The sequence below is a fragment of the Phoxinus phoxinus genome, assembly GCF_949152265.1.
Source record: "Phoxinus phoxinus genome assembly, chromosome: 17".
Classification (NCBI taxonomy): Eukaryota; Metazoa; Chordata; class Actinopteri; order Cypriniformes; family Leuciscidae; genus Phoxinus; species Phoxinus phoxinus.
In genome coordinates this window covers 2,201,893-2,273,981 of record NC_136892.1, presented here as the reverse complement: position 1 = coordinate 2,273,981, position 72,089 = coordinate 2,201,893, and the positions used below count along the sequence as shown (strand labels likewise).

Genomic DNA, 72,089 nt, shown 5'->3' with positions numbered 1-72,089 from the left:
CCGAGATAGGGTGCGGAATATGAGACATGGAGCGGGTCAGACATGATTTTGACCGTTGAAGTTGTTATAGAAAGCCTTTCTTTAAAGTGAATTTCGTTTTAAATTGTATCTTAATTTTAATCAATTTTTCATCAGCCAATTGCCTGTATTTAATGAATAGGCCAACGAAACAAATACAGCCTAAACGGAGGCGCCCGCGTGCTCATTTGCATTGCACGTGAACTAGAGCACATCCTAACTTAACGAAACTCAGTGTATGCCTCACACAGACATGACAAATACATCAAATACACAAAGCTTGAAATGTCTTTAAACGAAATAATTCAAAACGAAAAAAGAAAAAGGCTACTCTCTGATTATGTAATGGATTATTAGGCTTATGTGCATTTCTCTCTATAAGCGCATTCACACCGAGATGGCGATCGTCAACTTCATCTTTGCAGCCGAGTCGACACTTTTAGAGAAAACACTCGTTTATTATTAAAAATCAATACACGCGTCACCGGATTTACAGATGCACGCACACATATTATTTCGAAATAACGAGATATTGTGTTGAAATAACATTATTATTAATTGTACAAACGGCTTTGCGTGTGTGGCCCCTTTAAGACTTGTTGCCCTTTTAATTATGACGCAAGGGGTTCTGTGAGGAGAAATGCGAGCCGATCCAAGTTGAAGTGTTATGTGTGCGTGTATCCTATAAAGTGAGTTAATTCTTCTTATTAATATACACTTAGGAGAAAGTTTATGTTGTAATCTTGCATATAATGGTTGTTTGTTGGAGTTGTTACTAATTTTGAGTGTTTGATCGTGTTTAACTAACGATCGTTACATGCATGATCATATTAATCTGCCGTCGAATTATGCAATTGCTTTTATTATAATGCTGTCATATTTTTATGTTGAGAGAGATTGTTTTTTCATGTTCAAGAAAGATGTCTGTAGAAAATTGCCAATATAAGTGTGAGTTGATTTAAAGCAGTTAGAGATTATAGTTAGATGGCCTATTCAGATGCTAATATGGCTAATCAAGAAGCTATTGTGTCACTCTTATTGCAATTAATATTCCACACAGATTGTAATATTGGATTGTTAAATAATTGGATCTGAAGTCTGTATTATTTACTCATTGCAATTGTTATTTATCTTTGTACAGACCACACACAAATATATGCTTCAGTAAAGACATCAAAGGAAAGAACTGTGGTTGACTGAGTTCCTGGGTTCTGATAGGCCCATCCAGGGCGAGTGTTGCTTATCCTACAGTCCTTAAGAAATAACACTCAAATTTCCAATTCCAAATACAACTAATGGTCCTTCGAGCCAGATAACACTTCCCTGGATCAAGATGTCAGCCAGTTCAGCACCAGTAAACCCTTCGGTTCGCCCAAAGCGCCGTCCGGCCTATTTACAAGATTATGAGGTGGATTCCCCAAGGCTTCATAAATCAGCTTCACCAGTTAGTATGAGAGAACAAACAGTGCATTCATCTGATGACGATTACACTTCATCACGCCTTAGAGTATCTGCAGCAAAACCTCAAAGAGTTCATAAGTTTACCTGGTTTTTCTTCCCTTTCAAGACTGACTGTAAGGGATGAGCATCATGACCTCCCAAACCTTCTACATCAGCGCATTTCCAACTCTTCCCACCTGTCATCACCACAATGTCCGGATCGACAACTACAGTTCGAATCCAATGCAGAGTCCCTTCCCCTTGTTGATGGGTACCAGAGCGATCGGTCAGATGCTAGCTCTATAAAGTTGCAAAGGATCTCAGAGGAGAATGCTAGACTCCGTGAAACACAGCAGGCCATTAAAGCTGACCTCAAACGAATCGAAACAGCCAAAGATGAGTTGATTCAGCTTTTACAAAGAGCTTGTAGTCTGCAAAGGCCTTTATCCACTCCTAAGATCCAGTCTAATCATCCATCAGTTAAATTCCACCATGCAGAGCATGTGAATGATGAAGACTGGCCAGAGCCTCCTCCACCCATCGCATATGAAGAGCCAGTAATTATTAATCAGCATGACAAGCAAAGGCTTTACAGCAGTACAAGGGCCACACCAACTTTCACTCCCGGACTCACTTCAGTGGAGAAGACTATGGATTTCTGCCATCCAAGTCAGTATGATGAGCAGCTGCAGTATGGTCAGTACCCTGCCCAAATGATACGTCCTCAGTATGTTTATGACCACCCATGGGAATCATCCACACGTCCTAATACTGAACATCACAGAATGGCATCCTATAATGTGGCACCTCCCATGGCATCTACGGATCTGACTGAGAAATATTATAAAGGACCATGCCCCACCATCCCATATTTCCGCAACAAAGATCCGAGTGAGTTTGCCCGATTAAAAATGGCCTTAGACAACCTTTTGCCACCTGATAGTACTGAAATGTTCAAATATCAGGTCCTGGTCGACCATCTGAAATTGGACGATGCTTGTCTAATAGCAGACTCCTTCTTGCACTCCCCTACACCTTATAGAGACACCATGATGGCCCTCAATGAACGAACCGTCAGTCAGCCCCACCAGATAGCATTAAAAAGGATTGCTGCTATTCTTGATTCTCCTGATATAAGCCGCAATGACCCATCAGCCTTTGAGAAGTTCTCCCTTCAAGTGCAGTCTCTAGTTGGTCTGCTAAAGACATTAGGACAGGCGGGTAGCATTGAGCTGCAGTGTGGGTCGCATGTTGCACGCCTCCTCAGTAAGCTGCCACCTGAAAGACGAGCTGATTTTTGCCGCCACATGTTACATCGGCCTGGGGTGACATACTCATTGATGGATCTGGCCGAGTAGCTAAAATATGAATCTTGGTGCCAAAGCTATGATGATCAGTCAGCAAGAGGAGATAGCCTGCCCAAACGAGAGTCTCGGGTAGCTCCATGGTCACGCCGAATCACTGCCACTGTACTGACTGGATCTGGGAACAGTGCTGAGGTAACAAACATAGGGCTGGGTATCGATTCAAATTTCAAGAATCGATTCGATTCCGATTCTCAAGATCTTGAATCGATTATCATTATTCGATTTGATTCGATCCGATCTGATCCGATCTTATATTTTTAAAATCAAAAGTTTTAACTGTTCATGAACAATCAAGTGTTTGAATTAAAGAACATTCACAAACATACATTAATGTTGTAAAAATGTATTGTTCACTCAATGTGTTGATGTTAGATAAGGCATTAATGTTAATGAATGGTAGTCTATCTTAATGTAGTGTTGCCAACTGAACAGGAGATAAAATGTGTTTTTTATCTGACTTGACTGTCCTTTTATTTAATCCAAAACTGCGTTCATATTTAGAAGGCCTTTTAAACTAGATACAACCGCACACGATACCACTTTAGGGGCCGTTCTTCAATGCATCTCAACAGGTCATGCTCGGCCGAACAGCTGATCATAGGTAGCGGTACAGGGCGGCTTTTTATTTCTCATCTGAATGAATATATCTAGTAGTAAAGCTAATGCAAGGGCTAGAAATCAATACATTTTTTTGATGATACTTTCTCGTCATCATGGAGAGCGCAGTTTGCACCGCTTTCTCCTCTCCACAAGCGCGTGCTTTGCCGTTGCGTCTGCCGTTGCTATGCAACCATGAACAGAGGCGCGCCTGGAAAACGAATTTGCACGCACAAAAAACTCGCTATGTGAACGGCTCTTTCCTCCTTTCTTGTCAACAAGTGGATTCAGAGAAACCACATTAGCAGCGCCGCCGGTCGCCATGTCTCAGTGTGTTTATGAGGAAAATGTAGGCCTGTTATTAAATCGATCCTTTGAGTTATGGATCGATCTTTAGAAATTAATATGAAAATCGATTCAGAATCGGTGAATCGATTTTTTCAACACAGCCCTAAACAAACACTACACTACATATTCTTCTGCAAAGGTTGACGAGAAGGCTAAGAGTAGGCCTTCAGTATATTGTTCCTACTGTCAGAACTCTGAGCATGCATTCAGTCAATGCCCCAAAATTCCAACCCTCACCAAAGATCAGCTCTCAGAGTGGATACGTGCCAATAGGAGATGCTGGCGTTGTGGTCTTGCTCATCAGGCTATCCACTGTGGTCTAAAGAAACCATGTCCGCTTTGTCAGAGAAAGCATCTACGAATCCTCCATGAGGTAAATGAGAGGCCTGTCATAAAGGCATCCAAAACAGAGGTTTGCCTAGTCAGCTCAGCATCACAAACGTTGTACCTGAACAAACCAGTCAGCAGTAATAAGGTTTTACTCAAAGTTGTCAGAGTACTCTTACACCATGGCAATTGCACACTGGACACATTCGCAATCCTTGATGATGGCTCTGAGCGTACAATGCTCCTGCCAGAGGCAGCACAGAAGCTTGGCTTAAGAGGTACACAAGAAAGCTTAGCTCTGAGAACAATCCGTCATGATGTGCAAACCCTTGATGGAGCTTCAGTCTCATTCTCCATTTCTCCATACTACAATCCGAAGAAGCGATATCTCATATCCAGAGCCTTTACTGCCCCACAGCTTGATCTTGTTGATCACTCTTACCCAATTCCCAAGCTGCAGAAGCAATACAAACACTTGATTGGACTACCACTTCAGCATTTTGAAAAGGCAAAACCTCTTGTCCTTGTTGGTGCAGATCAAACTCACATAATCTCACCAATTGAGCCAGTAAGACTTGGTCCACCTGGGGGTCCAGCTGCAATAAGAACCAAATTAGGATGAACACTCCAGGGCCCTACCAGCCTGTTGGAGCAGAGACTTAAGCCAAACCAGTGTCTCCACATATCCATTCCTCTCAGCACCACAGAACTGTTCAAGAATGTTGAAAGGCTGTGGCAAGTGGATGTTTTGCCATTTCAGAATGAAAAGGAGTGCACAAGATCCAAGCAGGATCAAAGGGCCATTGAGTTACTGGAAACCAAGACCGTTCGTGTAGAGGTAGATGGAGTACGTCGATATGCAACACCCTTGTTACGCAAGTGTGACATGCCCTATCTTCATGCCACTATGGAAGCTGTCATGCCACGCCTACGAAGTACTGAGAGGAAACTCGCAAGAGACCCGAAACAAGCTGAAGCTTATTCCGCAGAAATCCAGAAATTGGTTCAGTCCGGAGCTATCAGAAAGATCCTTCCAAAAGATATGGAAAGAGACGGTGAATCCTGGTTCATTCCACACCATATGGTGAGCCACAATGAAAAGAATCGTGTGGTGTTTGATTACTCCTTCCAGTTCAGTGGCCTCAGTTTAAATGATTCACTCCTCGCTGGCCCCACCTTGGGTTCATCACTTCTTGGGGTCTTACTCAGATTCCGTGAGCATGCAGTGGCCATCAGTGCAGACATCCGGGGCATGTTTCATCAGGTCCGCCTTCTTCCAGAAGATAGACCACTTCTTCGGTTTGTCTGGCGTGACTCAAAGGAGAAGGGTCCACCTGATGTCTTTGAATGGCAAGTTCTGCCATTTGGCACAACCTGCAGCCCCTGCTGTGCTACCTTTGCCTTACAACGGCATGTGAAAGAACATAGTCAACCTGATGAAGACGTGAGATTCTCAGTCGAACGATGCTTCTACGTTGACAATTGCTTGCAGAGCTTGTCATCACCAGAGGAGGCTAAGCAGTTGGTTGACAAGCTGAGGGAGCTGTTAGCTGAAGGAGGCTTTGAGTTGAGACAATGGGCCAGCAATGTGCCATCTGTCATTCACCATCTTCCACGTGAAGCAAGATCGGATGGTCTTGAACTCTGGCTAGCACATGAAAGGACAGATGTCCAGGAGTCCACATTGGGTCTTAGCTGGAATTGCCCTGTGGATGTCCTGACGTACCGTCACCGGTCCATAAATCATGGCGCCCCTACCATGAGGATTATCTATAAAGTTTTAGCAAGTCAGTACGACCCCCTGGGCTATATCCTGCCATTTACCACGAGAGCTAAAGTGCTGGTCCAACAACTGTGGAACAAGCAGCACAGCTGGGATGACACCAAACTTCCCCAAACTCTAGTCCAGAGCTGGAACGAATGGGAAGGTGAGCTGCAGTTTCTTCACAAGATCAGTTTCCCAAGGTCATATGTACCAGTTTCAGTAGATCAAACTAGATCTGTTACAGACCTTCATGTATTCAGTGATGCCTCAGAGAGTTCATATGGAGCAGTCACTTATCTGCGCACCGAAGATCAGCTTGGTAATATCCATCTGGCACGTTCTAGAGTAGCACCAAAAAGAGTCTTGTCAATGCCCCGTTTGGAGCTCTGTGCTGCTGTAATTGGTGCTCAGTTGGCAAATCTGTTAAAGAAAGAGTTAACTTTGTCACTTCGCCACACAGTTCTTTGGACAGACACCACCACTGTGCTGTCCTGGATTCAATCAGAGTCCTGCTATTTTAAAGTCTTCGTCGGTACAAGAGTGGCTGAAATCCACGAGCTTACCAACTTCACTGCCTGGTGATATGTGAATTCTGGTCAAAATCCCGCAGACGACCTCACAAGAGGAAAGACTCTGAAAGAACTTGCTAAGCCCAACAGATGGAGCCAGGGGCCCCCATTCCTGCTCCTTCCACCTGAAAGCTGGCCCGCAAACCCTACAGAGCGCTCTGAGATTGACAAGTCTGAGCTTAAGAAATCTGCATTCTGTGGAGTAGTAGCTTTAGATGAACCAACTGGCAATAAGTACAGGACATGGACAGAATTAGTAAAGGCCACTGCACAGGAGCTACATGGGGCGGCTAGACAGTCAGGAGAACCTACAGCAAACACGTATCAAGCAGCAGAGACATGCATACTCCAGAAGGTGCAAAATGAGAGTTTTCCTGAGGAATTGCAACAACTGAAATCAGGCAAGGCTCTTCAAAATAATAGCCGCTTACTCACACTAGCTCCAGAATATGACATGGCTACCAATCTAATCCAGGTTGGTGGTAGGCTAAGACGTGCTGAAACCTTGGATCCTGCCTTGAAACATCCCATTGTACTAGATTCTAAACATCCAGCTGTGAAGTTACTCCTCCAAGATTATGATGAAAGACTCTGCCATCCAGGCCCTGATCGGGTGTTTGCAGAGATAAGAAGACAGTTCTGGGTTCTAAGAGGAAGAGCAGCCATCCGCAGCTTACAGCATGCCTGTACAGAATGCCAACGCCTGAGAGCCAAACCTACCATTCCCAAAATGGCAGACCTTCCTTTAGCACGCTTGCGCCTCCACAAGCCAGCCTTTCATTCAACTGGAATGGATTGTTTCGGTGCCTTCCTTGTGAAGATTGGTCGACGAGTAGAAAAGAGGTGGGGGATCCTCTACAAGTGTCTTACCACCCGGGCTGTACACCTAGATATTCTGTATATTCTGTCAGACCAAGGAACAAATTTCCGAGGTGGGGAAAGGGAACTCCGGGAAGCTTTCCAGTGTATGTCACCTGATCTTCAGCAAAGACTTGCACCACAGAAGATCGCATTCCATTTTAATCCTCCAGCAGCACCACACTTTGGGGGAGTGTGGGAAAGGGAGATAAAATCCATTAAAATGGCACTATCTGCGACTATTGGAGCCCAAACGGTATCAGAAGAAGTACTCAGGACTGTGTTGGTTGAAGTGGAGAACATCCTTAATTCAAAACCCCTGGGGTATGTATCTTCCAATGTGGCTGATCCTGATCCGGTAACGCCCAACCTTCTTCTCATGGGGCGGCTAGATAACTCCCTGCCTGCAGTCATATACCCTAAAGAAGAAAGCCTAAGTCGTCGCCGGTGGAGACATTCCCAGGTGCTAGCCGACCACTTCTGGTCCTCCTTTATCCGCCATTACCTTCAGAACCTGCAGGCCAGACAGAAATGGCACCGCACCTTCCCTAATATAACTACGGGTACGATAGTCATGATAGTGGATCCCCAACAGTCCAGAGCACATTGGCCTATTGGAAGAGTTGTTCAAGTGCACCCCAGTCAAGACTTGCAAGTGAGATCAGTGGACGTCCAAGTTCAAGGGAAGGTTTATACTAGACCTGTGGCTCGACTGGTGGCTCTACCCCCCATTCCTGAAGATACAGAAGAGCCCAACACACCCACTGCAGCATCGGTAACTCACACGCAATCATCTTAAATGTCAAATTGAACACACAATTTGGGGGCGGCTGTACAAACGGCTTTGCGTGTGTGGCCCCTTTAAGACTTGTTGCCCTTTTAATTATGACGCAAAGGGTTCTGTGAGGAGAAATGCGAGCCGATCCAAGTTGAAGTGTTATATGTGTGCGTGTATCCTATAAAGTGAGTTAATTCTTCTTATTAATATACACTTAGGAGAAAGTTTGTTGTAATCTTGCATATAATGGTTGTTTGTTGGAGTTGTTACTAATTTTGAGTGTTTGATCGTGTTTAACTAACGATCGTTACATGCATGATCATATTAATCTGCCGTCGAATTATGCAATTGCTTTTATTATAATGCTGTCATATTTTTATGTTGAGAGAGATTGTTTTTTCATGTTCAAGAAAGATGTCTGTAGTAAATTGCCAATATCAGTGTGAGTTGATTTAGTTAAAGCAGTTAGAGATTATAGTTAGATGGCCTATTCAGATGCTAATATGGCTAATCAAGAAGCTATTGTGTCACTCTTATTGCAATTAATATTCCACACAGATTGTAATATTGGATTGTTAAATAATTGGATCTGAAGTCTGTATTATTTACTCATTGCAATTATTTATCTTTGTACAGACCACACACAAATATATGCTTCAGTAAAGACATCAAAGGAAAGAACTGTGGTTGACTGAGTTCCTGGGTTCTGATAGGCCCATCCAGGGCGAGTGTTGCTTATCCTACAGTCCTTAAGAAATAACACTCAAATTTCCAATTCCAAATATAACATTAATAATAGCCTACATCTTTGTTAAAAGAATTTAACAAATGAACGTGAACTAGTTCATTTTTAGATATGTGAACTTAGTTCATAAAAAAAAAAAAAAGAACTATGAACATGAACTAGTTCATTATCATCTGTGTGAACTGAACTTTGAGCTAGTTCTTTTTAAGTATGAACTGGCACAACACCAGTGTTGGGGGAAATGCATTACAAGTAACTTGAGTTACGTAATCAGATTACTTTTTCAAGTAACAAGTAAAGTAACGCATTACTTTTAAAATTTACAACAAAATATCTGAGTTACTGTTTTAAATAAGTAACGCAAGTTACACTGTAAAAAGCAATTCAGGGTGTTGTCTATAGGAATTTATTTAAAAAAGTATATTTCTTCCAGTAAATTGATTCCTTTTTCTTTTTGAATACATTTAAGTTTTACATAATTAAAAATTGTGATTGTTTTTGTAACTTATTATTACCTTTCAAATTTTGTTTTTTACTGACCTTCACAATAAATTGCTTCTACAAAACTCTATTTAAGTGTTTATTTCCAAAGTAAAACGTCACGACCCGCCCACATCCAGAACACTAATCGTTGCTCATCGTCACCTGTACCGGACCAGTTTCGGATTTCTGTGGAGTTTTTAAGGGTTTTATACAACGTGCAACACATGTAAGTAACTCTTTACATTGCATAAAGTTAGATTTTAGCCGAATGAGCACGCATTTATTGCACTATAAAATGTGAAAGCGTCGCCAGGTTTCAGACAGTAACGTTAGGTTTGTCACTTTGCAGACTCCATGCGGCCTTACCGAAGATCTTGAAATTAACATTAATCTTAAAACAACTATCGCTAATGTTAACGTTTGATAGGTATATGTGAGATATATTGCCAGATTATGTTTCTACTTAGTTTTGGTATGTTGTGGCAAAAATTCATCAAACAAACATCACTGCGTAAGGGAGACTCAGAGTCAAATTATAAAATTAAAAGAATTTATTCTTGCAAGAAGGAGCAGTCTAATACACAGCTGTTACCCTGTGCAGAAGAGTGACACACCCCCAGACAGACTGAACCAGCTTTTATCTAAGATTCAAGGTCTTCTTCTTCAGAGCCCTCCTCCCACAGTAGTTTTCCATCCAGTGGTTTTCCATAGACAAGGAAGCCATAACACTAGTTTCGATTCGCCACTAGAGCCAACTCCTAAGCCCTCCTTCACCAAATGGCCTTCTGACATCTAGGTCAGAGGTCCTCGTTCGTCTGTTCTCTGGAGTGTCTCTCCCTTCTGCCTTCCCAGGTACATAAACAGAATCTTCTCACACTAACAAGTGAGAGTCACACATGTGACATTCTTTGAATCATCTATATTTTACTAAAGATCAGTGAATATCATAAAAATAGCCACTACACTCCTCACTTTTTATCATTATTAATCAAACATAATAATAATAATAACAATAATAATAAAATGCAAGTTCAAGTCATTACATCACCATCCTAAAAGATCAGTCTCCTTGAACCTGTGAAGAAAAAGTTTAGAATGAAGAAGCATAAGGCTGTTTTTTGTGGGGGAAAGCCCCATTAATTATTTAGCAAGCAAGTAAACAATTTACTAATGCCGGGCTCACTACCGCAGTCACACTAGTAAGGAAAAAGATTATAGCACAGTAGGAAAACAAACAGATAATAAATAAAAATAAAAAAAATCCCTCAGTTTCAAACCCTGTCCTTGTACGCCATCTCGTAACACGGATGACTGCTACTTTTAACCCTCTTTACATATCAATCGTTCTCAGAAAGAAAAAGAAAACATCAACACATTTAACTGTAATCTCTACTTGAATCATCTGCATAATTTTGTTCACCATCATCATCATCCAGATAGACTGTCATTTTCAATTGAACAGACATTCCAGTTTTCTCACATTCACCCATGAATAACAAAATTATCAGAATAACACATACAATCATAACTCCTACACATTCAACATTTTCCCCATATCCATTTCCCTAACCATATTTTGTTCTTTTACTTTTAATTCAATCAGGCAGTGGTTCTACTTGATAAGCTTCAATAATCCCTATAATTTACATGAATTAATAGATCTTCTCTTCCTCAAAACATTTGCCTTAAATATTTTCTAATGAATCAGTAACCAATCAAATCATTTGTCATATACCAATATCAATACTAAACCCTATTTTAATATAATCAGATAAAATCCTCAAAATCATCACAAAACCACATTCTTAATTCATTAGTTGGCCAACATCCTCTCGCCCCATGGACTAATGGGATCACCACCACACCCCCAATGGAATGAACCACTTCCTGCTTGCTGTCACCTGTGAATGGAGACTTTAAGTATTTTGTTAGTGACTGCTTGTCTTTCCCTCGTCCCTTTTGGTGTGACCTGTGGAATTTTCACCATCTGTTTACAAATTGAAACATATTATCATTAGACATTTCTTAATAAAATCAGAGTCCTTTTCCCCTGAAAAACACATATCGTTCACAAGTCAATATTCATACATTTGGAAGCAGAATCAGTTCAGCTCGATGCAATCCATCCTGACATTCTGCAACAGGAAAATTTTAAAGTTATGCTCTGCCATTATTTCATTGGGCACATTTTGCCCTGTCTCCCAATCCTGCATGCTCTCTGTAAAGCAAAACAAATTTTCGAGGTTATCGTCAGATAGTAAAGTACGTAGTTTCCACGGCCTTCGATGTCCTGGCGTTTCCTGTTGAAACAATCCAGACAGCAATTTTGTTAGGCAGAAGAATGGCTTCTTTCAGGGCTTTTACCCAATTACCCCTAAATAAACCATATTTGGCAATTGTTATACCATCCCCCTTTTGATGGTCGACACAACTCGATCATCAATTTAACATAACATTTAACATAGTGTCTTCAGACAAATTTCCTCCAGACATCTTTCTCTGTCTCTGAAACAAAAATATTACATTCTTCACTTAAAGCCACAATTTCATTTTCTTATCGAAGTATTTGAAGGCCAACGGCCCTCAGTCTCACTGCGTATCCTGCTTTTTTCCCTGTTGTTTTGTCTCGCGACCATTTTTAAAAGTCATCAGTAGTTTCATCTCGTCAGGTCGTGCTGTACAGACTTGGTCAATGTCAGTCAAAAAAACATTCTCCTCCTGTTTATGATAATCATATATGGCTCTCTGCATAATTTGATATTGACTTAGCCAATGTGTCACATCTTTGTTGTTGCTGTCAAATCTATAACATCTTCTTTTATTTCAACCCATGATCTACAACTCCACAATTCCAATTTATATAAATACCTAAACTTATCCAAAAGTAATTCAAATCCACATCATAAATGACAAAAGTAATTACTATCAGACGGAGCGTGATCTTAAAGCTCGTCCCATGTTCTCTATCATCTTCTCATCAGATTCACTCAGCATTTGCCTTTACAATTTGTCACTTGCCTTAACACATCTGTAATGAAAAAAAAACACTCTCCAGAGGTTAAAGACACAATATACTCACTATTCAGGCGGAATAGCTGCCCTACACTTAACACCTACAAGACATAAAGTGCTGTCCCCATCACACACACTTATGCTAGACACACATACAGCATGTTAACTGCTCATTTACAATGTTCGCTTTTTTTATATATTAACTCTAAAAGTATAATATTTAAGGTTTAAATAAGATTTAAACTTCACATCTTTCTGTAGCTTTTATATAATTTTACATGGCCTTTCAAATGTTCTATCTGTTCATTATTCATTTTGTCTTTAGAAAAGTCAACTGGGTTGTTTTGGTTCATTATCATTATTTTGTTTAAGCTTGCCTTACCATGCCTGATAACAGAAAGACAAACAGCGTCCCAATCCCTTCCTCCACTCAGCAGTCTCTCTCTCACTACACACAAATAATCTTTTTTTAACAGCCTCCTAAGACTGAAATTGAATTAAACATAGTCTAGAACCCTTAATAGTTCACAAATGTTAATATACAAATGTTTAACTCAAATTAGAACCATTACAATAATCTAAAATACATTATGCTATCATTTTCTAAGGTTATCTTTAGTTTGAATACTTGTATAAATTCTCAATTCACCTAACCTTTGTTATCCAAACTCTACTAAAAACTGTCTTAATCTTTAGCCACCCACCATGTCTCATGATCTTCAGGAGTTAAAACCATCTTATAGACATATTAGTTCAAAATCAACACTTCTATAATTTTCCTTGCCCATAAGGCAACCAACATGTTCCTGATATAAATTAATAAGTTATGTTTCTGTCTCCCCAACAAATAAAGACAATCAACTCATGGTCTCAGCTGGCTCTTGAAAGCACATTTCACATTAGCTCTTTATCTATAATTTCCATCAGACTTGTCACAATTGAAAACAAGCCATACAGTGAATTGCGGGGTTTTCTCTGGTGAGTGGTATAGAGGAACTTACATTCTCTCGGTCAAACAATGCTCTGCTGACCCCACAATGCTCTGCTGACCCCAGTGGCCTCTGGTAATCAGCGCTCAACTCTCATACCTTCTCACATATAACACCTCCATCCGGAGATGCAGTGTCCGGGACCCCCTGCGTTAGAATGTCTCCTGGCCAGGAAAATCATCCCGTCTTTGAGTAGCCACGTACCCACTGGTGACCCGCTCGCATCACACAATCAGTTTCTTCAACAGAACTCAGCTGTTTTTCTGGAGCTTAGGAAAGACACATTCAGGAGTCACCTCTATCTGGACTGCATGCCTAATAAATGTTAAGGGAGACAGGTTAATAACAACAGTATTTAATCACTCAAATCTGTTAGACCTGTCTGAATCAACAAAATCACAGTGAACTTTATTCACATCCATCTATTCAGTGTACATCTATAGCATGGTCATAGGTCCTGTGTCATGGTGAAGGCTAAGATCAGACAAATACGTTACTGGTCCTAAAATAACAAAGTACAAAAATGTCACTTCTGTCATTCAGGTCTACATTATTATTTTAAAGACTCCTTTAAAGTCATTCAGTTTTACAATCTAAAATATTTAAGTACTAATTGCCCTCTGAATGGCAATGATTTCCTTTAACATGATTTCTTTTAACATCTGTGTCTATAATTTTCAACTGAAACACTGTGCTTTACTAAATAGCTTATTGTCATGACAGGCTAAGATAACAGCCTTCTGACATTGAATGAGACAGAGACTCTGAGGCCTTCAGGACTTGGTACACTTTTTGTCATACTAAACATTCTCTACTTTATCTACTTTATCTTTTAATTCTAGCCCAGTTTAAAGGCACCTTTGCTAGAAATTACATACGTTTTCAATATCAAAATAATTTTAAAGTTGTCTTTTGCCCATACATCAGGGAATTTAGACATTACAAATTTCCACTCATATTGAGACTGTCATACTGGCAGTTTCAGCCAAGTCCCAAAGCTTATCTTTTGAAACCAAAACATCATCTTCTAGCTCCTTCATGGTCAACACCAAGCTGTTTGTTTAATCAGATCCCTTTCTACAAAATTGTTTTTACATTTAGCAACCCAGTGCTACTGCTTCTGCTTATTTGATCTTAAATACAAATAGTTATTCTATTTCTCAATAAGGTTTCATTATAACATCTCAATTTTAGTTGTCAGATTCTCAATTACAATCTGCAAAAAAAAAAAAAAAAATGTTTAAGCGTTTCATTAAAAGACAATCATCTTTTTAGTTACCTTTACAAATATTTTCCCTATCTGTAATTCTACATTTACTGGTACTTTAGTTATTTTCCTTTTAAAAGGATTTCCTTACGACTTCCATCTATCAACTTTCTTTTTTCTTTCAATCTACTTACGACTTCCATCTATCAACTTTCTTTTTACTTTCAATCTACTTACGACTTCCATCTATCAACTTTCTTTTTTTTCTTTCAAAAGTAATTACTTAGCCCTTTTCACTTTCCTTAGCACTGCATTCACATTCTTAGTTCTTTCTCAGACGAAAACTTTAATATCGTCTTCAAATCCTGTTCTACTTTCAAACCCACATTAATACGTCACTTTCACATTCCATCAACTTTCTTTTCTACCTTTCTGAGTGGTCATTTACAGTTACTGCTAAACGCAGCTGACCACAATTAAAACATTCTCTGTCCCCTTGCCTATAGTTCGATTACCTTGAGCTTTCTAGCAGCTCCAACTTACTGCACACTTGAAGCAGTGTGTCCCAATCAGAATGTAAACACAGCTGATAAGCAGTTCTCTCTATTCTTTGACAGTCCACCAGTGGCGGATTCTATCACACTAGCCAAATCATAATCTTCATCATTATTGGCAGAACATTCATTTCCATAAACTGCACAAATGTATAAATTGTTTCTAAGCGGCTTCACAAAGTTTCTGTTTAACTTTAACACTTGTCCAGGGAAATTATCCCCGACCCATAATGTCCTTTATAAAACAGACTATGTCTTTTTTTTTTCCCTCAATGACTTAATATCAACAAAATATCCGACATTTTACATTATTGAATTCCAAAATATGTCTTTACATTTCTCTAATTCGTTATTATCATCAACAACACTGATTACAACAGCAAGTACACATTTAACATCCGGAAGCCGGGCTGAATAAGCACGCGCTGTTGCTGTACTCCCAGCATAGCTGGAGTCTTTAGGTTCAAAAGATAATGGTTGTCAAACCAAAAGTAAACATAATTTCACTCTTTATTTTATCATTAAAATATAGAATTGTTCCCCATTTTTCTAAATGAAACATTCATTATCTTTATTTCATGTTAATCCCTGTTAATAATACTCAATACCTTATTATTTTTAATCTGAACCTCACTTTTCATACCATTTCTTAATCTGACTTAACAGGCGTTCATATATAGTTCCATAAATTTTATCAGAAATGTTATTTTCATAACATACATTTTCTACAGTTGTTTTCTTCTCAAAATGGTTAGTCTGCAGATTCAACAAGTATTATCATTACTGTCTCTGTCCCACTTATCCTACTTACTGTTTTTTTTTCCAGAAACCAAAATATCATATTACTCAAATCTCAATCCTTCACAAAGAGGATCAACTTTTGTTACAAAAAAAAATCTTCTGACATCTAATGTCATGCATCCATCTAATGGGTGAAAAATAAAAACCCTTCTATCAGTTGTATTCAATCTTACTATATGGCAATACATTCTAGCCAACAACTCATTGTCTTTTCACACTTTTACACACGTTGAACGCAGACACAACAACCTTTCTGTTTCTCACTGCCCTGTTCAACTGATTCCCGCACCATCTTGTGGCGCTCAATATCATACATTTCTGCACTTAATTTTTATCTCATTTGACAAAACACCGGTGTACCAAATTTCGCAAGCTTGCTTTTGAGACTTCCCCATATTGGCCGCTTATCTGCTTTCTGTGGATTTCTCTTTTACGCGCGTTCTCTTTATTTGTCAAGCGTCCCCGACAAACCCGACCTTTCTTTTAACCCAGTCGGACGGGTTACACTATTAGTGTCCTCCTAATTACGGTTTACCAAAAAATCTGTTACGACTTTCTTGGCTCCCCCTAATTAGCCTCAGCACCCAAAAATAATTTGCTCCGTGGTGGAACAATTAATTTCCAGGTACCTATCTGTGTGAAATGTCTTGGTCTGTCACAGTTCTCAATTAATTCCAGATTATTTATCTGCTTGAAATATCTTGTTCTGTCACAGACCTAAATTAATTTCAGATTATTTTCCTCGTATCTGTTTGAAATATCTTGATCTGTACGTAGATCTCAATTAATTTCAGATTACGTACCACAGAAAACAGTTCTCAGCCAATATGGTTCAATTTCACTCTTCCCCCAATTAAACTTAATTTCATTATACATTACCCAGAGATGTGTTGTTCTGAGCCACCTGAGTTCTTTGATTCCAGTGTCCGATCCTCCCGGGCTCTGACATCGGCCGGCCTCTCTCTCTTAAGTTTACGAGGTAGAGCTGGAACTTACTCAGTCCAGGTGGCCAAACACCGTCCGATCTCAGGTCCAGGAGGCATCGTCCAAGGAATCCCACTATTCTGACACCAAATTGTTGTGGCAAAAATTCATCAAACAAACATCACTGCGTAAGGGAGACTCAGAGTCAAATTATAAAATTAAAAGAATTTATTCTTGCAAGAAGGAGCAGTCTAATACACAGCTGTTACCCTGTGCAGAAGAGTGACACACCCCCAGACAGACTGAACCAGCTTTTATCTAAGATTCAAGGTCTTCTTCTTCAGAGCCCTCCTCCCACAGTAGTTTTCCATCCAGTGGTTTTCCATAGACAAGGAAGCCATAACACTAGTTTCGATTCGCCACTAGAGCCAACTCCTAAGCCCTCCTTCACCAAATGGCCTTCTGACATCTAGGTCAGAGGTCCTCGTTCGTCTGTTCTCTGGAGTGTCTCTCCCTTCTGCCTTCCCAGGTACATAAACAGAATCTTCTCACACTAACAAGTGAGAGTCACACATGTGACATTCTTTGAATCATCTATATTTTACTAAAGATCAGTGAATATCATAAAAATAGCCACTACAGGTACTTAAAAAAACATCGTCATTTTGTTTAAGAAGTCTAATAACGTTAGCCTCGGTGAATGTGAATTATTTTGTCTCAAATCACTCGTTTTAAATGTTCTGCCTCTTTCCGAATTAACGTTAGCTAGCAAAACACTAGAAGCATGGTCTCTCATCCTCGTACATGTGTCAGTTAACTGCTAGGTTTGTGGTCACAGTTGTTCCCTGCATGATTGAAAAATTTGAGGACAGTATATTATTTTTGGCGCCTCTCTGCAACGTATCATAAAAAAATCTTAAAAGCTTTAAGTTAATCTTTTGATATATTTGTTTGAAATATTTTACATTGTCTTAAACCATTTGTTCAACTAAAAATATTAAATATTTATTTTGTATTGCAAAAACATCAATGATCCTTATATCTTCCTAAACTCTTCTTTCATTTGTGTTGGTTCTTTAGAAGACCATCAGATCTACTGGGAGGAGCAGTTCATGGAGTAGGTAAGCTCTTTAGTAGGTGGAATTGAGGTAAATGTTTCAGAGGTTTGTTATTCTCTGTCATTTAGAGGAATTAATGTAACCAAAAGTCAGTTATTCCAAATAACAGTGTTCCAAATAACAGTCAAACAATTGATGTATTACAGATAAATGAAGAATTCCGAAGGTGTGCTGCAGTTCCATTAGAATCAGTGTTTATGTCCCAGCTGGACAAGTACACTCCAAAACTTCTTGACCTGTTTAGTGCGAAGGGAGGAGCGGCTGGTCAACGCATAAAGAACTTGTTATTGGAACTGATACAGGTGAGGCAAAAGTGGTAACAATGTTGCAGATGCATATTTATACAATAATTACTTTATTTACTCGTCTTGCCTAATTGGGTGAATATTGCAATAAAAAGGCATTTTTGTTTACAGCTCCTAATTAATTTAAAGGTTATATGAAAAAAGTGTGTGTGTGTGTGTGTATAGATAGGAAGATATGTGATAGATATAGATAGAGAGAGAGAGAGAGAGATATGTGATAGAGAGAGAGATATGTGATATATATATATATATATATATATATAAGCTCTGTTGAATAGGTAGCACAGAACACACTGATAATGACATGTTTGTAGTTACATTGCCTGCAAGATTCAGTTTTTCATTATTCACTTACCAACTATAGGATCCAAGTACCTCTGTGGTGAAGAAGAGAGACGTGACTGAGATGCCTCATTGAATACATGGGAGAGAATGGGCAAGAGCTCATCTCTGACTACTATGTAAGTATTGTTTTGGGGGAAAGGCACTTATTCCTCAGATATCAATCTTATGTCTGTCTGAGTTATAGTATGGAGCTGGAGTTGGGGATTGGTTAGCTTGTCTTGGAACAAATACTGTAATTGGGTGGAAATGGCTAGTCTGGCTCTGTCAAAGTGTCAAACACGCCTACAAAAACCCAAATGTATGTGCAGGAACCAGGGTCCCAAATTAACATTTTGGTCTTCCAGTTGCTTGTAGACTTGATTATAAAAATACTGTCATATTTTTCAACTGCAGTTTTACAAAAGTAAAATCCTTGTTTTACATTAAAGGGATAGTTCACTTTAAAATGAAAATTCTGTCATCATTTACTCACCCTCAAGTTGTTTCAAACCTGTATTAATTTATTTCTTCTGCTGAACACAAAGAAAGATATTTTGAAGAATGTCAGTAACCAAACAGTAGTCTGTACCCATTGACTTCCATAGTAAATACTATGGAAGTCAATGGGTACAGACTACTGTTTGGTTACTGACATTCTTCAAAATATCTTTCTTTGTGTTCAGCAGAAGAAATAAATTAATACAGGTTTGAAACAACTTGAGGGTGAGTAAATGATGACAGAATTTTCATTTTAAAGTGAACTATCCCTTTAATGCAGGAGTCATAATCATCTGATGATATAACTGTAAGAGTGGCATTTTCAGTACTTTTACTTAACCACACCTGGCTTTTGAAGATTGTTCTCTGTTGCCACTTATTGTTCTGTTAATTCTCATACAGGGACAAACGGAGAGCAGTGTCCATGAGGACTTGAACATGCGCAATATGCAGATATATGTCTGCCGTGAACCAGATGCAGTGGGCATAATCGTTGAGGGAATCCCAGTGCTTACTGATCTTGGGAATCTGGCCAGGGCATTTTGCCTGCTTCTGGGGATGACATATGCTCTGAACCTGCAGTATCCACCACAACTCTGCAAAACATTTGAGGTATTCCAAAGACTTTTTGTGGGACTTGACACACTGCGTCCAAAGCCTTCCTCCCGATTCATGACACTCAAAAACAAACTTCTGAGTTAGTTGGTCAAATGCCAGCCTCACACTAAATTGCAGTCTTGTTGTGTTTTTGTTGAGTTTTTCAGAAGATTGTTGTGAATGTTTAATTGTTAATTGGCTGCGGTTCAGAGGTTCTGTTATATAAACAATTTTATGGTCAAATGTTTTAATACATAAGATATACTGTACTGTGCACTTGCGGATTGAAGCTGAAGTCAGTTCTTTCTTGTCAAATGCTGTGATCCTGCTTCCCTGTGTTTTATTTTCAAGTCAAATGTTGTGGGTTGAAGGTGTTCTTGTGTTGAAGGACTTATGTAAGATTAAGCTTTTTTTTTATATACAGTATATAATGTTTCTTTGCTTAATCACTCTTGCTCGGTGGGCAGTTTAACTTGGAACAATGTGGTAGTCAAGCACAGACTTCTTCAGTTCCCGGACAAGTCTCCAGCTTCTGGGCACTTCTTGTGCTGAATTTAGTTTTATGTCAAATGCTGAGGTCAGAGGCCCTTTTATTTTATTTTATTTCAGTGTCAAATGTTTTATTGGAATATAGCACAGATTGTTATTCCAACATGTTCATGTATTAGTTTATTATGTTTTAATACATATGAAAATGTACTGTACTGTGCACTAAAGTCAGTCCGTTTACGTAAATTGCTCAGGTCAAGAGTCATTGTATTTTAATGTCAGTGTTAAGATTGCACTTTGAAGATGTTCTATGCTGCACTTAAAGATGAGGTTAGAAGTTTATGTAATTTTTAGTGTTAAAATGTTTACAACATTAACATTGAAATCAATTATAGAAACTTTTTGCACCCAATTGTTTGTATATGGCAGCTGTTAATAAACTGTGGAAATGAATACCTCTCTTTCCTAATTAAAGTTATGGCAATGCTAACTAATTATTTCAAGTGGATTAAAGAAATAATTTGTCTAAATTAAGAGGAATAGATTAAATTAATTAATTAAAATCAAAAAGTTAAATTTTTTACTTAAAATGTTACTTATTTTAACTAAGTATGATTTGGTCAATATGCTGCTCTTTGTCACAATAGTTAAACTCAAATGTTTTGCTTAATATTGTAGACTCTACTTAATTTTTTTGCATTCAGTACAATTAATATTACTGATTTTTACCAAATCAAAATACCAAGAAGTTCAGTAAACTTACAAAAAGTAGTTGGAAAATGTTGCCTTAATTTTTTTGAGTTGAATCTAAGTAACAGTTTTTACTTTGTTTTCCCATTTATTGACTGACAGCTCTCCTGTCCTCATGTTGAGACAAATCAAAGTGCAGAGGCGTTTGTGTGTGTGTGTGAACATGATGTTTATTGTAGTTCTAGACTAAATGTGAGCATTTACTCATCTAACTTGCACAATTTTTTTTTTCAATATTCCTCAAAATGAATAAAATCAGTGAAATGCAGAATCAGAATACTATGCTAACCTCCAATAACTTAATATGCTAAATAAAAAAAAATGTATGCAGTTAATCTCACTTTATTGACCAATGTACTTGCTTCTGACCTTCGATGATTCAGTTAAATAAGCAAAAATGACTTTAGATATATAGAAAGGTTTGCTTGTTTGCTTTCCTCTACTGTACACATGTCCTTCAGCCTGAGGATTATTATTTCACTTTTGGTGTGAAAGGGTCTTTACATTTGCCCAAAAATATATCTTTTATGTTATAAAAAAAACAAGCCCTGCCCAGGTGGGAAAAAAAGTAACGCAAAACTTTTCTAAAAAAGTAACTAAGTAATGCAATTAGTTACTTTTTAAGGGAGTAACGCAATATTGTAATGCATTACTTTTAAAAGTAACTTTCCCCAACACTGCACAACACTGATCGTGATGCTGAGCTACAGTGAAATTATAGAAAAGACATGATCTTTGTTAGCAATTCGCCTCATTCGCGCAAACTGGATGCGCGAATGAGGCTCGCGTCTACCGCGCCGCGCTAAACACCGCGCAGGGCCTCTAGACGCGCGTTACATTGACTTAACATTGAAATCACTCGCGCCAGACGCTCAAGAGTGAGTGAGTAATCATTTTAAAATAAAATTGACTTTAATCAAACCACGGATCCGTGATAAGTTTTGTGATCCGTCTCTCCACTAGTGTAGTAGCACTATGATCACTTTGAGGGGGGGATAAATTTATCCCCACCGGGGATACAAATAATTAAGCAGAGGCAGGGATATTGACCAGAAAGGGGGAAATCCCACGCATCCCCCCCGGCAAATCGCACCCTGCATGTATATTTAGAAATTTATTTCACAAAATCCAAGACCAAGAACAGACATTTAATCTGGAAAGGTAAGTTATTCAACTCCACAACAGCACACAGAACAACAGCTGAATAGTGTCCGGTGTGTTAGCGTAACACATTAAAGGGCACCTAGCCTATTATGACATTTAAAATGTTCCTAATGTTGTTTAGGGAGTCCCCAACAACAGTTTTACATGCATGCAATGACAAAAAACACTTTTGTTGTTGTATAATATGCATTTATTTTTACCTGATTTGCTCACCGACTCCCAAATGATTCGTTCAACGACTCGTTTTCCAAACCCCTCCTTTGCGCGACGCTAATCTGCGGTGATTGGTCAGATGACCCAGCAGTGTTTACAGAGATAATACTTATTTTTAACACAGAGTACAATGATGCTTTTATCAATTTAATCATGTTATAATAATGATTATAGTCCACTGCTTTAGTTTGTAGTAAAAAACTAAAAATAAGATAAAGAATTTAATGTTATGTTAGCGAGCATATCCCAGAGTTCATATTGTAAAAGCACAATCAGTCTTTGTTTGCGTTAGCCCGATGCATAAACATAACGTTTTTACAAAAAAAAGTAGTTAAGTTACTACGAGGTATTACTCTATTCTTTAAGACAACTCCGAAAACAACGACAAACACTTCACATATCTCAATACAATTTTCATTGAAGACCTAGAAGCTAAATGGTGCTTACACAACAAACAAAATAATTATTAAGCATGCTACATAAAACATAAAAGCAACAATTATTAATAACACTTACAGGCTGTGATACGGAGGAGGAAGCTGATGCAAATACACTTAGAACTGAACCTTCCTTCAACATCAGTCGGCTCGCGAATCCAAGTTTGATTGCATTTTAAAAAGCAATCGTCTTCAAAATGGCGCGAGCAAAGCACAAGGCTCGGACTATACTTCTGTGGTATAGTTGTATATATGAATTGTAGCCACTTAGTCTTCAAATGCTCCTCCTTGGGCAGATGAAAAAAGTTGGCTTTTGAGCCGCACTTCAGATCACAGCGTCTCGTCGCCATGATGTTATCACGTTAGTTTTCCCTGCTGGCCTTGGAGCGCAATAAGTGGGCGTATCGTATTCAAATAACTTGACAAGTTGAGTCATCTAGTCAGAGAAAAAGCTTCGGTCTTCTAACGATTCATAAAAATGACTCCGAGTCGACTCTTACTTTTGAAAGACAATAACTTTATATACGGTGCACTTTCATATTTCAAACTTTGCAGGATGTTTTTGTTCACTTAGATCTATGTTACACACTACATGAAAGGTAAATTTCAAAATTCCATAATAGGTGCCCTTTAACAGTTATTCAGCTGCACAATAGCATAAAGAACATATACCTGGGAGGCTGAATAGGCTAAATTAACATTAGCCAGCGAGTCCAACAAGTTACCGGTCAGCAAGTTCACCAAGCTCCCGATCTCATCACACAACACTGAATACATCGAGTTCTTCCTCTGTGTCGCTTTTGAACAACTCCGCTAACTAGAGCGCCCTCTCTCGGCTGTAGACGGTAATGTTTTCTCTTGGTTCATCTCAGTCAGTATGAATTAATTTTGATATATAAGTCACACCTGACTATAAGTCGCAGGACCAGCCAAACTATGAAAAAAAGTGTGACTTGTAGTCCGGAAAATACGTATTTTAACTAAAAATGGATCCTGACACACACTTTTTATACTGTATAAGCTGTTTATATATTCTCTCCCTTTACACTAACTCTAAACCTTGCCATCACACAAAACTTGCTGCATTTTTACATTTTCATAAAATGTCATTCTGTATGATTTATAAGCTTGTTTTAATTTATGTCCACATGACACGAGTCCCCATGAGTGTGTGTGCATTGAAGTCCCAGCTGGGATAGAAACACATTAAAAACACGTCACAATTCAGTGTCAATTTATCTACAAAATACAAATTACATATTTCACACAGATCTTTTTTCATTTTTTCTTTTTCATTTGTTTCTGTATGTATTCATGTCTACACACACACACACACACACACACACACACACACATTTAACTTTACTACAACTTATTTTACACTTATATTTGTGAATTAGTGCAGCAGATTAATGGCATATTTCAAGAGAATCGTTTACTTCGGTATAGAAGCATGACATTTGGCACAGATACTCTCTAAGGGTCACTTTTGGGGAAAAAGGCGTTGGCCACCCAAAAATTCAACATGGCGGCCATTTTTTCAAGATGGCCACTATTTCTGTCAAATGCCCATTATGACAATCGTTCAAACAGTGATGTAGTTACAACATTTTGTGAAAATACTCTCTTCAGAATGTTTCCATCCTGATTTTTTGAGTGGCACATACCTTTTTCCAAAAGAGAGTTCCTTGAAGAGTATGTCTGCCTAATTTTATGCTTGCATCACCATTTGAACAATTGAAATAATTCATATTCGACCGGAACGGTGGCCATCTTTAAAAATGGCGACCATCTTGGATTTTTGAGGGATGTTCTTCAGAGAGCATTTGTATCAAATTTTATGCTTGGATCACTGTTTGAATAATTTTAACACAGTCTCACCCCAAAACGTCACATACTGACGCGTCTTGACCATTCGGCAACATACGACGAAAAGGGTACCCTTTAACGTCCATATGTGACGATTCGGGAATGGTTGGGTTTAGGTATGCGGTAGGGTACCGCTAGAGGGCGCTGCTGGTGCGCTTATGTCTGCGTCTCATATGGACGTTAAAGGGTACCTTTTTCGTCGTATGTTGCCGAATGGTCAAGACGCGTCAGTATGTGACGTTTTGGGGTGAGACCGGGCTGATAATTTATATAATAAGCATTGAATAGCAATGGCGGCCATCTTGAAAATTGGCCGCCATATTGAATTTTTGAGTGGCCATTGCCTTTTTCCAAAATAGTGGCCCTTAGAGAGTATCTGTGCCAAATGTCATGCTTGTTTACCAAAGTGAACGATTGTTTTGCTAATCTGCTGCACTAGATTAAGATCTGGTGGTTTGATTAAAATTGTAACTTGAACTGATTTGAAATTAACATTGAGGTTTTTCAGCTTTGGGTTGTTGTTTTTTTGACAGGCTGATGTTGTTCACATTCATTTAAAATCTTAATTATGCTGTAACCATCACCTAACACTGTGTGAACTTAGATGCATAATAATCATCCAACATGTGGCAGATCGTGATTTAAAACTGGGAAATCAAATCAAATATCGACAAACACACTCACTTCCGGAGCCTTCCGGCGCTTGCGCAGACTAAGTAAACAGATCAGATGGACGTGGTTGTGTAAAAGAGATAAAAACTATTTAAATACTGTTCGTTTTATCACACAAACCGCTTGTTCCGTGTCTTAGGCCATCAATGTGCACTTACGATGGGGAATTGTGTAATTTGGACTTTTCTCTGCATGCTTTTGGAGACAGTGCCTATAGACCTGCATTATATGACTGACAGACAAGAACGGTTTGACCTAAAAATATCAAAATTGAAACTACAGCGGAGACAAAGACACCGACATCTTAGATGCTCTTCAGGTAAGATAAAACATACCAACATTTAATTTCAAAGTGAACTATCCCTTTAAGAACACTGTTGCGATCAAAACTCGAGACGTGTGTCGACACTGGCATCCCTACTTTGCAGGCAGCGTCTGCACATGAAGGTACGTCTCGAAACTGAAGCACACAATGTATTAAATGTGCATTGGAAAACTCTCAGCACATGCAGAGATGAAGTTGACTACATTTACTGTGAATCGAGACACTCTGAGACAGAAAACACTAGGGGTGTGACGAGACCCTTATCTCACGAGACAAGACGAGGCACGAGATTGGGTTCACAAGAACGAGACGAGACGAGATTTTTGCACAATATTTGATAGAAATCCTCAATGACAAAATTCATGACTGAAAAAAGTATGCAGGTGGATTTTGAAATGTTTTAACTAAATAATGAATGTCATTTCAGTTCTACTTCATGAGTATGGATTATCAAATACATTGAAATACAACAATATAGAATGTAAAGGTTTTACCACAAACTCAACTGACTGGCTTCTCTCAAGTATGATTTCACACGGGTCTCTTCAGACCTTACTGTACATTATGAGCTTCCAGAACTTCTGATTGAGGCTGTGTGTGACCTCCAAATGAAACTACTTTCCACAAATTGAAAAAATAAATAAAAACAGTATAAAACAACAGTTTTTCTTATTAGTGCAAACGATAATTAAGTGCAAGTGCAACCATAATCAAAGTAGGCCAACTCTCTCTGTATTCAAAGTGCAAACAGAGACCAGAGCCACAACTACACCGTCCAGAGATAGGTTTGATATTGGGAGACGGGTTATTGTATGCAGTCTAATTTGCGCGCATCGTGTACTTTAATTTTCACTCCGTAGTGGCGGTGCTGAACGCGCGTTCTACAAGATAAGGGGCCATTCACACAGAATGCGTTTTTGCTTTGTAAAATGCGATACGCTGGCAGTGGAATGGGGGAACAGATTTTAACTTGAGCGCCGCGTTTTTAGAGCGCTGTGTCATGCGCGAGACGCTGCAAAAGATGCAAGCCGCGAGCGCAAGGTTACACATCCGTCTAGCACGTTTACATAGAAAAATAATGGAAAAGTACGGCACTGGAATGGAAAAACATGTTCTGTGTGAACCGCCCTAAGACATCTCAGATCGACTCTCTGTTGCGCAACAAATCCTCTGCCATCGTAACGCGATCAGTGAACTGACTCCTGCTGCACTGTCCCAGTCTGTGTGCGACTGCAACTCGCGCTGGATGAGCAGAGGAGACGTTTACAATAGCAAAACGACAGTGGAGGCGGCCGGTGCCGCGGTGTACAACGTAATGTAATGTGAATGTAGCTATGGCATATTCTATGCTAATCATGGCGATATCGTGAGACAGCTTTTCACTCGACGAGAAATCTCGTCACATTTTAGTCTCGCGAGATCTCGTGGCACCCCTAGAAAACACTGACGGATTACGAGCTGCTCGTGTAAATAAACACAGTGCTGCGCTTCACTATGAAACACACAGCGCAACAAACTATAGAGCTCAGGATCGTTTCGTCACGTCGCAATGCATTGTGGGAATCACGGTACGGAAGTAGATGTACTGTATAGTAGGCCGTAGGTAATTCAAATTGTAACGTTGGTCATTTGATAATATTAGGTGTAATTTAGGTTATTTTAAGGAAAATGATTCAGTATTGCTGTATTGTGAACTGCTGTAATCAGTCTCACGGTCGACGGCAAATAAATCATGTTAGTTTTCACCATTTTCCTACTTGGAAAAAAACGCAAGGAGTCTTGGTGTCTGAAAATACAAAGAGGCGTCGGATGGCTTGGGTCGCCACTGTACGGAGGAAAACCATCACCTTTAAATCAATGAATACAATTTAATTTGAAATTATGTAAAGTATGATGTAATTAAATTATTTATTTCGGTGAACGGTGGGTTGTGTCTGAGGTGAATGTTAATATTATATTGTGTGTGTGTGTGTCATCACCACTGATGCTTGGTTAACGTTAACGTTGCCTTAGTGCGAACGATTGTTTTCTATGCGTTTAGATCTGCAGATCTGGCACCCATCCATTTGTGAACTGCAGGTGAGCCTCCAGTGTCTTGAAGTTTAATTGATCGGAGGTGTAAGCGCTCACTCCACAGACCAGGTAGGAGAAAATATCAGGGAAACTGAGGCTTGCTAAACTTTCATAATAGTTCATATAGGGATCGATTCCGCCTATATACTCATTTTTAAGTAGCGTTGTTTGGCTTCATTATTAAGTTTGTCAGTATACGGTATAGTATAGGCAACTTTTTTTTTTGTCACGGTCCATACTCTTTCTCGGTGCCGGTGGAGACCGGCCGGCTACTCTATTACCTTATTCCAAACTGGCCTTTGCGTTACCTCTAAAATGGCCGCCGTTACCCACAATGCACCGTTCCATAACGTCTACGCCCGAGCTCTATATACTTGTTAAATAGAATCGGTATCGGTGTATCGATACTGCAGAAGATCATATTGAAACTATTCAGAAATATTCATATAAAATATGATGATGCTGAATTTTTTATTTTGGAAGACATAATAAACAAAATGATCATAATAAAATAGTTTTGAAATAAACACAAATCCACTGGAACTCGTATTTACTGAGATACTACTTATACTACGTAGCGTAATGATTATCGTCAGCTTCCTAAAATAATTGCTTAATAAAGTCCCTTTCATTATCCAATGACTTAGACAATTCTTTTAGGAAGCTGACGTTATGTAAACCGGATTCTTTCACTGTCATATTCTGTGCAAAGAATCAACACGTGCTCAACTCAGGAAACTCTTTTTTTTATTATTTTTATTTTTTATTATTATTATTTCCAGAATTATACATGAAAAAACAGTAGATACAAATGTTTCCCATATAATGTTCTAAATGATTCCAAATCATCATAAGATGTAAGGAACATTAAAGTCACAATCATATCAAAGATATTACAGAACATCCGATTTACATTAAGGAAAAAAAGAAAAGAAAACATAAAAGAAAGGAGGTATACGTGTATAATTAAAGTAAGTAAGAGGAATTTAATTCTTTGTAGATGTCCATAGTTCTGGTTGCTTTGCGGTTTGAAAGTCCTTGCAGTGTTTCAAAGTAAACCTTCATGTCGGCCTTAAAATGGTGTTGGGTATCCTTTCAGACCATTTACATTTATGTATGTAAAACTTACCAAGTAATAAGATAAGATTTAACATAAAAACGTGACTCTTGTCCATATCTTTTTTTGTCATAATAAAAATAAATAAATCCCTTTTCTCTATGAGAATTTTAATTCCACTTAACATATTAAATAAATATTCCACATCAATCCAAAAGAATTTCACATACACACATTCAAAGAAAATATGTAAAATAGTTTCAGAATCCTTTTTAAAAAATACACAGGCTTCAGAAAGGTAATTTCTATATCTTTTTAGGAACTGGTTTGTTGGATAAATTTTATGTATAATTTTAAAGTATATTTCATAAACGTTATTATTAATACAGTATTTGTTATTATAAGTCCAAATCAATCTCCAATTAATATTTTCAAAATCTCTCACGCGTCTGTCATCCGGGTGTGTGATGATGCGGATGTGGAATCCGCTGATGATAAAAGAAAAAAAAGAAAAGAAAAAAGGAATCCGCTGATGATGCTCATGATCATTGCGCATGCGCGGCGCATTTTGCGTACGCTCTCTTGCGTAAGTCCGTCGTGACTCGTGTTCCTCTGCACGTCTCTCCTCTCGGCTGAGTCCTGTCCTCCTCGCGACCTTACAGAGGTATGTTCCGATCTGAGAGCTTTATCCTGCGGGAGATGATACAGTCGCGAGGGTCATTGAGAGTGATTGTGATTGCATGTGTCTCCAGTGTTTTAGTGACTCTGGGATGATGATTCTCGGGATGTGAAGCGCATCAATGTCGCGAGCAGGGCCTGAATGCCACAACTTCTGCTTATAATGCGCTCGCTGTGTCTGTGCATGAGCATCGCGTGCACGCTATCCTCCTCAAATGTGCACGTGCGGTTTAAACGCATTCATCCTGTATATGTTACTGCATGTTAATGGGTTTATTTAAAAGCACGCGCGCACGCATGTCTCCTCTTGTCATTGTCGCGCTGCGCAAGCAGATCGGGTTGACAAACCAAAGGAAAGGTGGAAGTGTTGCAGTGCTGATGTGTGTGAGTGTGTGACAGCAGTGATTCTGTGCTCATGTATCCTCAATCTACTCTTATAGTGGCATAAAAACCACTGAGTCTGATGCTTTTATCTGTAGATATCGTGTTGATTCATGCATAGAGTATTCTCTTTGTGCTTCCCTTCTCTGGCTTATTCTTAGAGGAATATGCGCATGAATCATGTATAGCGTGTGTAAGGGGATAAGTCTTTATTGTAATGTGTGTGTGATTAATGTATTCATGTGTCAACCAACATTAGGCCGGTTTGGCTGTGTAAAATATCTCACCGGGGCCGAATTGGTCCATCTTTGGAGAGGCTGCTCACTGCAAAGCCAATGGGTGGGGCTTGACGTCCAGGAGTGGGCGGAGCTTGAACCCGTAACCCTAATGAGGTCAAGCTCCGCCCATTATTCGCACAGAGCTGACTGTCAGACTCGTGACGTGTAGATAGGGAGCTGCAGTGAGCAACACCTGCATGTGTTCATGAGCCGCTCCCTGTGTGACCTTGCCGTGACCTCTGCCATCTTCCGTCCTGCTCACCTGACTCTCTCTCTGCATTGCAGACAATGGCCGTTCCTCCGACATATGTGGACCTGGGCAAGTCTGCCAGGGACATCTTCACCAAAGGATACGGTATGAATTCTTCTGTTTTTACATTAGCGCTAAAGGTGCGTTCGCACTACACTTGACTTTGTCTCTGCATGTCTGTGGGTGAGGCGTTCCCACTACTGTTGCCAAGTTATGTTAGTGAGGGACATTCACTCGTAATGCATATGAGCTCATACTCATACATACATCCGTATGTTACTCCAATGTTGTTGACAACAAATAAAAGAAAAAATAAAGTTTTCTTGCCGCTACAAACAAACATTTTGGAAGGAAAATGCTAAATATAAATGGAATTGGGATATAAAATGCATAATATTAAAGATGATGGAGAAACAGCGAGTGCTCGTTGCCATCGCGGCTATTTAACAGGCAAATGCCGGTCTATCTGGGCTCACGAAAGCATTCGGTCTCGGAGTCAGCACGGCGAGGACCACCATATGCACACGCAGTCATTTCATGAATTATAGGACAGTTTCTGACGGCTAAAATGAGCTTCTCGTTCATCTTTCCTCGGTCGGACTCGGCACTGAAGAGTGACGGATCACGTGACTCCACTGATTCACTCCTATTGGTTGTCGCTTCCAAAAGTCACTCTTCATTTGCATAAAGTTGAACATATCGCTGGACACGCCCCATCCAGTCGCCAGCGGTCACTGGCACACAAATCTGCATAATGTCAAATGATCTTCTTTCATTATAACAGTGGAAACAACTTAAAATACTCTATGGTCATATAGATTAGAGTAAGATATAATTTGAGACTGAAAACAAACAGGAGACCGCTATATTAGGGCTGTAAGCGATTAATCGAATCCAAAATTAAAGTTTGTGTTTACATAATATATGTGTGTGTATTGTGTATAATTATTTTGTATATATAAATACACACACATGCATGTATATATTTGAGAAATATTTGCATTTATATACTGCATATATATTTTATATGATTTATATTATATATAAACAGAACTATTTTATATATAAATAACACTTTTTTCTTATATACATTAATGTGTGTGTGATAATTATACAAAATAATTATACACAATACACACACATATATTATGTAAACACAAACTTTTATTTTGGATTCGATTAATCGCGATTAATCGTTTACAGCCCTACGCTATATACATTGATATTAGTGCTGGGCAGCAATCTGTTTTTTTTTTAATCGCTTGATTTTCTGCTATCAATCGCAAAATTCAATAATGAATTCAAAAGTAGTGTATTCCACACTTTTATTTTAAAAGTGCTGCTATATAAACAAAAGTGCTGTAACATTTGGTTGCAAACACTTTCATCAAATAAGGTGCTTTTCAACAGCAATATTGCCTTTACACAGTAGCAGTTGAAATTAGTGGTCGATATATCGGCCGACATTTGGCATTTTTTTAATATCGGCATCGGCCGATAAGTTTTTCTGATTGGTCGGTGTTTAAAGTGGGACTTTTATTTTGACGGCGCTCCGGACTTTTATTTTGACGGGCGGCGCTGAGAACACCAGAACGGCAGCGCGCGCCTGATCACACAGCGCTCACTCACATTCTCCACAGTCTTCAGTAGTTTTCGATCTCTGTCAGTCATATCTAATACTTTGTTTTGACAGAACTGGTAAACAAAGTAAATGGTATACAAAAAGTAAAGCGTTTGCTTTTATATTATTTGTAACAGAAAAGGCAAACAATCAGGCTAAAATACTTTCTCGTTTGCCTTCAACATTCAGCAAATGCGCATCTACATTTAAATTAAAGATTTAATTAAATCTCTGAATATCTAATAAACATTTAATTTCACAAACCTTGCAGATTTAAATTATCGTTCTTATTCGGTCTGGTTACTACCGTTTACGTCGGAACCGGTTCCCTATTGGCACCGAGTTTCGGTACCTAACCCTACTCAGGAGTTAGTGCCGGTTCACACAGAATGCATAATCTTTCAAAGCGAAAACGCGAGACGCCAAACGCGGGAAGTGGAAGGGGAAAAAACGCAAGGTCTCGAGGTGCGTTTTAGTTGAACTTATTTTAACTTGAGTGCTGCGTTTTCAGAACGCTGTGTCATGCGCGAGACGCGAACGCAACAGTTAAACACGACTAATGCGTTCACACTGAAAAACAATGGATAAGTAGCTGAGTGTGATGGAAAAACACGTTCTATTAATGCCAAATAATGCTTTAATCAAGACATCTATATTTATTTTTTCACAGATGTCTGAGTGAACATGCATTAAATGAGTTCTGAGATGCTGGTCCTCAACCAGTGTCACGTTATTCCATGCGGGATCAGCTTTTGCCTTTTGATATATTAATTTATTTTAGAGTCATAGAACCATATTCGACAACATATAAAAACGAAATAATCTTTAGAGTAATTTTATAAAGGTAGAAAGTGTTCTTAAAAAACATGTTGAAAAACACAAGTTATTTAAAGTCATGTCATCTTAAATGTGAAACCGCTGTCGTCAGGGGGTGCCCACCCTCAGCACCCCTACTTCCCGTGGCCATGGAAGTGTTCAGACTCCGCAACGATTGTATGTAATTGTACAGTTCAATCATAACACAGTACAGACATTATCTTAATTTCATAATGTCCTTAAACATAACAATATTGCTAGCCATAAACTGAGAATGTGCGCGTCCGGTGTGCGATACCTTGAGTTGTCCGAGACGCGCCGGCGCCGCTACGCTTCTCATGCGGTGTGCGACCTCCTTTAGGCCCTCCCCAAATGCTCTCATTTTTGGAGACGCGTGAGGACGCCCATCCCAAGCCATGTGATCAACATCCACTTTCAATATAATAATAATAATAAAAACTGCATTAATGCGAGATCAAATAATTGTCAGCGTTAATTAATTAATGCCATAATAACACATGAACTTGCCCAGCCCTAACACACACACACACACACACACACGCTTTATGGGAGTAGGTGTGTTCTGCAGAGACATCGGTAATGTAGTTTTTCACCTTAAATTCTGGTGTTAAACACGATTATTTTAACAAATAAGTTGAAATAATGCAGGATAATGACTTTAAAAAGCAGATAACATCAGTTAACAACCTCAGCTCATAGTACATTTGTCTTTAACGGTTCACAAGTAAAAATCGTTACAAATCAATTCCCCGATGGAGAAAATGAATTATTACTTCAGGAGACTGTCTATTAAACGGCTGAACACACTGCTCAGAGTCCTCCATAAACACACAGAACGTCTGTTATAATATAATGAAATTACGTGGTTTTATTGATTAGCCGTTTCACACAGTTAGTGGAAACTCTCTGAAAACCTGCTTGCTTTGATCAAAAGTCTCTGGCAGCTCATTAAAGTGCATGTGTAATTCCCTGAGATACTGAGATCCTCTCAGGAGTGAAACTAGAGGATTTCAGTTCAGTAATGTGTGTTCAGAGCAGTGCGTTACTACAGCGACAGCACAACACTGGGATTTACAGACACTGATCGCTCTTCAGCTGTCAATCACACTGATCATTCTTCAGCTGTCAATCACACTGATCGCTCTTCAGCTGTCAATCACACACTGATCGCTCTTCAGCTGTCAATCACACTGATCATTCTTCAGCTGTCAATCACACTGATCGCTCTTCAGCTGTCAATCACACTGATCGCTCTTCAGCTGTCAATCACACACTGATCACTCTTCAGCTGTCAATCACACACTGATCGCTCTTCAGCTGTCAATCACACACTGATCGCTCTTCAGCTGTCAATCACACACTGATCGCTCTTCAGCTGTCAATCACACTGATCGCTCTTCAGCTGTCAATCACACACTGATCACTCTTCAGCTGTCAATCACACACTGATCGCTCTTCAGCTGTCAATCACACTGATCACTCTTCAGCTGTCAATCACACACTGATCACTCTTCAGCTGTCAATCACACTGATCGCTCTTCAGCTGTCAATCACACACTGATCGCTCTTCAGCTGTCAATCACACACTGATCGCTCTTCAGCTGTCAATCACACACTGATCGCTCTTCAGCTGTCAATCACACACTGATCGCTCTTCAGCTGTCAATCACACACTGATCGCTCTTCAGCTGTCAATCACACACTGATCGCTCTTCAGCTGTCAATCACACACTGATCACTCTTCAGCTGTCAATCACACTGATCGCTCTTCAGCTGTCAATCACACACTGATCGCTCTTCAGCTGTCAATCACACACTGATCGCTCTTCAGCTGTCAATCACACACTGATCGCTCTTCAGCTGTCAATCACACACTGATCGCTCTTCAGCTGTCAATCACACACTGATCGCTCTTCAGCTGTCAATCACACACTGATCGCTCTTCAGCTGTCAATCACACACTGATCGCTCTTCAGCTGTCAATCACACACTGATCACTCTTCATGCTGTCAATCACACACTGATCGCTCTTCATGCTGTTGTGTGTTAGTGACGGTTGTCTTTGTCATTTGCAGGTTTTGGTCTTATCAAGTTGGACTTGAAAACGAAGTCGGAGAATGGATTGGTAAGTAGACCGCGGATCATACACAATATCAACAACGCTACCGAGCTTGATAACATTGACTATGTTGATAACATTGGCGTGATTTCTGTTCAACTATCTCTCTGACTTTTGCCTGGTGAAGATTACACCATTTTTGTGTCTGTTACGATCGTCACTGTGTCAGATTACACGATTACACTCCTAAAAGCTTGTTGTGTCGTGGACAAGAAACATGTCAGACTACACACTGCTTTCCGACCAGTCATCGCGTGACCTCACTCACTCACTCACTCACTCACTCACTCACTCACTCACTCACTCACTCACTCACTCACTCACTCACTCACTCACTCTCGCACACGCACACACACGCACACTCAAACTCGCTCGCACTCTCTCACACATACACAAACTCGCTCGCACTCTCTCACACACACACACACACACACACGCGCTCACACTCACTCTCGCACACACTCACTCAAACTCACTTGCTCGCACTCTCTCTCACACACACACACTCACACACACACTCACACACACAAATGCACTCACTCTCGCACACTCCCTCTCGCACACACTCACTTGCTCGCACTCACACACACACACTTGCTTGCACTCTCTCTCACACACACACACACTTGCTCGCACTCTCACACACACACACACACACACATATGCACTCACTCTCGCACACTCCCTCTCGCACACACTCACTTGCTCGCACTCACACACACACACTTGCTTGCACTCTCTCTCACACACACACACACACTTGCTCGCACTCTCTCACACACACACACACACACACGCGCTCACACAAACAAACGCACACACTCACTCAAACTCACTTGCTTGCACTCTCTCACACGCTCACACACAAACGCGCACACTCACTCTCGCACACACTCACTCAAACTCACTTGCTCGCACTCTCTCTCACACACACACACTCACACACACACAAATGCACTCACTCTCGCACACTCCCTCTCGCACACACTCACTTGCTCGCACTCACACACACACACTTGCTTGCACTCTCTCTCACACACACACACACTTGCTCGCACTCTCACACACACACACACACACACACATATGCACTCACTCTCGCACACTCACTCAAACTCACTTGCTTGCACTCTCTCTCACACATGCACACACGCTCACACACACAAACGCGCACACTCACTCTCGCACACACTCACTCAAACTCACTTGCTCACACTCTCTCTCACACTCACACACACTCACACACACACACACACAAATGCATTCACTCTCGCACACTCACTCAAACTCACTTGCTCGCACTCTCTCTCACACTCACACACACTCACACACACACACACACAAATGCATTCACTCTCGCACACATACACACACACAAACTCGCTCGCTCGCACTCTCACACACACACACACACACGCACACACACACACACACACACACTCACACTCACACACACTTGACGGAACCCGTTGTGGAGGACAGAGAATTTTTTTTACATGCTGGTGTTTTTATGTTGATGTGTTGAAGCATCGCAGGCGCGGGTCAGTTGTCGCCCACTGTGACACACACACACACACACACACACACACACTATACGAGATGAAACGATCGAATCTTGCGTCCCGACGCCCGTTGTCGTTTACGAATCCCCACGACACCCTGTACGTCACACGGATCGTGCCAAAATCGTGTAATCGGCAGACATGCAGAGTCAGACTGTGGGACAGACTCAGTTGATGCTGCGGATGTGCAGGTTTAAAAAGCCAACGTTTTTAATGCTTTCTTTTTGTGGCCGTGTGAAGTGAAGACTCTGCTCTGAGGTTACTGTAGACTCTGAGACGTGTGTGTGGAGCACTCGGCCTTCAGACTGTTTACTGGTGTTAGTATGAGCTAGGAGTGTTAATGTCTGACACACTTACTCTGCTCATCCACAATGAAGGAGACGTGTGCATGTTCACACTGTCATGCCATTAGTTGTGAGTTGTGACAAAGCGTCTTCTCTTTAGACACAGAAAAGTTAAGGCCTGGATGTTGACACTGATCTCACGAATCAATTTGGTTCTGATTGACCGGCTCTTAATTTAATCTGTATTTTGATTTAGTACGTGTACGTGTTCATTTACGCGTCTCTCAACTGAAGCTGTAAACTATACAGGGAACGCTGGCAGTTTGCACATTATTATAACAGTTTATATGTAAGTGCTTTATTTGGATATAATTATCAACACTCAGCAGTTTATGTATTTAATCTACTCCCAATTCCTTGTTAAAGTATAAACATTAAACCGATCTGTTTTCATGACAGTTTGTTTTAAACATAAATTAAATAATGAAGACATCACTAACAGGTTAAGAACAAATCTAGTGCATATGTAATATCAGGGCTCCAGAATATGGGATGAATATAGTATCAAAATGATAAACACGGGCAAGCACAATTATCCATGAACTTGATAAATGTTGCAGATGTTTTTACTATCCACAACCAAATGCCTTTCAACTTGCCTGGGTTTTGGGGGGATTAAGGCACAACAAAAGGGTTAAATATATCATATATTTGTATTGACACGTACGTATAAACATTTCCATTGCCAACACTTAGTGTCAGATAACTTAAAGACATTGCTATTGCTAATTTGCTATGCCATTGCTACACTTTTCCTGAAAAATCTGCTTTTCTGCCCTTCCCTGGCGATCCGTCCTCCGCCTCTAACGCATGCTCATGTTTAGATTCAGATCGCGCTCGAGGAGGAGGGGCTATTCGTGCCTCCATTGTCAGTTTGTGAGAGATGGAGGGAGGGAGCAAGCTGCGCACAGCTCTACAATAAAATACAATTTTACCCTTATTAAATCGTTAAAAAAATCTGAAAATCAATCCGTGGCGGTCAGCGTTGATATTGTGGAGGGTCGCCACAAATTAATGAATGTATGGGAAACCCTGCCTTGTGTGTGAGTGAGTGTGTGTGTGCGTGCGCGTGTGTGTGAGTGAGCGCGAGAGTGTGTGTGCGCAAGTGTGTGTGTGCGTGCGCGTGTGTGTGAGTGAGCATGTGTGAGTGAGTGAGTGCGAGAGTGTGTGTGCGCAAGTGTGTGTGTGCGTGCGCGCGTGTGTGTGTGCGCGCAAGTGTGAGTGTGTGTGCAAGTGTGTGTGTATGTGCGCACGCGCGAGTGTGTGAGTGAGTGTGTGTTTGTGTGAGTGAGTGAGCGCGAGAGAGTGTGCGCAAGTGTGTGTGTGCGTGCGCGTGTGTGTGAGTGAGCATGTGTGAGTGAGTGAGCGCGAGAGTGTGTGTGCGCAAGTGTGTGTGTGCGTGCGCGCGAGTGTGTGCGCAAGTGTGAGTGTGTGTGCAAGTGTGTGTGTATGTGCGCGCGCGCGAGTGTGTGAGTGAGTGTGTGTTTGTGTGAGTGAGTGAGCGCGAGAGAGAGTGTGTGTGTGCGTGCGCGCGAGTGTGTGTGAGTGAGCATGTGTGTGTTTGTGTGAGTGAGTGAGCGCGAGAGAGAGTGTGTGTGTGCGCGAGTGTGTGTATGTGCGCGAGTGTGTGTGTGTGTGTGCGCGCGCGCATGAGAGTGAGTGAGTGCGTGTGAATGTGTGTGAGACGGCACGCGATGGCTGGTCTGAAAGCAACATGGCGTCCCGTTAAATGCCTCGTTATACTTCTGCGTCGAACTTCTGCCTCTGCCATGTTTGCCGCGTTCTGAATCAAAACAACGCAGCGCGTGTGTGACGTCATGACACATTTGCAACGAGCGGAACCGATACGCGGAATCGATACGCAGACATGCTAACGGTTCCAAGGAATTGATTCACTGGGCACCGGTTCTGAAGAAGAATCGGTTCTCGATTCCCATCCCTACCCATCGGTGTTCATCACATGTTCTCCTGCTTCTGTAGGAATTTAAAAGCTCCGGCTCGGCTAACACGGAGACCAGTAAGGTAGCAGGAACGCTGGAGACCAAGTACAAGTGGGCCGAACACGGGCTGACGTTCACCGAGAAGTGGAACACCGACAACACCCTCGGCACGGAGATCACTCTGGAAGACCAGGTGAGAGACGTTACGAACCGATCCAGTGCACATGATGTGGTATGAGTTACAGTGTTGACTTCTAACATGAGTGCTGCTTTATTTCCCTCAGTTGGCCAAAGGGCTGAAGCTGACGTTTGATTCCTCCTTTTCTCCGAACACTGGGTATGTGTCTCTCACCACATCTGTTCTCCAGTATAACCAATGCAGTTGTAGCAGCACTGGGCACGTCCAGGACCGATGTGACCACCGCTGTCGGGGGAAAACTTGCATATACAAAAACACTACCTTTCAGAAATGAAAAAAAGTACATATAGTCAGACAGTTGCATGTCATATTATTAACATTTGACCAAAGTTAAACTCAATGTAGTTGCAGTGTTAATTTTGACAGCAAATTTTGATTTAGTTTTAGTCAGTCTTTTGACTAAAATGCCATTTTAGCTTTCGACATATTTTAGTCATCTGAATTGTTTTAGTTTTAGTCGACGAAATTCAATAAGATTTTAGTCGACTAAATCTACAGTAGATTTAGTCGACTAAAATCAAATGGGTTTAGTTAGATTGTAATGTATTAATTTAATTTCTCTAAAATTTCCATACCCATTATATATTCCCGTAGAAATGATCTATTAACCTGTTAATATAAATATATTTTTAAAGTTTGAACATGCAATACAGACACAAATTTAGTACTGTGACATAAAATAATATCTTAAACTTCTCCTAAAGTAGAACAGTCTTTTTTTTTCTTCAATGAATGATTATGCAGTCTTTAACTTGCATACATCATTCTTTATTCTTTCAAGCAGATCTATTTATTTGTATAAATTAAGAGCAGTGAATGCTTTTCTCTTTTTATTTTGTTGTTTGATCGATATTAAGTGTACAGAAGGCATTAGGTTTATTACGCACTGTCACTTTAAGACCGAGTGTGCAGATCCAGCACTGCTGATGCACATCCGATATTCTCACAACTGTACGTTCTGTAAAGACATAACCGACTGTGTTTACGCGAATACTCTCCAAAACGGACATTTAGACATAATTTTGTGTGTATTTGTCCATTCAGACGCGAAAGAGAGCTCAACTCAGTCCTTGCGCTCAGCGCGCTGTAAAGCTGTCTATGTGCAGGGCTGCACACTTCGGGGTGTGTGTGTGTGTGTGTTCGCACAGAAAAACATACAGAATAAAGCTCTCTTTTGCGTCGTCACTCTTATTCAGATCTATCCATATGTCTGCTCTTCTCGTTCTCCCAGACGTTTACATTTTTGAACAATTTATGAGACATGCATCAAGCGCATGCCAACTCGTGTGCCGCCGAGTAGATCATTACAATTCAAATGTGCGCATCTTCCACAAACGCAAACCAGTTCTGACTGGATCTCTTCCCCAATCGTCCCTCCCTAACATTTCCGTCTAGTTTTTATTCGTTGACTAAAATGTCAATACATTTTCTCCATAGTTGTCGTCAATTAAAACTAGTTTTTATTTAGTTATCGTCTTGTTTTCGTCTGTGAAAAAATTTTGTTGACAAATTATTCGTCAACGAAATTAACACTGTAGGTGCAAGGCTTTTGACCAGCAAATGTCGTAAAATGCGTGTTTTGTCCATCATTTGAAGAGCCGCATCTGAGGCAGCAAGTGCATGGTATTACGTTTCTTACAAGCTAGTTAGTTTAGTTTATTTCGGTCAACTTCAAAAGAAGAAAAAAAAAGAAATCCAATTTACAAGCAAACATATACACGAAATTTAAATTACAGTGTAAACAATATTTTAAAAATTAATAAAAAGTTGATTGACCGAAAAGGTGTCGGCTGAAGCTTATGCTTATCGCGCCGATAAACAGAAATTTTACACACATTAATAAAGTATAAAGGTTAAAAAGTTATAAAGTATAGTTATGTTAAAGTATAGTTAATGATATTTGACCAGAATGTTATGATGAATTGCTCTGCACATGTCAGTTAAGAAGACACTAGGCTATTGACTATGACTCGATGAAAAATGCTAGACAAAGACAGCCGTCCCCGTTCCTCAAATACAGAAAACATTAGCCTCATCAGGGATGCATGGATGGGGGGTTTTTTTGGGCCGATACTAGTTTTAATAAACAACTGTTGGCCAATACCAATATTTCTCATTTGCTCACTTACTTGAACTTTTGTTATTGAAATAGATTACTGTTTTGATCATGTTTTAAATTAGTAACATTCAAAAAAACATGCATTAAGTTAAACAAGCTAGTTTTTAATCAAATAATTGTCATTGAACATGGACTGAATCCATTCAACAGGCCAACATCAAAACAATTCAGCAAATATGCTTATGAAATTGTGCTTTTCAGGTCTAACATTTTTATTGTTGTTGTTTGATTAACATTAAAAACAGACTCCAGATGGAATATTAGGTAACGATGATGATAATGATGATGATCATTTATTATTATTACTAAATAAAAATAAGTGACTAAATAAAAGAAAAATATCAATATTATAATATTTCACTGTAAAATAGAAAACTAATGGGATAAAAATGTTTTTTACATTACAGCTGTAAAATTACAATACCAATATTTATGGCTGTTTTAATTTCTTAATTTTCCAACATTAAACCATTCAACTTTTATTTTGACAGAAAACCGCAGGGAGCCCTTAAAGGGATAGTTCACTTTTAAATGACAATTCTGTCATCATATACTCACCCTCAAGTTGTTTCAAACCTGTATGAATTTCTTTCTTCTGCTGAACACAGAAAGATATCTTGAAGAATGTCAGTAACCAAACAGTTAACTGGTCCCATTGACTTCCATAGTATTTATTTTTCCTACTATGGAAGTCAATGGGACCAGTTAACTGTTTGGTTACTGACATTCTCCAAGATATCTTCCTTTGTGTTCAGCAGAAGTAAACAAACACAGTGAAACACACATCGCATATATCATTTCATTAAATCGCAGCCTTTGCCCCTCGATAATGTCTCTAAGCCATATCGCAATTTCGTTAGTTGTGCAGCTCTTGTCCAACCCCTGAATCAGGATTATTCCAGTAGTGTTAAACAAACTCGTGAAAATCAAATAGTATATCAACTCTATATGTGACCCTGGACCACAAAACCAGTCACATGGGTCAATTTTTTTAATGAATATGCTTTCCACTGATGTGTGGTTTGTTAGGATAGGACAATATTTGGCCGAGACACAACTATTGAAAATCTGGAATCTGAGGAGCAAAAAAATCTAAACATTGAGAAAATCTCCTTTAAAGTTGTGCATTTATGTTCACGATTGTGCTGCATTCACTCACAAAAATACATGTTTTATATATTTACGGTAGGACATTTACTAAATATCTTCATGGAACATGATCTTAATATCCTAATGATTTTGGGCATAAAAGAAAAATGGATTTTGACCCATACAGTGTATAGTTGCTATTGCCACAGATATACCCGTGCGGCTCCAGACTGGGTTTGTGTTACGGGGTCACATTAGTTGATGATTTCCTCATAATAAGTGTTGTGTTTTTTTCTTTTTCACACGAGTCACACAAATGGAGCACAGAATAATTTCTGAATGTCTGATGTTTCTCTGGCTTCTTTCGTAACTCCCCATAGCAAGAAGAGCGGGAAGATCAAGAGCAGCTTCCAGCACGAGCACCTGAACCTGGGCTGTGACGTGGACTACGACATCAACGGCACCGCGGTGCATGGGGGAGTGGTGGTGGGCTTCGAGGGCTGGCTGGCCGGGTACCAGATGACCTTCGAGGCCGGCAGGAACCGCGTCACGCAGAGCAACTTCGCTGTCGGATACAAGACCGACGAGTTTCAGCTGCACACAAATGTGTACGTACTGAACGTCTGCATTAGTGAGATGTACTGAACGTCTGCATTAGTGAGATGTACTGAACGTCTGCATTAGTGAGATGTACTGAACGTCTGCGTTAGTGAGATGTACTGAACGTCTGCGTTAGTGAGATGTACTGAACGTCTGCATTAGTGAGATGTACTGAACGTCTGCGTTAGTGAGATGTACTGAACGTCTGCGTTAGTGAGATGTACTGAACGTCTGCATTAGTGAGATGTACTGAACGTCTGCATTAGTGAGATGTACTGAACGTCTGCATTAGTGAGATGTACTGAACGTCTGCGTTAGTGAGATGTACTGAACGTCTGCGTTAGTGAGATGTACTGAACGTCTGCGTTAGTGAGATGTACTGAACGTCTGCATTAGTGAGATGTACTGAACGTCTGCATTAGTGAGATGCACTGAACGTCTGCGTTAGTGAGATGTACTAAACGTCTGCGTTAGTGAGATGTACTGAACGTCTGCGTTAGTGAGATGTACTGAACGTCTGCGTTAGTGAGATGTACTGAACGTCTGCGTTAGTGAGATGTACTGAACGTCTGCATTAGTGAGATGCACTGAACGTCTGCATTAGTGAGATGTACTGAACGTCTGCATTAGTGAGATGCACTGAACGTCTGCATTAGTGAGATGTACTGAACGTCTGCATTAGTGAGATGTACTGAACGTCTGCATTAGTGAGATGTACTGAACGTCTGCATTAGTGAGATGTACTGAACGTCTGCGTTAGTGAGATGTACTGAACGTCTGCGTTAGTGAGATGTACTGAACGTCTGCATTAGTGAGATGTACTGAACGTCTGCATTAGTGAGATGCACTGAACGTCTGCGTTAGTGAGATGTACTGAACGTCTGCATTAGTGAGATGCACTGAACGTCTGCATTAGTGAGATGCACTGAACGTCTGCATTAGTGAGATGCACTGAACGTCTGCATTAGTGAGATGTACTGAACGTCTGCATTAGTGAGATGTACTGAACGTCTGCATTAGTGAGATGCACTGAACGTCTGCATTAGTGAGATGCACTGAACGTCTGCATTAGTGAGATGTACTGAACGTCTGCATTAGTGAGATGTACTGAACGTCTGCATTAGTGAGATGTACTGAACGTCTGCATTAGTGAGATGCACTGAACGTCTGCATTAGTGAGATGTACTGAACGTCTGCATTAGTGAGATGTACTGAACGTCTGCATTAGTGAGATGTACTGAACGTCTGCATTAGTGAGATGTACTGAACGTCTGCATTAGTGAGATGCACTGAACGTCTGCATTAGTGAGATGCACTGAACGTCTGCATTAGTGAGATGTACTGAACGTCTGCATTAGTGAGATGTACTGAACGTCTGCATTAGTAAGATGCACTGAACGTCTGCGTTAGTGAGATGTACTGAACGTCTGCGTTAGTGAGATGTACTGAACGTCTGCGTTAGTGAGATGTACTGAACGTCTGCGTTAGTGAGATGTACTGAACGTCTGCATTAGTGAGATGTACTGAACGTCTGCGTTAGTGAGATGTACTGAACGTCTGCATTAGTGAGATGTACTGAACGCTGCGTCTGCATTAGTGAGATGTACTGAACGTCTGCGTTAGTGAGATGTACTGAACGTCTGCGTTAGTGAGATGTACTGAACGTCTGCGTTAGTGAGATGTACTGAACGTCTGCGTTAGTGAGATGCACTGAATGTCTGCGTTAGTGAGATGTACTGAACGTCTGCGTTAGTGAGATGTACTGAACGTCTGCGTTAGTGAGATGCACTGAACGTCTGCATTAGTGAGATGTACTGAACGTCTGCATTAGTGAGATGTACTGAACGTCTGCATTAGTGAGATGTACTGAACGTCTGCGTTAGTGAGATGTACTGAATGTCTGCGTTAGTGAGATGTACTGAACGTCTGCGTTAGTGAGATGTACTGAACGTCTGCGTTAGTGAGATGCACTGAACGTCTGCATTAGTGAGATGCACTGAACGTCTGCATTAGTGAGATGCACTGAACGTCTGCATTAGTGAGATGTACTGAACGTCTGCATTAGTGAGATGTACTGAACGTCTGCATTAGTAAGATGCACTGAACGTCTGCGTTAGTGAGATGTACTGAACGTCTGCGTTAGTGAGATGTACTGAACGTCTGCGTTAGTGAGATGTACTGAACGTCTGCGTTAGTGAGATGTACTGAACGTCTGCATTAGTGAGATGTACTGAACGTCTGCGTTAGTGAGATGTACTGAACGTCTGCATTAGTGAGATGTACTGAACGCTGCGTCTGCATTAGTGAGATGTACTGAACGTCTGCGTTAGTGAGATGTACTGAACGTCTGCGTTAGTGAGATGTACTGAACGTCTGCGTTAGTGAGATGTACTGAATGTCTGCGTTAGTGAGATGTACTGAACGTCTGCGTTAGTGAGATGTACTGAACGTCTGCGTTAGTGAGATGTACTGAACGTCTGCGTTAGTGAGATGCACTGAACGTCTGCATTAGTGAGATGCACTGAACGTCTGCATTAGTGAGATGCACTGAACGTCTGCATTAGTGAGATGTACTGAACGTCTGCATTAGTGAGATGTACTGAACGTCTGCATTAGTGAGATGTACTGAACGTCTGCATTAGTGAGATGTACTGAACGTCTGCATTAGTGAGATGCACTGAACGTCTGCATTAGTGAGATGCACTGAACGTCTGCATTAGTGAGATGTACTGAACGTCTGCATTAGTGAGATGTACTGAACGTCTGCATTAGTGAGATGTACTGAACGTCTGCATTAGTAAGATGCACTGAACGTCTGCGTTAGTGAGATGTACTGAACGTCTGCGTTAGTGAGATGTACTGAACGTCTGCGTTAGTGAGATGTACTGAACGTCTGCGTTAGTGAGATGTACTGAACGTCTGCATTAGTGAGATGTACTGAACGTCTGCGTTAGTGAGATGTACTGAACGTCTGCATTAGTGAGATGTACTGAACGCTGCGTCTGCATTAGTGAGATGTACTGAACGTCTGCGTTAGTGAGATGTACTGAACGTCTGCGTTAGTGAGATGTACTGAACGTCTGCGTTAGTGAGATGTACTGAATGTCTGCGTTAGTGAGATGTACTGAACGTCTGCGTTAGTGAGATGTACTGAACGTCTGCGTTAGTGAGATGTACTGAACGTCTGCGTTAGTGAGATGTACTGAACGTCTGCGTTAGTGAGATGTACTGAACGTCTGCGTTAGTGAGATGTACTGAACGTCTGCGTTAGTGAGATGTACTGAACGTCTGCGTTAGTGAGATGTCGTACTGAACGTCTGCGTTAGTGAGATGTAGAGGGTTGTTTTTCCAGGCTCAAGGTTAGAAAGGTGGGTTATTTATATATATGTTTATTCCCTGGCGATTGGATTTGTCAAGGGCTTTGCTGCAGGAAGGAACGCACTAATGTCAATGCCTACTTTATATCATTGAGGCTCAAATAAAAGAGTGAGTTTGCAGTATAAACACCCTAGATAACACATACATGATGTCTTTTAAAGTCCTGTAGTCAATCTTTTTATCTTTTAAACTCATTTGATCATCAAAATTACATATTTAAAAGTGTTTTCCTTGAAAAAAAATGCCTTGAAATAGCTTGAATGTAACTCGACACCTTTGCCTCATTTAGTATGCGGGGGTCTATGAATATGCAAATGAGCCCCGCCTCCACTCACTCACTCACTCACTCAGAGATCCATTGGGTGACGATCACACGTTGATCTGATTGGTTACAAGGTAGTGTGTGACGTCAGAAACACCAGCGATTTCAAACCGTGTTTTTGGTCTTTGGTTCACTGCAGTTTTAAGCAGAAAATACTCAGCAATGCTGTCCACTTATGAACTTACACATGGTTTGTCTTAAAGCATCCCACTAAACATTGGATGTCGGATAGACGTGCAGATCATGTCTATATTGGCTCCGTCTGTCCATGACCAATTCTGGACATCTAATCAACGTCCAAACTAGGTCTAAATTTGATGTTGAAAAGACGTCCACAAACGACCACATTTGGACTATAAATGACCTTTACACGGATGTCAACATTAGACGTGCGGTAGATGTCGGAAAAAGATGTCGTTTGGCGTTACAAAACAACCCCTTCAGTGGACCGAAACTGGACGTCCAAAAATGTCATAGAAAAGACGTCACTCCGACGCCACATTGCGCAGTGGGATATTAAAAACACCACATAGACACATAAACAACTAAAACTTGATTTTCACCACAGGGGGACTTTAAAGGGCAGTTTTGTGTGTTGTGTTTCTTTAACCTGTCAAATTAGTGCCATTTACTCTTTTAAAAAGCGTAGTTTTTAATAAAAAAAATGAGAACGACGTGTCTGAATGATGTGTTTTCTAATCACAGGAATGATGGGACAGAATTCGGCGGCTCCATTTACCAGAAAGTGAATGATAACCTGGAGACGGCGGTGAACCTGGCCTGGACCGCCGGAAACAGCAACACCCGCTTCGGCATCGCGGCCAAGTACCAGATCGACGCCGACGCTTCCTTCTCGGTGTGTGTTGCGTAACTCAGTGAAGTTAGCATTGCCACGTTTAGCTTTTCTTCGAGATAGGGTTTCTTTTCAATGATCACTGCAGTCGTGTGCTGGCACCTATAGGCCTAATGATGCAGTTGTTCACTTCAGAGTTAAAGGGTTAGTTCACCCAGAAATATAAACTCTCAGTAATGACTCTCCCTCATGTTGTTCCCCGTCAGACTTTCCTTCATCTTTAGAACACAAATGAAGATATTAGTGATTAAATCTGAGAGCTGGCTCACTCCCCCATAGGCTTCTAGTAACTAAAAAAAAGAAAAGTTTTTAAAAAAAGTTATTCAGAAAGTTATTAAAGTAGGGCTGTCCGTTAAACGCGTTATTAACGGCGTTAACGGAAACCCATTTTAACGGCGTACATTTTTTTATCGCGAGATTAACGCCTAGCAAACTTTGTCGTTTTTTTCACATGCTTTTGCAACAACTAGTAACGTTATTAAAACTACAACACCACAGCGGATCTAGCTAGACCAGAAACAAAACAACAGGCACGCCGCACACACTTGTTTGGGCTTGCGATGCGAACCGGCCAAAGAGTGGACGAGAAGCGCAGCGCCAAATCTAAATCTAAACAAATCTAGGACAACTCGTATCGCACATCGGACGCGCACTTTCTCAGTTTATGGCCAACAGTAAAAACGCAGAATGGCGCCGCCGGTGTGTGTACACTCAGAGAATAATGTGTTCGAATTTTAAATACGAGGCGCTGTGCTTCTCGTCCGGTGTGCGACGCCCTTTAACGTTACGTTTTGAGTGGATGAATGATGAGCGCGAGACGCCGAAATGGAAAGTTTACTTTTAAAAAGTTGCCAAATGGTCCAAAGACCAAAGTGATCTGTGTGTCGGTGTGAACTGAGCGATCATCGCAGCACGTCCAGTCTGAAATACCACTCGATGGTCAAGCACACACACCGCTGATGCGTTTCTACGCCCACTCGTCATCAGTAACGTCACCTTGTCAGTATTTCTTTCACCCTTTTATTGATGGACAGTGTTACATCGTGTGAGAGATTATTTGCTCCAAGTGAGAATGTTAGTGTGAAATTGAACAGTATATGCCAGTGTTGTTTTCAATTTAAAAACATTTGCACAAAGCAAGCCGATCCACTTTTCCATGTTGATAAGAGCATTAAAATGAGAAAAAATAATGGGACAATCAGATTTAATCAACAATATCTTCATTTGTGTCCCGAAGATGAAGGAAAGTCTTACGGGGAACAACATGAGGGAGAGTAATTACTGACAGAAGTTTCATTTCTGGGTCAACTAACCCTTTAATATTTCCTGATAAGTGACTCACCCCCACGTCAGCAGCAGTTAATACACATTTAGTTTAATTAGGGGTGTGTTAGCCGCGTTACTCAAAAACATTTATTCATTACTTGTTACTCCTTTCAAAAGGAATATTATTCAAGTAATTTGTTACACTACTCGTTATATTACTTTTCTTTTACACTCCACTTTTCTAGGGGTGTCACGATATATCGCGATATAAGAATGTGATATGAATCTGTGATGTGAAACCAATTCAATCAGGTTTTTTTGGTACCAATTTTCAACTTTCTCTGTCAACTTGAATCCTGACTGTTAGAGATGCGATGATGGGCAATTATTTCATCCGCAACCGCATCACAAAACTCATCATCCGTCCGCCATCCATCCGCACCGTTTTTGTGACCAATTTTCAAAACCGCACCCGTCCGCCATCCGCTGATTGGGCGATGCTGGGCGCTGCTGATGACAGCCGCGAGACTAGAAAGCTCTTACCTCAAGATTTCAGCAGTGAACTCAGTCTCCGATCGGCGTACAGGGACACAAATAAACAAATAGCCTAAATTAAACGCACTTCGGCAAACCTGACGTTATCTGATCGGCTACTGTACAATATTTTCATTGTAGCCTAATAGAAAACGCATTTCGGCACATCATTTCAACATGCTGCTATTTAGCCTACTACTAATGACTGCCTATTTCACTTTATTTTTTAGCAAATAGATAGAAAGCTCAAATAAAATAACAAGTCATTTACATTATAGGCAAACTCTACGCACTGTCATGTCAGGGTGACGAGCGCCGCCGCTCCCACCGCGCGCTGTGCGTAGGGCACCAAGAGCTGAGGGGGCACCAATCAAATGGCCTAATGAAAATCAATAATTATAATGCCGATATTTCAGTATAGAAATACAGACGTCCCAAGTCTCCCGGAAGTTCCGGGAGTCTCCCGCATATTGATAGCGGCTCACTGATGCCGCAAATTTAATTAAAATATAATTTTTCGTCACGTCATCCGCCCGATCCGCGGCTGTAACCGCCAACCGCGCAACTCTACTGAGTTTAGGAATAACTGGAGCTCGTGAACGGCCAATCACATGCTGTACGATACACGCGATACACTTCTCTCTTCTGCAGAATATTACAAGCTGGAAAAATATTAAGAATGTAAAAGCTTTTACTGACCTAGAAGAAAAGAGTAGGAACGGGGGAAGTGACTTCATTACGTCAGAGATGTTCACTTTGCTGCTTCTTACCCAGAACATAATGACGGTTTCACTCACACACTTTTTGTCTGTCTTACAGGCCAAAGTGAATAATTCTAGCCTCGTCGGCCTGGGATATACTCAAACCTTGAAGCCTGGTAAGTGTATATATAGATGTAAATTATGTGCAGCAAGTTTAACAAGCCTGTTCAAAAATGCAAACGCAACCGTTTAAAGCAGGCGTGTCCGACCCTACATCAACCCAGCTGATCAGCGCTTGAATGAACAATAACGAGTATCCTCACAAGAACAGTCTTAAGTGAGTCTTAAGTCTTTAAGTGAGTTGAATAAAATCTTAAATGGAAGTAAAGAGTAGTGCGAGAATGAGATGCGTGAGATCGTCAGCAGCGGCAGATCTTAAAGAGACAGTACCAATTCTCTCTGTCAGTAAAGTTAACCAAAGAACAAAGGGAACAGATAAAATTACTAACAGCTCTTGACATAAGAACGCTTGGAGCTTTAATAAGGATTAATCTATATTTTATTTATAATTGAGCAGTTTTGACTGTTTTATAACCTTGTTCAATTGCTGTATATTTCATACCGGTTAGACAAGACAGGTACAGGTAAATATGACATTTATTATGGGTTTAAGTGAGGATTGTTCTAAGTTCACTGAAATTAAAAGTAGTTTTTTATTAAGTTTTTTATTATAAATGTTTAAAATTTGGGGGGGAAATCTTTTTCATCGAGACATCAGTATTATATTAATATCAGTTATACTGGCCTTCAAAAAAGATGACATTAACATACAGCAGTAATACTTGAAAATAAATGGTGCCATTTGAAGATAAGTCAAACTCATTTACTGAGATATCAACCTAACATTTGAAACACAACTTGTTCCGATTTTTGGCTTTGATTGTTTTGCATTTTTGGAGTCCTCAAGGTTTTGGAAATATATATTTTATATAAAATATGAATAATTAAATTTTTTACATTGTACATTTTCATAAACTCAAACTTCTATAACTTTTTTCAACTTGGGATATATAAGATTTTTCAACTTTTCAAACTTAAATGTTCTGATATAAGACCACAAACGACCAACTTCACATATTCCCACAATACTTTTGACTAATGGATGTTGTCGGCTCGAGTATTTACTTCAAAATGATCTGAAAATCATCCGGGCTAATCGTTCACATTAAACAATAGATTGATTTAAATTTTGTAAGACACTTTTTGTTTGGAAAGGCAATATGCAGGGGGGCGTGAATGATCCAACAAGGTCATGAATAATGTCCTCATTCCCACCTGAAGACAAACACCTGCTAATGCTGCATACTAATGAGCCTTAGGTGTCACTGAGCCACAAGACAGAATGCAACGACAACACACACACATACATACACACATATATATATACCGGTGTGTGTGTGTATATATATATATATATATATATATATATATATATATATATATATATATATATATATATATATATACATACACAAAAAAGACTTGTATAGTTGTATTATACTTCATTTGTCAACTTTAAAGTGTTAGTTTCTTTCGTTCGTGATTTTTCTGTTTTTTTCTAAATAAAAATCGGAAATTGTATTCTTTTTTTTTTTTGGTCTATTTAAATTCTATTTACAAACTCACCACACACAATAATGGCCAATAACTGTATAATTTGTTGAAAGCTAATCACTGAAAAAGTGCACATGAAGATATAATTTTACAGTCAAAAAATCAAAATATGTGAAAAACACCCATTTTACTTCCGGTTCTAAAGGGTTAAAAGTGACTTTCCCCGACACTGCCAGTGTCTGTACGAACCCTGAGTTTGAGTTTAGCACTGCTGTACTAGACTGATCCTTCACCGTCAGTCAGTTCTCATGGACGTGAATGTTCCCTGTCTAACTGTCCCCATCTCTCGCCTCAGGTATCAAGCTGACCCTTTCTGCTCTTCTGGACGGGAAGAACATTAATGGCGGTGGACACAAACTGGGTTTGGGTCTGGAGTTTGAGGCATAGGAAGCCGAGGATTGCAATAATCCTGACTTGAGTTTTTTCTTTTCTTTTTCTTCCCCTTTTGAATTCCTTCCCTCACACACACCTTGTTTCTCTTAGATTCCCCCGGCCGAGGACACACACTCGGTCCAATGATGCATTAGCAGAGGCTCACTTCTTCAGAGAGTGTATTTACTAAAGGAAAGACACTGCTATAGGTCACACAGAATGAAAGAAGAGCATAAATGGCTTTAAAATGTATTTTCAATACATTATTGACATTATTTATTTCAGTGTTGATTGTGACAGAATTCTTTACCGATGTTTATTTTTTGGCCGTTGGCTAGAAACAGACGTTTACATCAGAAAACACTAACGCTAGCTGACAACATTCCTGATCCACGGTTTTCACCCCAACTAACCTTGAAAGAAGGGACCCGTATATAAGAGTCACGCGAGGGCCGCTGTAGGAGCCCTTCACGTCTGTAGTTGTAGACGCCAGACTTTCGGGTGCGTTTCGTGTTTGTCTCGTCTGTGCGAGTGAACCCACACGTGTATCTTGTCCATTATTGTTTCATCACTGCATACTTGCCTGTACCTTTGATGGCACAACTCTTTCTGCTGTCCCTGAACTACAGGGGATTGGGAACAACCTTTAGATGTGCCGGGGAAGAGCGTGAAAGATTTGAATATGTGGATGTAGTCTTCCGGTTTTAAATGTTGGATTAGCATACTGTGGATTTAGCAGTTTGGTTACTTTAAGTTGAATAAAACATTTGGACCTGGACCACACCACTGGATTGTGCAGTTTGGTTTCTTACTAAAAAACAAACAAAATATTGGTAGTTATTATATATAAAATACTGATTTTTTTTTTGATACATGGCATCATGTATTGGATCAAATACCAACAGATAAAAAATCGAAACCTAACAGCCGGGGCTAGAAATCTTATAACGGGCCATGTTTGGATCTTCCAACAGGACAGTGATCCAAAAACAAATATCAAAATCAAAACAAAAATGGGTCACTGAGCACAAAACCAAGATCTGCAATGGCCATCCCAGTCCCTGGCCTGAACCCTATAGAAAATGAGTGGGCTGAACTGAAGAGAAGAAGCACCAACATGGATCTGGGAATCTGCAGGATCTGGAGAGATTCTGTATGGAGGAATGGTCTCTGATCTCTTGTCAGGTGTTCTCCAAACTCATCCGGCATTATAGGAGAAAACTCAGAGCTGTTATCTTGGCAAAAGGAGGTTGCAAAAAGTATTTAATAAAAGGGTGCCAATAATTATGGCCAACGTGTTTTGGAGAAAAACATTTATTTCATAATGTGATTTAGTCCCACTTTCAATTCTCTTGCTTCAATGAAAGGTTAGAATTTTGGCAATTTTTTGAATGAAAGATCAAAAGGATAAACAATGCAGATTTATTTTTTACAGCCAGTTTTGATCATATTTACCAGGGGTGCCATTAATTCTGACCATGACTGTATATGGACATTACCGTATATATTACAAAATTAAATGATTTACAAAATAATTCATAGAAGTTATCCTGTAAATGCACACTTTAGTAAATATATTAATTGTGTTTTTGATGCATGTACTTTTTGCGATATATTCAGTTTTATTGAACACTTATTCTTATTTCCCTTCATTTTGGATTGATTTCCAGATAGACATGCCAAAAAAAAAAAAAAAACCTTGTGACATTTTACATTTTACAAACCCCATAGTTTTCCCGAAGGACAAAATTACATGCGTCCTTTTATTTTTATTTTTTTATAATGCTTTATTGTCAACAACAGGTAGCATGTACAGTCCCATATCTCATATAACACAAAATAATTAGCATGCCTCAACAAGGAACAATAAATAAATAAAATAATAATAAAAAAGACGAGAGGGTAAATAAGCATCAGTTTACAAATATATATACATTATACTTATAACAATTCCATAGGATATTACAATGCAATTTAAATACAGAAAATATACTTTACAGGTCAGCACCATTCATTATATTTTATTTTTTATATTATGTGAAAATGTTAAAGGAGGAGCATATATTAATCACATTAATTGGATGCGTCCTTAAATTATCTTAGCAAAGTTTTACATTCACAAGACCAGCAAAACTCATATTATCTTTTGTTACTGATAGCTACTTTCAAATATGAGAACAAGAAACTCATAAAAATAGTTACAAATCCAAAGCTTGTCAAATTTATGTAACCAAACGTATGTTTTAATCTTTAATACACTCACACTCACAATTTTTTTTGGAACAAATTCCGCGTGAAAATCGGGGATCTTGCAACCCCGTCACAACGCCGCGACCGACACTGCGCATGCGCGCTGATGACGGCATCACTGAAGATGGCGACGTTACGGAAGACTCGATGCAGGGACTCAACGATGGGAATAATCGCAGTTTTAGTGTCACTGCAGATCCTTTCTGTGAGCTGCGCTCCATTAAAAACGACAGGTTAGTGGAATGATTTCCCTTCAAACCTCGGCGGGTTGTTACGGCACCCAGTGATGTCATTTCATTATTATAGATCATACAATCGAGCCTAAGTTTCGTGTTTAGGTTAAGCTGTGACAGAATTCCCCTGTGCGCCTTAACTGTCTTTCTCATCAAATGGTCTCGGTACCAATAAGTGTGACGTTTACATACCGTTATATGATTCAATATAGAAAACTCACTCTAGTCTAGAAGACTCTTTCTGACACTGATACCGGAAGTCTCGTGCTTTTTGTGACGTGGTCAGTTTCGCAACTGTCAAGCCTTTGTAAACAACGCAGACTTTGAATTGTTTTTTTTTTTGTGCAAGAAAACAAGATATTCCTCTTTAATATATATAATGTGTGTGTGTGTGTGTGTATATATATATATATATATATATATATATATATATATATATATATATATATATATATATACACACACACAAGCTCTAGTAAGCTTGCGCTGTATAAATGGTCTGCTATTGGCGCATAGACATTGTTATCCTTTAATCGCACAGCAAGTTTAAAAATTCAATAATTGGAAAGCGTATCTCACAGGAAAGGCCCATGTATCATCAGAATGCTGTTATTTTCACTTATAGAAGCTGACTTGGCCAAACTGCCAGATTCTCTCTCTTGAAGACAAAAAACACGTGTCCTTGACAGATATTGGGTTGGGTATCATTAAAATTTTAACGATATCGATTTCGATTCTGATTCTTATCGATTCCTAATTTCGATTCCGATAGAGAGCCTGAGTCCCGCCCGTCCGCTTCCGGCTCATGGGACCTTATTTCAGAAAAAATCTGTATGGTAGTCAATGGCGAGAGACAACTTATCTTTTTATTCCGTCCGAACTGTGCCCTGAATTACACATAAGGATGTTTGTCAATTTAAATGATAATTATGAAAGTCAAGAAAGTCGCAGTTTGTCTTAAAACAGAAGAGTAACGATTAGTTTTATGTGAAAATCGCTCAATGAACTACATCTCTCGTCTCGCACTATACGTCACCGTTGCTTGTGTGTGTGCAGTCTGGTACAACACACTCCGGCATCACGGCACAACGTCACGATTATAACGTAAGACTGTAGAAAACATGAACAGGCGTTAGCTTCAGTAAAGTTAGCTTCAGTAGAGTTAGCTTCAGTAAAGTTAGCATCAGTAGAGTTAGCTTCAGTAGAGTTAGCTTTAGCTTCAGTAAAGTTAGCGTCAGTAAAGTTAGGCCCAATCCCAATTCTACCCCTTTCCCCTTCGTCTACCCCTAACCCTTCGCCTTCCCCTTCCCCTTGACCCTTGAAACAGAGTGGCAAGGCGTAGGGGTGAAAATTTTCCCCTAAGAAATGGGACACCACTACTACACCGTTACACGTCATTGCTTACGTCACAGGAGATGCGCCGATGTTTATCACAAACTTCCAAGATGCACAGGACTTGTACACAGGACTTGTATTATGTGGTTTTGTATTAACACGTTGGAGGTACAGACCTATGTTTGTCCTATTTTGACCTATTTATTTATTTACTGTGTGAAACTGTGTGAAATACGACATTGTGTGGCGTTCATGTGCGTTCAACTCATAAATACGATCTTTACGAGATGACTTGAACGCACCAATAGCTTGTGTGCTTTGTTCGGGGGAGAGGAGATTTTTTTTACAAACGTTTCTTTAAAGGAACTGACCGTAAATATGAACAAAGCAAATCATTATTTGTCGTTAAAATACTTATTAAAGCTAACAATTCTTACATTTATGGGTCTCCTTTTTTGCATTTTGCTTCTGTAGCCGGTGTATGCAGTGACACTTCTCATACCCCTTCGTTTGAAGTGTGGTCCCGAAAAATCTTCGTTTGAAGGGCTATCTGGCCCTTCCCCTTAGCCCTTCCCCTCCAACCAAAAGAGAATCGAGACAGCCCTACCCCTTCACGTGCACGAGCAAAACAGAGGGGAAGGGGAAAGTGAAGGGGTAAGGGGTAGAATTGGGATTGGGCCTTAGCGTCAGAAAAGTTAGCATCAGTAAAGTTAGCTTCAGGAGAGTTAACTTCTGTAAAGTTAGCGTCAGTAAAATTAGCTTCAGTAAAGTTAGCCTCAGTAAAGTTAGCATCAGTAAAGTTAGCTTCAGTAAAGTTAGCTTCAGTAAAGTTAGCTTCAGTAGAGTTAGCATCAGTAGAGTTAGCCTCAGTAGAGTTAGCCTCAGTAGAGTTAGCTTCAGTAGAGTTAGCTTCAGTAGAGTTAGCTTCAGTAGAGTTAGCTTCAGTAGAGTTAGCCTCAGTAGAGTTAGCCTCAGTAGAGTTAGCTTCAGTAGAGTTAGCTTCAGTAGAGTTAGCCTCAGTAGAGTTAGCCTCAGTAGAGTTAGCCTCAGTAGAGTTAGCCTCAGTAGAGTTAGCCTCAGTAGAGTTAGCCTCAGTAGAGTTAGCCTCAGTAGAGTTAGCTTCAGTAAAGTTAGCTTCAGCTTCAGAAATGCTCACAAACGAATCAAAATTTAAACTTTATAATAAGTATCTGATTCCTGCCCACAAGTATTCGATTACAGAATTGGTATTGATTTTCGATTCCCAACCCTAGACAGTTGTAAACGCTCTTAATGTTGCTTGTTTCCCTCCACAGCTGATATTGCACTGGACACTGATGGCAGTATAACCCAAAACGTCTCAGAAGCATCTCTTAAGAACATGAGCGCCCAGAGCGTCAGTGATCGGAGTAAATCGGGTCTGGTTTCGAATGCGACGACAGCTCTTGCCCTCGACACCAAAGCAAAAGGCGTTCTCATCGCCACATCTGCTTTAGATCAGCAGAAAACCACACCAGACCTCCAGGAAACCACACCAGGCCAGCCAAAAACCACAACAGACCAGCCGAAAACCACAACAGACCAGCCGAAAACCACACCAGGCCTCCAGAAAACCACACCAGGCCAGCCGAAAACCACACCAGGCCAGCCGAAAACCACACCAGGCCAGCCGAAAACCACACCAGGCCAGCCGAAAACCACACCAGGCCAGCCGAAAACCACAACAGACCAGCCGAAAACCACACCAGGCCAGCCGAAAACCACACCAGACCTCCAGAAAACCACACCAGACCTCCAGAAAACCACACCAGGCCTCCAGAAAACCACACCAGAGCCCAATGTTACACCGGCAAACAAGCCAGTCTCCACCCCGGCAGGAGATAAACCAGAGAGCACCTTAGATTACATGGCTGACAGCACGTCTCCAGACCCAGACCTGGGCTTTAGTGAAACCGAAGAGGAGGAGGATGATGATGATGATGGTGACAGCCAGGGTTTGGGGAACGACCCTTACGGAAATCTCCCCCCTGAAAAAATAGATGTAAACATCAAGGACACAGTCATCTATACAACTAAGGATGAAGATTCGCACTTCTTCTTTCATCTGGTTGTCATCGCCTTTCTAGTTGCCATCGTGTACATCACCTACCACAACAAGAGAAAGGTATGTATACTGTCGCAACTTGTTTGATAGCATGTGACATCGAAAAAAATAAATGGCCACCTCTTCAGAATGATTTCACGATTATCGATTAAAGCTACACTGTGTAACTTTTTTTAGTTTATTCTTAAATAAAAACACTTAGTTCTTTCATAAATATATGTGCTCATTAATGTATATTTACTTCGTTCAAGTAATAAAGTATTCTCGTGAGTGTATAATATGCCATTGAAAATACATACGGGTGAGGGGTTCGAATGTCGGTCGCCATGTTGCCCCTCCATCTTGAAAGTACATTAGCCAAAGAGGGACATACCCGTTAATTCAAGCTTCGCCTTTCGCGTCTCCGCAATTCACCGGCCCTGTTTTTATTTTTCCCTCTCCCTCGCACCTCCGTCACATCAGCTGATCTCTGCTCACGGAGAAAATGATATAGCCTACAATGTAAACGTTGCCTTACGCTAGTGATGTCGTACAATATACAGAATAACGATAGCTCTGATAAAAGTTACTTTACTAAGATTAGCTTGCATTCGTCTGGGACTGATAGCTGATGTTAGCAATGAAATGGTAAAAAAATAACGAAAACATAAAACTATTATTCATTTTACATAGATGTCATAACCTATATGTTAACTGACAAATTAAATTACTGCAAATAATAATAGTTTTCTAAAGTAACCTCATCACTTGAAGGAATACTCATGGACGAGGTCGAACTGGAAGCCATGTTAATCTTGGACTACATTGGCCACCGTAGGAGTTAAAACGAAATCGGAATTGAGAGGAACAGAAACTAATATTCCCTGGATGGTCATATACCTTTTCACCGCTAGATGGGGGTAAAAAAATCACACAGTGTAGCTTTAATTGATGAGTTGTTTGATCTAGTTGTATTATTCGTAGTGGTTCACCGATATATTGCCAAGGCTGATATATTGGCAGATATTTGCAATTTTTTATTTATCTGGATCAATGTGTCAGACGCATTAAACAAAGTAAGTAAGTTTTGCATATCAAATATTGGTACCAAAGCCGTTTTAGAGTTACAGGAATTGAACTTTACTCGAATTAGCTGATAGGCGTGTGAAAAATCAAAAACGCTTTTGTTCTGGAGTACAGCTCTGGTTTGGTTCATGCCAACATCACACAGAAGTTTATATTTAAAGGTGCAGTGTGTAATATTGATGGTTTGAAAGTCAAAATATTGGAGAGAGTTGTCAATCTCACCCTTCCTCCTCGACTCGACATTCACCGGGTTGCCAGATTGAGATCACGCACCATGGAACGATAAGCTTTACACTGTAATTTAATCCGCTATTATATCTGCGTTTTAATATTCCTCTGATCATCATGGAGCTTTTTTAATGGATTTCGAGTATTTTCAGATCGAGTAGAATCTGTGATCTCCGACCCAGTTCGTTCGCTGCTTCCTCGGCTGCAATACGCGGAGTTTCCCGCCAACTGGCAACCCGGGGTGTTGAAATACTATTGGGTGAATTGTCAGTGGGCGGAGTCACACAGATCCAAATACTATTGGGTGAATTGTCGGTGGGTGGAGTCACACAGATCCAAATACTATTGGGTGAATTGTCGGTGGGCGGAGTCACACAGATCCAAATACTATTGGGTGAATTGTCGGTGGGCGGAGTCACACAGATCCAAATACTATTGGGTGAATTGTCGGTGGGCGGAGTCACACAGATTCAAATACTATTGGGTGAATTGTCGGTGGGTGGAGTCACACAGATCCAAATACTATTGGGTGAATTGTCGGTGGGTGGAGTCACACAGATCCAAATACTATTGGGTGAATTGTCAGTGGGCGGTGTCACACAGATCCAAATACTATTGGGTGAATTGTCGGTGGGCGGTGTCACACAGATCCAAATACTATTGGGTGAATTGTCAGTGGGCGGTGTCACACAGATCCAAATACTATTGGGTGAATTGTCAGTGGGCGGTGTCACACAGATCCAAATACTATTGGGTTAATTGTCGGTGGGTGGAGTCACACAGATCCAAATACTATTGGGTGAATTGTCAGTGGGCGGTGTCACACAGATCCAAATACTATTGGGTGAATTGTCAGTGGGCGGTGTCACACAGATCCAAATACTATTGGGTGAATTGTCAGTGGGCGGTGTCACACAGATCCAAATACTATTGGGTGAATTGTCAGTGGGCGGTGTCACACAGATCCAAATACTATTGGGTGAATTGTCAGTGGGCGGTGTCACACAGATCCAAATACTATTGGGTGAATTGTCAGTGGGCGGTGTCACACAGATCCAAATACTATTGGGTGAATTGTCAGTGGGCGGTGTCACACAGATCCAAATACTATTGGGTGAATTGTCGGTGGGTGGAGTCACACAGATCCAAATACTATTGGGTGAATTGTCAGTGGGCGGTGTCACACAGATCCAAATACTATTGGGTGAATTGTCGGTGGGTGGAGTCACACAGATCCAAATACTATTGGGTGAATTGTCGGTGGGTGGAGTCACACAGATCCAAATACTATTGGGTGAATTGTCAGTGGGCGGTGTCACACAGATCCAAATACTATTGGGTGAATTGTCAGTGGGCGGTGTCACACAGATCCAAATACTATTGGGTTAATTGTCGGTGGGTGGAGTCACACAGATCCAAATACTATTGGGTGAATTGTCAGTGGGCGGTGTCACACAGATCCAAATACTATTGGGTGAATTGTCAGTGGGCGGTGTCACACAGATCCAAATACTATTGGGTGAATTGTCAGTGGGCGGTGTCACACAGATCCAAATACTATTGGGTGAATTGTCAGTGGGCGGTGTCACACAGATCCAAATACTATTGGGTGAATTGTCGGTGGGTGGAGTCACACAGATCCAAATACTATTGGGTGAATTGTCGGTGGGTGGAGTCACACAGATCCAAATACTATTGGGTGAATTGTCAGTGGGCGGTGTCACACAGATCCAAATACTATTGGGTGAATTGTCGGTGGGTGGAGTCACACAGATCCAAATACTATTGGGTGAATTGTCGGTGGGTGGAGTCACACAGATCCAAATACTATTGGGTGAATTGTCAGTGGGTGGAGTCACACAGATCCAAATACTATTGGGTGAATTGTCAGTGGGTGTAGTCACACAGATCCAAATACTATTGGGTGAATTGTCAGTGGGCGGAGTCACACAGATCCAAATACTATTGGGTGAATTGTCAGTGGGCGGAGTCACACGGTTCAAAACAAATCAGACACTCCGAGTCGAAACCACATTTCAAAGCAGAATAACTGAGTGTTTTTCAGAGAAACTATTAATTTAGCATGTTTCCTAAATATCTGCAAACATATTATGGTATTTTTATGCTTTAGCACGGTCAAAGAAATTACCTACAGCACCTTTAAGGATTAACTTGAGCAAAGGACAAAAACACTTTGGTTTTCCAGTTATTTAACATTCACTTCGTACCAAACATTCGAAAGTTTGGGAGGCAGTGTGTAGACATGATTGACACAACGTAAGGTCGTATTTATTTTTTAACGTGCGAACATTTCGGACGAGAATTTCGGACTCGGTGTGCAAGGACCTTTACACTGTAAGTGATATGAGCAAAACGGAATATTGAAATGTTAATTACAATTGTTTGTTTGACAATTAGCATAATCGACAGCACAAAAATCATGATCGTGACAGACCGAGAAACGCATAACCAGTTTAACGTGTTGCTCTTCTGTTGTTGGTAATGCGGTGTCGAAGGGCAAATACCAGTGAGAGGAGGGTTTGCAAGAAACATGTCAAACTGGCTGAAATTATACAGCGATAGAAATTAGTCATTTTGGGGTAAACAAAACAAGCTTTACAATACGCATAATGTTTAGATAAATCACAGTTTATATATCATTGTTTGTGAGTTTTAGCTTGAGAATGTGCGCTAAAATAATGTAACAGAGTCCCAAAACTAGCAGGGCTCCACAGTAACATGATTTTATGGTTCGTTGATTTTATGGTTCGTTGATTTTATTATTTGTGTTTGAGGTGGAAATTCACCTGTATAATGTCCGGTCACTTAATGTTTTTATTCTATTGTGATTTTTTTTTTTTTTTTTTATCAAGAAAGACACATTGTTTTCAGGCAAAGTACAGTTTAAAACGGGAAGTAATATTTTCTATATTAGATAAAAAAAACATAGATAGTAATAGAAAAGAAACGATGCATAATTAATTATTTTTAACAACATATTGGTTCATACTACTGTTGTCATAAATAGTTTTTTCAAAACACATCGATTCTGAATATTTCTCAATCGTTTCAATTGCCGTAATCATCGTATTATACTGATTTCTGAAGGATCATGTGACACTGAAGTCTGGAGTAATGATGCTGACAATTCAGCTTTGATCACAGGAATAAATTGTTTTCTATTTGAATATTTTTGAAATGTAGTTATTTTAAATTGCAATAATATTTCACAATATTAGCCTACTGCTATTTTTTTTATTTTAAAAGCCTAAAAAATCTTACCGATCCCAAACTTTTGAACAGCAGTGTGTGTATATGTGACCCTGGACCACAAAACCAGTCACATGGGTATTTTTTTTAAAATTGAGATTTTTACATCACACGAAAGCTGAATAAATAATCTCTCCACTGATGTGTGGTTTGTTAGGATAGGACAATATTTGGTCGAGACACAACTATTGTAAATCTGGAATCTGAGGAGCAAAAAAATGTAAACAGAGAAAATCTCCTTTAAAGTTGTGCATTTATGTTCACGATTGTGCTGCATTCACTCACAAAAATACATGTTTTATATATTTACGGTAGGAAATTTACTAAATATCTTCATGGAACATGATCTTAACTTAATATCCTCATGATTTTTGGCATAAAAGAAAAATCTATCATTTGTATAAAATACAAAGTGTATAAAATGAAGGTAATGAAAGGCATATGAATGAATGGACTGAGCATTGAATGATCTGTCCTGATTATGAACTCTTTCCCCGTGTGCAGCTGATGCTTCTGGCTCAGAGTCGGCGCTGGCGGGACGGGTTCTGTTCCCGAGGAGTCGAGTATCACCGGCTCGACCAGAACGTCAACGAGGCCATGCCGTCGCTCAAGATGACCAGCGATTACATCTTCTGACCAGAGGAACACGTGCGAACCGGCTACACATGGTGTCTTATTTAATCGAAGGGAAGAGAGAGTGTGCTTTAGTAGATGTGCGTTTATTTTGTGTCTTTTCTGCTTGTTGTTCTGTTTTTTTTTTTTTTTTTGGGTGTCTATGAAAGCAGAGGTACGGAAGCCTGGAAGTGAACCGCAATGAAAAAAACGTTAAAAAAAATTATGTATATTTTCGAGAATAAAGTCGAAAAATTTCGACTTTAATCTCGAGACATTTCGACTTTAATCTCGAGACATTTCGACTTTAATCTCGAGACAAATCGACTTTAATCTCGAGACATTTCGACTTTAATCTCGAGACATTTCGACTTTAATCTCGAGACAATATCGACTTTGATCTCGAATAAATTTTGACTTTGATCCCGAATAAATTTTGACTTTGATCTCGAATAAATTTTGACTTTGATCTCGAGACATTTCGACTTTAATCTCGAGACGTTTCGACTTTGATCTCGAGACATTTTGACTTTGATCTCGAAACTTTTAGACTTTGATCTCGAGACATTTCGACTTTGATCTCGAGACATTTCGACTTTGATCTCGAGACATTTCGACTTTGATCTCGAGACAAATCGACTTTGATCTCGAGACATTTCGACTTTGATCTCGAGACATTTCGACTTTGATCTCGAGACATTTCGACTTTAATCTCGAGACAAATCGACTTTGATCTCGAGACATTTCGATTTTGATCTCGAGACATTTCGACTTTGATCTCGAGACAAATCGACTTTGATCTCGAGACATTTCGACTTTGATCTCGAGACATTTCGACTTTGATCTCGAGACATTTCGACTTTGATCTCGAGACATTTCGACTTTGATCTCGAGACAAATCGACTTTAATCTCGAGACATTTCGACTTTGATCTCGAAACATTTCGACTTTGATCTCGAGACAAATCGACTTTGATCTCGAGACAAATCGACTTTGATCTCGAGACATTTCGACTTTGATCTCGAGACATTTCGACTTTGATCTCGAGACATTTCGACTTTGATCTCGAGACATTTCGACTTTGATCTCGAAACATTTCGACTTTGATCTCGAGACATTTCGACTTTAATCTCGAGACAAATCGACTTTGATCTCGAAACATTTCGACTTTGATCTCGATTTTTTTTTTACAGATTATTAGTTTTCCGTTGCGGTTCAGGGCTTCCGTACAGCGGTTTTGAATGCAGCTGATGCGTGTAAACTATTTTGTTCTTCGGCAGAACTGTATTTTTACATGTCTGCCGGATCATTCTTGAAGAAAAACAAATGAAGGTTTGTAGATATTGATTATAAAGCTGCTCTGACACATATAGGCCAAGCACAAAATACAGGCGATTCTTTTGTTTCCATTGCAGGGGTTTGTCGACTTTGGCTTCTGTGCTGTGAATGTGTGTGTGTTTGAGGTGCACAATTAATCTGTAAAAAAAATCACGATTCGCAACCAATGAAATCGTATTGCAATCTTATGCCAACGATTCACCTGTGTCTATTAACCTTTGACAAGTACAATCACAGCGATCTGAGTCCTGTACAGTCCTGTATAGATATGAAACAGCTTCACAGTCTTTTCAACCTCACCGTATCGTTATTTCTGTTACAAACATTCAATCATCACATAAGAGCTGGGATAAAAGGTTATAGTTCAGATATAAACGCTGATGTCTGCGGTAGCGATCGACACTTTCTGTCAGAACAGCGACCACAGTCACTGTTTCCATCCACACGTGTTTATCCAAATTAAGTGATATCGAATGTAAAATGCCGTATGGAAACAGTCAATTCGATTGAATTTCATGAATATCGACTCAAATGAAATGCGTTCGGTCTCATCGGATTTTATCTTGATCGATATACGGCTTATGCGATAAACACTAATGGAAACGTTATTTGCCGAATAAATAATGAATCCATTTTGTCTAGCAAAACTTTGTTCGCAAATGTTGGCTTGAATGTTGTGCGATTCAGTGCGAAAATAAATGAAAACACCTTAAAATGTCTCAAATCAATTCGATATATCAATTTGATCACAAAACAGCATGTGACGTCATTACATTAATTAATTACATTAATTCGATTGACAAGTGGATGGAAACTTTGCTAGTGTCTGAGTTTAAAGTCTTTTGGAAACCCTCTTGTGCTTTTTAACGTTGTGTGAATGTTTATTTTGGTGTTGGGCCTAAGCAATTTTGTACAGCACTTTGGTCAACCAAGGTTGTTTTAAATGTGGTTTATAAATAAATTAAACTTGAAACTGAAACTTTTGGAAGTAACTTGACGCTTCAAATTATTTTTTTATTAATTACATTGTTACACCAGTAGGTGGCGACAAGTGACTTTTGTTTTTGTCATTGAATAATTCACTCAAAAGATTAGTTGAAAAACTGATTCATCTGATAATGAAACAAGTGAATTGAATCATTTACTCAACCAATTTTTTTTAAAATAATTAATTCAAATTAATGAATTATGTTTAAATAGACTGCACCGATTAAAACATTTTCAAAACCTCTAGTAAATTACATTTTAATTTTAGTTGTCTGTTTTAAACAAAACAAATCGTAATTCTCAATTTATACAGAATGGTGCAGCTTGTGTGTGTGTGGGTTTAGCACATATCGTGTGTGTGTGTTAACTAGCTATGCTAACTGACAGCAATATTGTCATGAAACGTGTGTGTGCTGTGCAGCCGCTTCGGGCTGGTCCCCTTTATGTTTTTGTGTTATGACTTCAGTGAAGTTGGTTTATATTGCACATGATGTTTAGATGAGCAGGATCCACCGTTGCCTAAATCAAATTTGTTTTTGTGTCTTTCTTCTTGTGAGCGTTGCCTAATATCAAACACGACTGTAGCAGCAGCCGAAGTCTTCATATCAGTTTATGTGTGCAGAAGATTATAATAACACTAATATGAGCGTTAGTAGATGTACAGTCTGCGCATGAAGACCGCGTATTGATTTCCACTGTCAATCCAACAATAAACACCTCTGTATGCAGACCGTCACCGAGTGTGTCTTTCATTATGATATATGAATTATACATTACATGCAGAAAATTGCATGTTTGTCGATATTTGATTTGATTTCCCAGATTTAAATCACGATCTGCCACATGTTGGATGATTATTATGCATCTAAGTTCACACACAGTGTTAGGGGATGGTTACAGCATAATTAAGATTTTAAATGAATGTGAACAACATCAGCCTGTCAAAAAAACAACAACCCAAAGCTGAAAAACCTCAATGTTAATTTCAAATCAGTTCAAGTTACAATTTTAATCAAACCACCAGATCTTCTTAATCTAGTTTAGTGCAGCAGATTAGCAAAACAATCGTTCACTTTGGTATACAAGCATGACATTTGGCACTAAGGGCCACTATTTTGGAAAAAGGCGTTGGCCACTCAAAAATTCAATATGGCGGCCAATACAAATACTCTCTGAAGAACATGTTAATGGAAAAAGATGCTTGTCCCTCAAAAATTCAAGATGGTCGCCATTTTTAAAGATGGCAACCGTTCCTGTTGAATATTAATTATTTCAATTGTTCAAATGGTGATGCAAGCATAAAATTAGGCAGAAATACTCCTAAAGAAACACTCTTTTGGAAAAAGTAAGTGGCCACTCAAAAATTCAGGATGGCGACCATTTTCAAGATGGCCACCATTTCTGTCAAATAGTCATAATGTCTGCTTTGTCTGCCTCCTCTCCGGCTTAGTTAAACTTGCCAGAGATATAAAATCCCCGCCGGCATAGCTCTCAGGTTCATTGGAGTACACAAGCTTCTCCACCACGGGTTAGGGTTAGGGTGCAGTCCACAGAGAGGAAGGGCCACTGTTAGAAGGAGGAAGTGGCCAGTAGAAATTCAGGATGGAAATATTCTGAAGAGAGTATTTTCACAAAATGTTGTGCCTACTTCACGGTTTGAACGATTGTCATAATGAGCATTTGACAGAAATAGTGGCCATCTTGAAAAAATGGCCGCCATGTTAAATTTTTGGGCGGCCAACGCCTTTTCCCCCAAAAGTGACCCTTAGAGAGTATCTGTGCCAAATGTCATGTTTCTATACCGAAGTAAACAAATCTCTTGAAATATGCCATTAATCTGCTGCACTAATTCACAAATATAAGTGTAAAATAAGCTGTAGTAAATGTAAATGTGTGTGTGTGTGTGTGGACATGAATACATACAGAAACAAATGAAAAAGAAAAAATGAAAAAAGATCTGTGTGAAATATGTCATTTGTATTTTGTAGATAAATTGACACTGAATTGTGACGTGTTTTTAATGTTTTTCTATCCCAGCTGGGACTTTAACTTCAATGCACACACACTCATGGGGACTCGTGTCATGTGGACATCAATTAAAAGAAGCTTATAAATCATACAGAATGAGATTTTTTTTAATGTAAAAATGCAGCAAGTTTTGTGTGATGGGAAGGTTTAGAGTTAGTGTAAAGGGAGAGAATATATATACAGCTTATACAGTATAAAAAGTGTGTGTGTCAGGATCCATTTTTAGTTAAAATCATTTTGTTACTATTTATTAGGGTTGTTAAATACAATGGGCAACTTCTTGATTTAATGTAAAATAAAGTAAATGTATTCATTAGGCCAAAATAATCACACTTTTTGTTATTGTTATTTTTTTTGTATTTCTAATTGCTCAAGCGCTAGGGTTCAAATGGTTTTGATGGGTTGAGTTCAAGTAATAATGGATGGGTGTGTGTTTCCAGTTAGAGAAACAAGAGAGAGAGACTGATGTCCCAGTTCACATGTTTATTGAGGTTATTCTGTCTTCATGTTGATATTTAACAACTAAACAGAAACAAGGAAAAATAAAGTAGCTTCATAAACAGTATAAAGTCAATTACAATACATGTGTGGGGCCTAACAAGTAGAAAACTGGTTGAATATGTTACAAATAGCAATTAGTACCACAAGAATTGCATAGCATTAGTAAACTAGAATGTACATTTCCAGAAGAAAATGTGAATGGTGCTTGCAGTGGCAAAAAACATGACCCGGTTGCACATGATTGTATACGGGCCAACAACCATGTCTGTATGATGTTCTGATGCAGAGATATTGGTCTTGCAAAATGGTTGCTAGGGTACTCAGTTTGGTTTCTAGGGAGTGGCTTGGCAGCTGCCAATCATGAAACTCCAAAGGCTGCTTGTCAGTATGAATGATATAAACCTACTCCTACGCCTCTGTTACATTCAGAATGGAAGATATCCCTGTTTGGATTTTGGTTGCTAAGGTGCTCGGCAATGGTTGCTAGGGAGGGGCTAGAAAGGCTGCTTGTCAGTATGAATGATATAAACCTACTCCTACGCCTCTGTTACATTCAGAATGGAAGATATCCCTGTTTGGATTTTGGTTGCTAAGGTGCTCGGCAATGGTTGCTAGGGAGGGGCTAGAAAGTGTTGATGTGATTCATGGTTGGCTGTTTAGTCCCCCGAGTCAAATGAGACCACCCTCATATTTCTATGACTCTTCTATCCAAAGATATCCCTTTGATCTCTTTCAATGGAAGTCTATGGAACTTGTTGCTAAGGTGCTCTAAATGGTTGCTAGGGTGTGGCTTGATAGCTTCACAATGAACCTGAGAGACTGATTGGTCGTCTGAGTAAAATGAGACCGCCCCCTTGTCTCTATGACACTGTTATCCAGAGTTATGTTCAATACAAAATCGCTGGCTATGGTGTAGGACGGTCCATTTCACACCATAGTAAGTCAATGGGAAGCCTACACCATAGTAAGTCTTTGGGGCGCTCCTGCCCCCCAGGGGTGCAACTTTTACCCCATTGTGAGGTGTGTTCTTACAGAGCCTGCCAGCCTCTTCGAATGTGGCAAATTACACATTTCTGCGAAATCCTCGCTCTGAGGTGTGACTCGTCAAAGTTTGTCGCAATGTTAAGTCTATGGGATTTTTCGGCTGCTTTTTCGCCCCTGGGGCGAACACTGTACCCCCGATCTCTTAAAAAAAATATTGCACACCATTCCTCAGTGTGCCGCACGATTTGACACCTCGTTCAGGGGTCTGTGACAAAAACTGCAGGAGGAGTAACGCGTCAAAATTTCGGGCGTAGTAAAAAGAGCAATAGCAATACTGTTGCTTGCAAAAGCAAGCACCATTAATAAGTTTAAAGGCCGTGTTGCAGGTTAAATTTTTCAACGAATTTGTGCAATTTGCTTGTTGGTAATGAACATTTAAACTGTTATCCATTGTATTTTATGTTGTTGGGTATCACAAAACGGAATATAATACGAAAAAGTAGGTACTATCTTACAGCGGCAACGATTCTCCTTTCCGCCACAATGCATTCCATGACGTCACCTTGGGGAGAGAGTTTACCAAAGCCCGCCGTGAGAGCGTTGAGAGTGACTAGAGAGACGAGTAGTAGACGAGAGTATTCAGATAGCGCAGATTATAGAACATGATCATTGTCTATATAATAGTCACCTATAACTGTTTAAGTTGGTTCATAAGACTTCGTGAAAAAAGTAAACAAACAATTAACATAGGCTACTCGTGCGTGCTGGCTTGAAGGGGACCATGATCCTGCCTGAGATGTGTCGTGTGTATGCTATATCTTCAGCTCAAACGGATTCAGGCATCATGCATTCAGCATTCAGTCACATCTGGTCGCGGGGTGAGCTCCTCGACCAGCGACCAGAACGCACTCACTGCCCTACAGCACAAGCTTTCCAGCGCAGTTTCCACGGGACGGCACCGCCCGCGCGAGCACCTGCCAAACACCGCGACAGACGCGCGGCGGCTACGTTTGCAAAAACATTTTCACCGGAGGAAGAGAAACGCTTAGAAACGCCCATATAGCTAGCACGATGCCTTCTATTTATAGATGACAAAGACAAACTTTACCACTGTACTATGACAAAGGCTACCATTACTTATCTGAACTAACGTCAGGATCACCGCCACTATAAAGAAAACGCGTAGATTTTTCACTCAGTGCTATTCAATGACAGTAAAAAAAAAAAAAGTGTCGTTATCTCATTGCTGCGTTGCTAAATGATAGCAACTCACCAGGACACTTCACCAACACACTCATTCTCCTCGGACCATGCATTTCACTGGCTTTGACGGCCATCAGGCTAGCTTTCCTCCACTTCTCCCCAACGTGACGTCATCACCGAATTGCGTGAAAAAAAACGTTAATACCAAAAACGTAAAAAACTGGTATTTAAGACCATTTTTGAGACATTTTAAAAATTATATACATATCTTGAGTGATTTAAGTACCCATTAATCGACAGTGGTGGTTAACCTGCAACATGGCCTTTAAGTACAATATCAGTAAGTTGGCTTTTCCAAGCCAACTTAATTATGTGTGGTTTCCTTTGTGTTCCTACAATCTGATCTTTTTCTAGTGACTTGATTTTCCCATCCTTAAATTTGTTGAGGACATATTTCTCTGAGCTCTCCCAGACCGCTTTAAAGGTTTCGTCTTTGTTCTTCTCATTCTGCAGGTATTCTGGTACCTTCTTCTTCATTTCGTCTTCGCACTTATTGTACATGTCGTCAACAGAGTTTTCAGCCATGTCCAGTGGAAGCACACCATTTCCCACAGCTACAGCACCAGATTCACGGGCCTCCTTCAAAGAAGAACATGGTCTGGGTACAGTACACTTAAGAAGCAATTGATGAAGTGAAACCGTGGGTGTAAGATACAGTAAAACATGTCATTAATGTCCTTTACAGTTCTTTTCGATTGCTAAACAACAGTGAGCACAACTGGAGCTACATGTGCAAAACTCTAACTACAGTCTGCACAGCAACAGTTCATGTGCACCAAACTCTAGTTCGTTTTTCATTGCTTGAACAGTTTTCAAAACTCTACACACTTATCCCATGACTTTAACCACAACCTGCACAACACTGTGGATTTACAGCACTTTTTTCAAATGCCAACACACTGCTGTCGAAACTGAACCACACATTCAAAACAGAACAGATTTCAGCCTTGTACCTTTCAAACACTGCTGATTGCAATTTCAGCTGAAAGGATAAGCAGGTGTCTTGTTTTAGACTTGTTAGTGAACACACACACACATATATATATATATATATATATATAGGTAAAGCTCAGAAAGACTAATTTTGGAAATGGAACAAGGAAGACGGGTTCGTGGAGGGAGAAGGGTGGCAGGGAGAGAGCGGATGCGTGGAGGAAGACAAAGAGCTGTTATTTCAGATGAAATAAGGGCTACACTTATAGACCATGTTGTGAACTATGGTCTCTCATTGAGAGAGGCAGGGTTGAGGGTGCAACCCAATCTGCAAAGATCCACAGTGGCATCTGTAATGCGAATTTTCCATTATACAAACAGGTGAGAGTTACATCCTTACAGTAAATGGAAACATTATCTGGCCCCAACAGGATGAAGAGGAAAAATATTTTCAGATGCGCAGGAAAATGCTATTGTTGACATGGTTGTTGTCAACAATGCAATAAAACTGCGGGAGATTCAAGATAAATTTCTGGCTGCACTCTAAAAAATGCTGGGTTGTTTTAACCCAATTTTGGGTCAAATATGTGTCACAGGTCGGGGCGGGCCAAGCCAGACTGCACCCACCCCTGAATACCGGGAACCACCTTGAGGAACGTGTCAAGGACCAGACAGACAAGGGAATAAAATAATGACAGGTTATTTATTTGGTTAAAAATGGTAAATTGGATAAATCCTAATTAAAATCTTCTTCTTGCCGCCAGGGCAGTTCAAGAGTCTCTGGACCTCCTGGGACAGGAGGGGAGGAACGATCGTGGCGGGCCGGAGGCTCGTTGAAGGGGAATCAGGGGGAATCCTCGCGCCGTCCAGGTAGGTCACTGGGTAAGTACTCCTCTACGGGCTCAAGAGGGGGTCGTGGTCATACGAACCCCATTCAGACTGAAACCAGGTAGGTATGCAGATGTGGGGGCAAGCGAGTCACTGGAACGATACAGTAAGGTTTGGCTGTTCAACAGTATATGAAACTTTCAACTGAAATACCTCTCTTCTTCTGAACAGGGCAGAGGCTTCAAGGAGGCGTATGGAGACCACCAGGCGGGGAGGACACTTTGGGCGAAACGCTCCACTTCGGCTGAGCACTGGAACAGTACAGCAAGGTCTCAATGGTTCAACAGTACATGAAACATTC

The 72,089-nt window shown here is 40.0% G+C and overlaps 2 protein-coding genes across 3 annotated transcripts; both read left to right on the top strand.

Annotated features, from left to right (window-relative positions):
- The first annotated feature begins 29,195 nt into the window (after positions 1-29,195).
- On the top strand, positions 29,196-52,573 carry vdac1 (voltage-dependent anion channel 1). The gene is made up of 9 exons (XM_079585049.1): positions 29,196-29,337; positions 30,296-30,365; positions 34,794-34,843; positions 38,724-38,876; positions 38,968-39,020; positions 42,471-42,698; positions 47,096-47,246; positions 49,863-49,920; positions 51,714-52,573. The coding sequence occupies exons 2-9, from the start codon at positions 30,299-30,301 to the stop codon at positions 51,803-51,805; spliced, it is 852 nt and encodes a 283-aa protein (XP_079441175.1). The 5' UTR covers positions 29,196-29,337; positions 30,296-30,298; the 3' UTR covers positions 51,806-52,573.
- Positions 52,574-54,119: 1,546 nt separating this feature from the next.
- On the top strand, positions 54,120-65,946 carry cUnh5orf15 (chromosome Un C5orf15 homolog). 2 transcript variants are annotated; one of them, XM_079585000.1, is made up of 4 exons: positions 54,123-54,273; positions 56,904-57,125; positions 57,294-57,751; positions 62,759-65,946. In XM_079585000.1, exons 1-4 carry the CDS (start codon positions 54,147-54,149, stop codon positions 62,888-62,890), a joined length of 939 nt encoding a protein of 312 aa, XP_079441126.1. In that variant the 5' UTR covers positions 54,123-54,146; the 3' UTR covers positions 62,891-65,946. The 2 variants fall into 2 exon arrangements, with proteins under 2 accessions (XP_079441125.1, XP_079441126.1); XM_079584999.1 differs by having other exon boundaries at positions 54,120-54,273; positions 56,904-57,751.
- The last annotated feature ends 6,143 nt before the right edge of the window (positions 65,947-72,089 follow it).

What these genes read in the sequence shown, in the direction of transcription:
- cUnh5orf15 (XM_079584999.1), top strand. Translation starts at nt 54,147, where the DNA reads ATGACGGCATCACTGAAGATGGCGACGTTACGGAAGACTCGATGCAGG. An exon ending in CGCTCCATTAAAAACGACAG is followed by an intron (nt 54,274 to 56,903) that starts GTTAGTGGAATG and finishes TTCCCTCCACAG; the next exon opens with CTGATATTGCACTGGACACT. An exon ending in CCTACCACAACAAGAGAAAG is followed by an intron (nt 57,752 to 62,758) that starts GTATGTATACTG and finishes CCCCGTGTGCAG; the next exon opens with CTGATGCTTCTGGCTCAGAG.
- vdac1 (XM_079585049.1), top strand. Translation starts at nt 30,299, where the DNA reads ATGGCCGTTCCTCCGACATATGTGGACCTGGGCAAGTCTGCCAGGGAC. An exon ending in CATCTTCACCAAAGGATACG is followed by an intron (nt 30,366 to 34,793) that starts GTATGAATTCTT and finishes TGTCATTTGCAG; the next exon opens with GTTTTGGTCTTATCAAGTTG. An exon ending in CGAAGTCGGAGAATGGATTG is followed by an intron (nt 34,844 to 38,723) that starts GTAAGTAGACCG and finishes CTGCTTCTGTAG; the next exon opens with GAATTTAAAAGCTCCGGCTC.